The 72,089-nt window shown below is 45.4% G+C and overlaps 1 protein-coding gene, 1 long non-coding RNA gene and 1 pseudogene across 2 annotated transcripts; 1 reads left to right on the top strand and 2 right to left on the bottom strand.

The window, feature by feature from the left end:
* Positions 1-14: 14 nt before the first annotated feature.
* Positions 15-1,272, bottom strand: LOC131403823 (actin-like protein 9; annotated as a pseudogene).
* A 15,626-nt stretch (positions 1,273-16,898) lies between these two features.
* Positions 16,899-18,960, top strand: LOC131403825 (olfactory receptor 2Z1-like). Its single transcript, XM_058538090.1, has one exon. It carries the CDS (start codon positions 17,526-17,528, stop codon positions 18,465-18,467), a length of 942 nt encoding a protein of 313 aa, XP_058394073.1. The 5' UTR covers positions 16,899-17,525; the 3' UTR covers positions 18,468-18,960.
* A 22,760-nt stretch (positions 18,961-41,720) lies between these two features.
* Positions 41,721-61,818, bottom strand: LOC131403838 (uncharacterized). The gene is made up of 4 exons (XR_009219561.1): positions 61,185-61,818; positions 54,259-54,376; positions 42,427-42,603; positions 41,721-41,878 (listed from the first exon to the last, which is right to left on the bottom strand). It is a non-coding gene; the product is annotated as an uncharacterized LOC131403838 (long non-coding RNA).
* Positions 61,819-72,089: the final 10,271 nt, after the last annotated feature.

Genomic DNA, 72,089 nt, shown 5'->3' with positions numbered 1-72,089 from the left:
ACCCCTGCCCCGCGTCAGTAGCACTTTCAGTACACGATGGGGGGCCCTGCTCCTCGTACTCCTCCCGCAGGACCCAGCAGGACTGGAAGGCGCGCAGCGAGGCCAGGACGGAGCCCCCGATCCACACCGAGAGGCTCCTGCTGGGCCGGGCCGTCACCACCCGCGCGGGCCTCGCAGGGCAGACCGCGCGGCAGCTCCGCGCGGAAGCGGCCCTCGAACCCCGCGAAGAGCGAGGAGCCCCGGCAGAGCAGCACGTTCTGGGCCACGTCCGCCCGCACCTCCAGGGGCACCCTGAGAAAACCCCGTGTGGCCATGGTGGGGAGGCCGACGGGCGACAGCCCTGGGATCGCGGGCGGGCTGAAGAGCAGCTCCGGGCACTGGAACAGCTCCTTGCCCAGCGTGACCGTCCGCCCGTCCGGCAGCTCCAGGCTCTGCCGGTCTTCCTGCTCGGGCCGGGCCTGCTCCTGGAGCAAGTTGGCTGCCACGTAGCAGTAGCGATGCTTAATGTCCTCCACGGTGTCCAGGTCCTGCTGGCCCAGCTGCACGCCGGAGCCGAGCAGCATCTCCGCCAGGAAGGCCGTCAGGTGGGGGTGCCCGCCAGGTCCAGGCGCTCCGTGGCGTGGGGCACCTTGTAGCCCTGGAAGACCCGCACCGTGGAGGTGACCCCGTGGCCCGTGTCCACCACCAGCCCGCTGACCCGCCCATGCGCGTAGACGGACAGCACGGACTGGGAAGTCACGTACGTGGCGGGGGAGCGCAGCGACTCGAAGGCCACCTCCACCAGCTTCTCGCGGTTGGTGGCGGGGCTGAAGGGCGGGTCTGAGAAGAGCAGCGGGTGGTCCTGGGTGGCCACGCGGAGGTCGTGCTCCAGCAGGTGGCGCCAGATGAGCTGGGCCGCGCTCCAGTCCACCACGAAGCCTCTCCGCACCGGCTGCACCAGCGTCACCTCGGGGCGCGCGCGCGCGGCCTCGCCCATGAACGTCTCCAGCGCCTGCTGCCCGGTGGGGGCCGGCTTCTGGGGCTGGCAGCCCACGATGGTGGCCACGGTGTAGGTGGGCCGCGCCTGCCCCACCAAGCCCACCTTACAGGTGCCTGTGCCCGTGTCGATGACCACCGCTCCGGTCTTTGGTGGCAACCTGTCGCCCACCGTGCTGGGGGCTGGTGTCCTGCTGCAGGGTCTTGTTTCCCGGGGTTGAGCAGGGTGTCAGGCCAGACCTGGGGGGTCTCTGGGGAGGACTGGGGCTCCAAGGGGGTGGAGTGATTTGCATCCATGGCTGCAGGTGGCCGGGTGGCCTGCTTGGCAAAGCTGACCCCTTTCCTCTGGGGTGCAGAGGTGTGGGGGGAAAAGGTGAGGCCGGGCCTGTGGCAGGCACAGGCAGAGAGGGAGAGGGGCTGACCAGTGGTCTGTGACATCACCCTGCCCTCTGCCCCCTTTAGAAGACGTCACAATGAAGGGGTGGGGATAGGGCCCCTCCCTGTCCCAGAAAGCTCCCAGGACACTCATCTATTCTGCATTCCCCTCAAAGTGCCAAATTCGGAGGAGGAGGAGGATAGAGAGTTCCTGAGGAGGCAGGTCTGATCCAGCTCCCTGATCCAGAACCCAGTAAGACCCAGGAATCTTTCTCTTGGTGCCTTGTCTTGAAGCAGTGTCGTATGGGAGAGCTGGCCACAGGCCTCCTTAGAATATTAAAATATTAATCCTTAGAATATTCATCAGAAGGCGATCAGCTAGTGTGGCTTTAGAAATATGCTAAATAACAGCGCCTTATCCGTCACATTCAAACTTGGTTGTCATTTTTACTTTTTAATTCAAAACAGGCTGAAAAACACAGCATGAGAAAGTGAAGTCACCCGTAATCTCACCACTTAAAACTTATGTAAAGAAAAAAAAATAGGGGCTGGCCCAGAGGTGTAGTGGTTAAGTGCAGGCTTTCTGTTTGGGGGTCCCAGGGTTCACAGGTGCCAATCCTAGGTGTGCACTGATGCACCACTTGTCAAGACATGGTGTGGCGGCGTCCCATATAAAATAGAGAAAGCTGGGCACGGATGTTAGCCCAGGGCCAATCTTCCTCAGCAGAAAGAGGAAGAGTGGCATTGGATGTTAGCTCATGGCTAATCTTCCTCTCAAAAAAAAAAAAAAAGTAGGATTCTGCCTCTGACCTTCCGCTGCCCCTGCTCAGAGCTGACCTGATTAACGCTTGGGTGCGCAGCCGTTCTGTTTTCCAATGTTTTTGGTTAAAGAGTAAGAATAAGCATTTTGGCTGGAAGCATTTCCCCCTCATGTTTTTAAAAAGATCCAGAGTGATGATGTAATCAGATTTTTTTTTCTTTATCCTTTGGAGGGTTTATTGAAATCACAACTTTTAAAAAAATTTTAAAGAAAAGTCTAATTGTGGTAAAATAAACACAACATAAAATTTACCATCTTACCCATTTTAAGTGTACGGTCCAGTGGTGTTAAGTACATGCACATTGTTGTGCATCCAACCTCCAAAACTTTTCATCTCACAAAACTGAAACTCTAAACCTATTAAACAACAGCTCCTTCAGCCCCGGGCCCCCACCATCCTACTTTCTGTCTCTGTGAGTCTGACTCCTCTAGGGACCTCCTATAAGTGAATCACACTTTATTTGTCTTTTTGTGACTGGCTTATTTCACTGAGCATAATGTCCTCAAGGTTGATCCATGTTGCAGCGTGAGGCTGATTACTATTCCATTATAAGTATATACCACATTGTGTTGCTCCGTCCTTCCATCACTGGAAACTAGAGTTTCCTCCACCTCTGGGCTATTGTGAGTGATGCTGCTGTGATCATGGGTGTACAGATATCTCTTTGGGACCTTGCTTTCAGTTCTCTTGGGTATACACACAGAAGTGGGATTGCTGGATCATATAGTAGTTCTGTTTCTAATTTTGGGGGGACCATCATACTATTTTCATAGCTGCAACACCATTTTACATTCCCACTAGCCATGTAGAGGATTTCACTGACTCCACATCCTTGTCAACACTTGTTATTTTCTGGTTTTTAAAAAAGTTACAGCTATCCTAATGAGTGTGGGGTTATAATAGAGCTTTGATCATCAGCACATTAAAAGGACACATTTAGTTCAGATGGATTATTCCATTAAGAATTGAACAGACTCTGTTGAGGGCCCAGCCTTTAGTGCCGATAATGCTACAGCTGTGTGTGGATGGGGAGGTGTCTCCCATTTCTCCACCTTGTTCGGCACATCTGCAGGATGGACCCTTGACCCCATGAAAGAGTATTGTGGTGAATTTACGTTACAGCCACTTAAGAAAATAATACACATTTTTTCCCTTTAAAGAATCCTCATGGCAAGTGAAAGGGGTGTTAGATGACAGCTTGGAATGGGGCATTGTGATGACTTAAAAATGGGTACTATGGCCACTTTTTCTGATGGGGAAATAGAGGCTCAGAGAGGTGAAGTGACTTGCCCAAAGTCACACAGCTGGGACAGGGCAGGAGCAGGGTTTGAACCCAGATTTCTGAGATACTGCAGTGACTGGGTCCAGGAAACTGTGAGGTCTCAGATCCATCCCAAACAGTGGAAATGGAGGTTGGGACTCGCTGAGGGGATATTGTGTCTGGCACATAACAGATGCTAGATCCTGGGATACCACAGCAAACAGGGCAGAGACCGTCATGATTAGAGGCAGCAATGCCGTGATATTGTTAAGACCACAGATCTGGATCCAGCTGCTGGGGTTTAAACCCCAGCTCCTCCACTTCATGGCTGAGACAAACTACTATTCTCTCTGTGCCTCATTTTCCCCATTAGCAAATTGTACGTAATAATTGTACTGACGTCAAAGGGCAGGGATGGGGAGGGACGAGTTATTTGTGCAGGGTTAAGGTCCGTGGATGGCACATAGTAAGTGCTATATGAGGGTTTGTTACGTAAATTACAGGTAATGTAGTCTGTATGTGCGTGTGTGTGAGCAAATGATAACTGGAAACATCCAAGTAACAGCTTTGAAATGGAATTATGTAGGATTAAATGGATTTAAATAGGCATTTCCATTGAAAGGGCATTTCGTGCACACACATCAACCAGACTTCAGATATGTGCAGCGAACTCCTCCAAAGCCCACGTGGGCCGGCATCTCTATCCTCCTGCCTGAGGGTGCTGGGAGACGACATGTACAGCTTCCCGCCGGCAGGGGGCGCCCAAGACCACCAGCTTCTTTTCCTTTCCCCTGCAGCCACTTTGTTCTCTTGGTCAGGAGTTCTCAACCTTGGTTGCAAATTAGAATCACCAGGGGAACTTAAACAAATTCCCAGATCCTGGCTGCACCCCAGACCGATTGAATCGGAATCTCTGCAGATGGAGAGCAAGCATCAGTGATTTTTAAAAGCTCCCAGAAGAACTTAATGTGCGGCAATTGGAGATCTACAGATCTGGGTCTTCAAAATTCTTAAATTCTTCATTCCCCCGATCGTCTGAAAGATGGACAGTGAGTCTGGCTTGTGAGGCAGTTCTCTCAGACCAGCGGGTCCTCTTGCTTAAAGGTGTATGAGAATCTGCAGGAGGGCTTGTTAAAACACAGAGTTCTGGTCCTGCCCAAAGATTCTGATTCAGCAGGTCCAGGGTGGGGCCTGAGAATCTGCATTTCTAACAAGCTTCCAGGTGAGGCTGATGCTGTTGTTGCTCCACTTTGAAAAATTTGTAGCCTTGTAGTTTTGTTTCATCTGGGAGATGAAAGGAAAACTCACAATAAAGCTGGAACTACAGGGTTTCATTATTTTATTTCTAAATACATTTTTAATTTCAAAATTTGAAATTACAAAATATTTCAGGCTTACAAAACTTACACACATGCACACAGTCAAAGCATCAAAAATACAGAATAAATCAGGATAGCCAAGGTGCAGAAACAACCTAAGTGTCCATCAGTGGATGAATGGGTAAAGATGATGTGATATATATATATATATATATATATGCAATGGAATATTACTCTACTATGAAAAGGAAGAAACTCTTGCCATTTGCAACAACATGGATGAACATTGAGGGCATTATACTAATGAAATAAGTCAGACAAAGACAAATCATGTGTGACCTCACTTACATGTGGAATCTAAAATAGCTGAACTCAGAAACAGAGGGTAGAATGGTGGTTACCAGAGGCTGCGTGTGGGGGAAATGGGGAGATGTTGGTCAAGGGGTACAAACTTCCAATTAGAAGATGAATGAGTTCTGGGGATCTCAGCACAGCATCCTGATTATAGTCAAAAATACTGTATTGTGTATTTGGAAGTTGCTAAGAGAGTAGATCTTCAATATTCTCATCACACAAAAGAAATGTGTGACATGAAGGAGCTGTTAGCTGACACCATGGTGGTAATCACTTTGCCATATATAAGTGTATCAAATCAACTCGTTGTACACCTTAACCTTACACATATATTATGTCAATTATATCTCAGTAAAGCTGGAAAAAATGCAGACTAAAAAGCCAAGATTAATACGGCATCCCTATTTCTTCTCCAGGGTTTAAGGCAAGAATGCTCAAGTGATCAATGGCTGATTCTCTTAATTTATTGCAGTAGTTGTGTTCTATAAAGTCACGATGAACACTGAACTATTGCTTCTAGGGGAATGTAGGGGAACTAGTGTGCCCTTTATGAACCCTGCGTCCTTGGGGCCCCTTGTCTGGGCTACATGCCAGCACTCATGATGATCACAATCCTGGGCTTGGCCAATCCAGCTGTTTCTCATGGGACAGTTAGCTCAAAGGCCATCATGGTCTGAGGGAACATGGAGGCCCTCTGGGGGGAGCTCTGGTCCTTGGAATGCAGGTCGTACATGGACAGTCCCCCTCGGCAAGCACGCAGCCTTTGTTCCTCTGCCTGCTTAAGCAAGCTTCTCTCGGGGGCAGGAGCAGGTGCACGCTTCCGTCCAGCTGGCCACCACTGGACGTTCCCTGTAAGTAACTCCCAATAAACCCACGTGTCTCACTCACCATCTCTGGGTCTTTTCTTCAGTCTCTCTGCAACCTGTCCCACACTGCTCACCCAACTGGGCATGTGGCCAAACTGGGAATCACTGGATTAGGCTCCTGCAAGTCTCTAGTTACAGCATTTTCATCAACTAATCCATACATAGCTTTGTGTTGTGTGTTTCTGTTTAAAAACACCCCATTTGATGTGTATTAATGATCCATTAACATTGAACCCAGGGCCAACAGCGCTACGACTCATGCCTGAATGAAGCTTATCTAACACACGCATTTTCTCTGTAAGTCACGTCACAGCCCCCTTGCACTTAAGAACACTAGACAGCACCTCAGCACTATGCCTGGGGGCCAATGTAAACAGTGAAGGCACAAAAGCACAAAAATGTGACACACGTGGCACTAAATAGACCATGACGATGACATGTTTGTGGTCTGAGAGCTGAAACCAGAAGGGAGAGCATTGCCTTGTTTGACATGAGCTGGGAAGGAGCGTGCAGATGACTCAAATTTCTCACTGCTCTGTGCATGTCTGCGAATGGCCTAGGGCATCCCACCAGTATTGATTTGGGGATTGCAAATAAATTTTAGCAAGTAGGTGAATTCTCAGATATAGTCTTTGTTAATAATGACCATCAACTGTACACACACACACACACACACACAGAATCTCAAGTGCCTGTGTGTATCCACCACCCAACACAAGCAACAATAACACGCTGGACATATGGGAAGCCCTCTGTGGATCCTCCCCTGAGAGGATCGTGCTGCTGAATTTGGGGTGTTTTTACCCAGGGAAATCGCAGTTTTTCCAGGACACTGCACCTCCTTCTGGCTCTGCTGAAATGAGCAGCTCCATCCATTCTTTAGTCTGGAGGTCCCCATTCCCCAACGATGCTGATTCACTTGACCTGGGGTGTGGCCTGAGCATCACATTTTTAAAAACTTCCAGCTCACTCTACTGGATTCTGTGCTGAGAACCACTGATTACTCGAGCCATCTTGCCACAAACCCTGGAGAACACACAGGAATGTTGTATTAATCGTGTCTTTTTATTCTGTATTTTTGATGCTTTGACATCTTGGGGACTTGCTTGGGGAGAGACTGCTCCTTCCAGGACTAGCTAATTCCTAGAGACAGCAAACAACCACCTGTGAGTGCACCTTTCACCTGCAAACCAACCAATGCAGAGCCCACACCCCAACCCTCTCCTTCATGGAGCTCTTATACTCAGGGCCACTGTCCACTTACTAGATCACCCCGGGGCCAGGGGCCAGACAACTAGGGACATCCCTGTGCCCCAGAGCCCACCGAAATTATTCAGACTAGACAATCCTAAGCCTGCTAACCCTGCCTCACCCATTTTTTCCGTGGAAACCAGAATAAAGGCTGTTGCCCACGTTTTCCCCTCTCTCCCTCTGCCTCCTGACTGACCCTGGTGCCTCCCCATGTGACCCCCACAGCATGGTGTGCCACCTCCTCTTGGGAACCGTAAGAAACAGGGTGTCTTTTCAATGGCAATCATCTCCTGACCTGTTGGCCTCACCATACCTGAATAATAATAAACCTACATTTTAAAACAGATGCCTTGGGAGCTGGCCCTGTAGCCTAGTGGTTAAGTTCAGCATGCTCTGCTTCAGCAGTCGAGTCTCAGTTGCAGGGTGTGGACCTACACCACTCATCAGCCGTGCTGTGGCAGCGACCCACATACAAAATAGAGGAAAATTGGCACAGTTGTTAGCTCAGGGTGAATCTTCCTCAGCAAAAACATAAAATAAAATAATATAAAATAAAAAAAAATAACCACTTAAAAAATAAATAATATAAAACAGACTCCTTCTCCCATTCTTCTCACTCAGAACTCTCCAGGGTATTCGATGGCCTGGCACTTTTCAGTCGTCCATGCAAATACTCCCTCCTCCATTCCTGTGGTCAGTTAAGAGCTGAAAATAATTGTTGTCTCATGCTCTGCTGGGGCAAACGTTAGATGTAGGGCACCTGACTCCCACTGCTGTTAATACTCTCTGCAGTTGAAAGAGGAAGCCAGAAGAGGCTTAGCCTGGGACCTCCATCCCTTGACAATTAGCTCGTCACTGCTCGAGTGAAGGTGCTGGTGGGCTAACCAGGGCGTGACACAACCCAGGGAGGTGTCCTCAGGAGTCATTGTGAGATGGGGAGAGCTAATGAGCTAATGGGCATCTCTCACTGGGTCTGCTCACGGCCCTGGATCTGCAGACTTCAGAGCAAGCAATGGAAAGAACTAGCAGGAGACATGTGTCTCTCGCCTTCGTCTTGTGCAAACAGGATGCGTAGCGCTGTGCAAAGCTAGGGTCTGTTTTGCCAACCTGCAGACCAAATATCTGGATATTTCACATCATCTTTCCACTTTAAGTCCACAGCAGTGTGTGTGTTTGCTGAGGCAGGCTCTCCAGATATGATGGAACCAGTGCCACCCCTGTGAGTGTCCTCGCACAAATGTGTATGCAGGTGTTGCTGGTATCAGTAGGTGAGTTTTGGGCAGGAGTGGTGGTGTGAGACTGAGTCTTCTTCATTTCTTTCTTTTTTTGGAGCCCATAACTCTCTGTAGTTATGTAAATCTCCTCTCTAAACTTTCAAACACAAAGTTTTCTATCAGTTTAATTTTCTTGAAGAAACCTCTATTGGAGCCTCCTGAACTGCTTCAGGCTGAACTAGCTGACAGCTGCCATCCTAGGATCCCCCTTCACCATTACCCTAGAGATTCCATTTTGGGTTGAATCCTCTGTTTCCTATAACCTATATTATCTCTTTAGGTTTATGCCCCATTTAGGTGGCACATGTGCTCCCTGAGAAAGGGTCAATGGAGACACACTTTTTGAAAATACCATCAGGTCTTAAGATGTCGTTATTCTATTCTCACACTTAAATGGTTGTTTGACCAGCTATAGAATCCTAGCTTGGAATTAATTTTCCCTGAGCATTTTGAAGAGATCACTCCATTGCCTTCTAGTAATTTGTGTTCCTGTTGAAAAGTTCCAGGGCATTCTTATTTTTGAGTTTTGTAGGAAACATATTTTATCTCTCTGGAAGCTTGTAGGATATATTATTTTTGTTTATTCTGCTGAACAATTTTCAATCTTGAAATTCACAACTTCCATTCTGGAAAATTTTCTTGCATTATTTCTTTGAATTTTTATGTTTTTTTCTTCTCATATTTCCATACTTCTGAAATGCCTATTGTTTCTATGTTGGGCCATCTGGGTTGATTCTCTGATTTATTTATCATTTCTCTACTATTTTTCTCTTTGTTCTTTTGAGATGTCTTCCTAAATTTTACATTTCAACACTTCTATTGAGTTTTTCGTGTCTCCTATCATTAAAAAAATTCTAAAAGTTTTTTTTTGTTATTTAAAGTAAAGATAAAATCCTTTGTTTCATGGATATGATCTTTGTAGTTATATCTCTGAGTTCTATTCAGTTATATGTCTAATATTACTAAGAGTTTCTTTTTAATTTCTTCTTCCCTCAGAGTCTGTTTCCTCCAAAGTGCCTTTATTTTCAGAATGACTGTTTTGGTCTCTGTCCCTTGTATAAGATATTTTTGGTTAATTGGGTAAAAGAGTTGATGGGAAGCTCTATGCACATGTGTTAACCTTGTTTACTTTGGTTTTCTATTTAGGGTGACCTGGCTAGACTGTTTCCTTGGAGATACCGTAGGGGTAGCTTTTTCTTTCTTTTTGGGACTGGTTGATTCCCAGAGAAGAATCTCTCATTCAGATGTCAGTTCCTTGGGTAACCCCCTGAAAGGCTGGAATGTTGGACAAATGCTCCAATTTTTTTCCCTCCTCAAGGAGAAGCCAGGATTGGGGGTTTTTAACTCACTTGCCTTGTGCTGAGGTGGGGAAAGGCCAGGGAGTGCACAGTAGTCTAAACCATCACCTTTGTTCTCAGCGGCTCCCAACCTGGGCCACCTTCCCACCCCTGCTCAGACTCAGGCAAGACAGAAACCAGTCCCTAATGTAGCCCCTCGAAATGCTAGAATATTGGATGTGGGTCCAGTGATCTCTTTCCTTCCTCAGGGAGAATCCGGCAGCTGGGGTCTTCCTCCTGATTGTGTGATGCTGTGATGGGGAAGGGATTATGCTGAGAGGGTACCATGTATTCTTTTACTGGCTTCTATGCAGCTGGACTTACGCTCAACTGGGCTTCAGGAGCCTCTCAATTGGTCTCTGGATTTCACAAAGGGAATTGAATCATGTTGTTGAATCAGTATGTCCACGTGGGGAAAAAAGTCCAGGGTTTCCTGTTCTGCCTGTTCTGTTGCGACATTACCCCTAATCACCTCTTCTTAAAGCCCACCCTAATAACTTCATTTTAACTTAATTACCTCTTTAATGACCCTATCTCTAAATACAGTCATGTTTTGAAGTGCTGGGAGTTAGAATTTCAAAATATGATTTTTGGAGGGATATAATTGAGCCTGCAACAATGCTATAACATGGATGAACGTCTGCAACATCACAATAAGTAAAAGAATTCCTACAGAAAAGGCCACATATTATATTATCCCATTTGTAAGAAATATCCAGAGTAGGTAAATCTGTGGATACAGACAGCAGATTGGTGCCTGCCAGGGGCTGAGAGAGAGGTAATGGGGATTGGCTGCTTAATGAGTATTGGGTCTCCTTTGAGGTGAGGGAAGTTTTGTAACTAGATAGAGGAGAAGATCGCACAACATTGTGAATGTACTAAATGCCACGGAATTGTACACTTTAAAATGGTTAATTTTGTGTTATGTGAATTTCACATATTGCACGAATTTGCGAATCTGTTGTTATGTGAAAGTCTGTATGTTTTTGTATTTGTGTGTACGTAAAGAGATAAAGCCATGTGGCAAAAGAGTAACAATTAGTTAAGGTACATCATTGTTCCTTCAAATTTTCTGTAACTTTAAAATTTTTCAAGTAAAAATTTAGGAAAACAGAAATGACTTGATGCTTTATTATTATTTTTCTAGCCATTTCCATCATTTTAGGCTTATCTCTTCCAAAGGCTAAAGGTAATCGCTTGTCAGTGTAAAAGAGGAAATTAAGTCGATTCTAAAAAAAACAACTAAAAGTGAGTGATTAAAGAAAAACACAGTTATATCCCACAGACTATCTCTGTGTTTAAACTTCTCCGAGCAGAAGGCAAAGTCTCTTGGTATTAATGCCCAAGCTTCGCAAAATGTGTGTCTCTCTCAATATAATGTTGTCTGGCCCATGGTTACACCGGAAAAGTTGATATTGACATCAAGCTAAATACAAGATTTTAAATAAAACAGTGTATAGAAAAGGTGTCCCAAGTGATAACAGAAGAGAGTCTGTGTCTCAGGTATTGCTGGTGCTGAGAGGTTATCACATCACACTCAATGTGAGTCACTCTCTGCTGTTACGTGCTTGTCCCAAACTTGTTTCTTCAGAGACCGTCTACATTTTGGCAAAAACAAAGGTTAACCTTATACAATGAGTCCCCCAAAAGTTGAGAGAGTGAAGAACGTCTTGGAAAAGGAAGCAATGGAAGAGAAATATGACTTCATCCCAAACAAAACAGACTGTTAACAACTATGCTCGTTTCACAGTCAACAGGAAGCAACGTTTTAAGTATTTCATATCCTAGCGTGATAGCTTGTTACTGATACGTAACCCTTTCACTGGTTTTAGCTATATTTCAAGAAATTGGTTGAGAGTTTGGGGTTGATGTGAAATACAACTTTTCCTATTTAAAATAAAGAAATACAGGGTTCCAACTGACAGCTTTGTGTGCATCTGCTTTTCAGGCATGGACAACTGACATTAAACAGGAGATACTTATCTTGAGAAGATGTTAGTGTGGATGACACATGGAAATGGCAGCAACTGTGAAGGTGGTGTGCAAAGGATTAAAAGCTGATGCACACATCTAGACTCCTAACAGTTTCTGTGCCATCTTTCCCTCCTCCCCTGTTCTTTAGAGCAACATGGCTCAGCCACAAATAACTTCAATCACGGCTTCTTCCATTCATTCCTACATCCTTCCATCCACCCGTCCACCCGTCCATCCATCTTTGATGCAAGTCTACATGCTAGGTGTCGGGGATCCAAGACCCACTGCCCAAGTCTCCATATCTTGACTTCTCTTTCCAAACTCCCATCTGTTCCAGCCCTTCCTGTTTAATAAACATTGATGTGCCCGTGTGCCTTGGGTAGCAGTTATATAGAAATGAATGATAGCAGGAGCCTTGCTGTCCAGGAACTAAGGGTCTATGGCCGTGTTACTCAAAGTGTGGTCCATGAACTGTTGTTGGCCCTTGAGGAGAAAGGGACCTTGGAAAGATTATCAATCTACAGCATCACTAAGCTATAGTTCAACTGACATTTCTTCCAAAGAAAGACTTTCTCAATGAAGGAAGCAGAGTGTGGAATAACCTTCTGGTGCAAGCTCCTTATCTCCATGCAGACTGCCCCAACTGCTTTGAGTCCTGGTCTAGAATCTGCTTGGAAAGAAGACTTCATGATATATGTCAAATCCAATTTGTAAGGTCTGGCGGTATGGTGTGCTGAGTTGAGAAGCTCCATCCAGGCTCAGAGGTAGAAAGCAATGAGAACAATTACTAATGTCTGCCATGGGTTGGGGAATAGAGAGTGGAGACACGGTACAAAGAATTTGCTGATAGTTACTACTATATATCAAGTCCTTAGCATATGTCACTTATTCCTGCTTCTGTCTTGGTTACACCTTGTTTCCACCTGTCTGACTCAGTTTTGGTTTGAGCAGTGCTCTGGGTAACTCACTCTGCCTTGGCCTTGCCTATGACTTCCTGCAGTGGGCAACGCTGTTGAGGGTAGCCTAGCTCTCTAGTCTCTGCCCTTTCCTCTGGCTCTGTTTGTGGATATACAATAAGCTCATGGACATTAGAACCATCTGTGTCTAGACCATTGCATCTCCTGAGTCTTGGAGGCCTCTCAAGAATGGAATTTAGAGGTAGAAATGTCTCACCACTGCCTCATTATTTAACACAGCAAAATTCTGCTAGATATCAGGATTTGTTTTATTTTTGAGCATTGGGTCCATTTGCAGTAATAGGATCCCTTTTCTCCTCCTCCTAATTAGATCCAAACAAAAAGACTTGGATATTTGTCACATTCAATTATCCACATCAATGCTGCCCATGCTTCCTGTGCTTGAGAGATGAGTAAATGTTATTCCATAATCCTCTAGGGAAAATCCAATTATCAAGGGCTCTAGGCTCCCACTGCAACCAATTTTCTGTCTAGCAGAAAGGGAGACCCAGAGGGGTTTCTGATGCAACAGCTCTCCCTGGAGCTTCCATCCCCAGATGATGAGGTCTATCTCTGCACAGAGGCAGCACTGGTTAAGCCCAGGATGCTGGAATCTAGAGAGGTTTTATCTGAGACTGTCTTGGAATGAGGGGGGTTGACAGGCTCATGGGGTGTTGAGAATGGTCCCTCACTCGACACACAGATCGTGGTAAATGGGGGAAAGACCTTGCAACCCAGCCTTGTGGGGATCTGGGTCGTCCAGGCATGATTGAGAGACAAGACATTAGTGTCAGGATGGATCCAAAGAACTGCTGATGTTGTTTCCCACAAACATGCTGAGTTGAGTCTGTACAGGTATTCAGATGGAAAGATGTATTCTTGTCTACCTCTTTGATATTTGCCAACGTGCAGGGAGATGTCTTGTTGTTAGACTGAATGCTTACCCTTTCCGTGTCTGTCTTCATCACTATGAACCCAAGAAGGCCAGGCCTATAGACAGCAGGAAGTCATCTATGTTGATGTTCAATCCATGTTGAAGATCAACCCATGTTGACCTTCCGTAAAAGCTGTTGGAAGCAGCCAGGCGTGGACACTTGATCTTGGTCATGAGGCTGGTACCAGAACAACGTTTCTGACATGAGTTGGGGGCAACTTCGGCTCACCTTCTGAGGATTGGCCATCCACAACAGTGATCCCCTTGGGGAATTCTCAGTTCTGAACTCCTGAGCAGAGGAGCTGAGCAGTAACTCCAAGAAAGAAGCCACATCCAGTGTTGAGAGAGCTTAGGATTTGGAATCAGACAGATGGGAGTGCAAATCTGGCTAAAGATTCTAAAAACCCAGGGGTTTGCATTTTTTAAAAGATGCATCAATAACAGTGGGACCATCTGGGCAACTTAGAAGGAAAGGTGAGTTTGGGGTCACAGAGTAAAGAGTGTGTGAGTGTATGTATATGTAAAAAGTCCTCAAATATCTATTACAGTGTTTGGGGAGAGTGTGTAGAATGCCAAGAGAAAAATAGGGACTTGGAAATCAAATCCCTATTTTGTTCAAATCTTGCATCTGTTACTTCCTTGCTGGGTGATCCTGGACAAGTCTCTATGCTTCTCTGAACCTCTGTCTTCTCATCCAAATAATACATATAAATAACAATACCTACAGGCACTGTTTTCTTTTATTGTGATAAAACATACATGACACAATTTACCATTTTAACCACTTCTAAGTGCACTGTTCATGGAGTTAAGTGTATTCACATTGTTGTGCAACCATCTCCACCATCCATCTCCAGGACTGGAGGATTAAAGCATTAAGCACGTAAAACACTTAGCCAGATGCCTGCTACACAGTCAGCACTCAGTCGGTGTCAGCTCCTATCAGGCTGAGGACGTGTGAGTGGACAGAGCAAGACCAGGTTCATTTGGACACTTAAATAGCCCTGGACAGGAGTCTGCAGTAGAAGCTATTTTATCAGCTGGGAGACTTGCTGACCAGGGGGATTTCTTGGCTATAAGTTGGCTGAAAGTTGTGAGGATTAGTTTTTGTTTTTGTTTTTTTCTGTATGGAGTCATGGAAATAGTGAGATATTCCTGGGATTTATGCTGTGTCTGAGCTTAAAACAATTTTACCATAAACATCTGGAAGAGGAATTGTTGAGTAAAGTCCATGCAGGTTACAGTTGTCCTGTCTCTAAGCCAGAGGTTCTCAACCAGGGTCATTCTGCCTCCCAGGGACATTTGGTCATGTGTGGAGGCATTTTTGGTTTTCATAACTAGGGGTGGGAGGGAAGTGCTTCTGGCCTCAAGTAGGTTGAGGCCAGGGATGCCGCTAAACTTCATACAATGCACAGAACAACCCCCCACAACAAAGAATTATCTGTCCCTAAATAATGCCAAGGTGGAAAAACCCTGTTGTAAGCCAATGGAGTTGGGAATGAGTGGATTTTTAAAGACTCTGCTAAGGGACCTCAGAGACCAGAGAAGGAGCAGGCGGGTTTCTACCCAGTAAGGACAAGGGCATCACAGAGCAGCACTCATGAGGATGAGCTGGGCAGGTTCAGGCTTGACCATGGAAGGGGTCATAATGTTGAACAATAATAACAGGAGTTGACATTAACAAGAATGCCCTAGGTACCTGGCACTGTGCTAAGTGCAGATCATCCAGCAAGCAATCTTTAATGCTTTTCCCCTCCAGAGAATTAGTAGTATTTACAATTTGTTGAACACTTGCCACATGGCAGGCACTAAGCTCTTAACACTCACCTTTTGATTTAATCTTTACAACAATGCCTGTGACCCACATTACTCCCATCCACTTTATGGATGAAGAAATTGAGGGTGAGTAGCTACCCAAGGTCATGCTGCCATGAAAGAGTTGAGCTGGGATCCAAGCTCCTGGGTACACTTTCCCAACCACCAATCCATACAGCTCATGTGCTCTATTTCTTCTGCCTGGAAGAACTTTCCCTCCTCTACCTGCCTTGAAAACTCCTACTTGATCTTCAAAACTCAGCTCCAATGCCTCCTCCTCTGTGAAGCCTTCCCTGTCCCCACCCCAGGCAGAGTTTAATCCTCTGGGTCCCCAAAGCATCATGCATGTGTCTCTATTACATTTCTCATCATGCTATTCTGAAATGATGTGAACAATGCTTGTTTTCCCTCTCAAACTCTAAATTCTATAATCACAGAACTAAGTTATCTTACTTCCTTACATCATGGACCGACTTTGGAAAATGCGCCAATGAGGCAGCCCATTCCATTTTTGGTTGGATTTTGTTGTTAGAAATTTCTTCATTAGGATGAACCACACAGCTGGGCTTACTAACATCCACTTCCCAGCAGCAGGAAGCAGTTAGTTCTACTGCGTCCCTCTCATAGAAGCTCTTCAGATACTGAGGGCACCTGTCACCTGTCCCAAGAGGCTTCCCTGACCATATCCTGTGGAGTCCCCAGCCATTTCCTACAGAATGTTGTACTCACTTCCCTCACTGAACTTCCCTCTATCACATAGATCTTGTCTATTTATGTCCTTGTCTGTCATTGGTATCCTGGTGGAGACTGTGGGGTCCTGGGAAGCAGGGAGCTTGCCCAGGTGGTTCAACTCTGAATTAGTGTGTGACTAATTTTGTTGAATGTATGGGTGAATGGCTGGTTGGGGGCTTGGATGTGATAGGAAAGTTAGGATGGTGAATAACTAAAGACAGCTTTAAAGGCCATCTGAGTGAGGATGGCAGCCTTAGGACAAAGAGTTTCCATGAGACCCTCAAGAGAACGCACTTGCCTTTAAATGGCCAGTCTTGCTGCTTTCCTATCTACATACAGTTGGGGATGGACATCCTTTCTGTCGTGCATTGTCCATTGTTGGAGTTGTGGGTGATGTATGGTATTCCAGGGCAATCTGGGTTTGCCGGGGGCGTGGAGTTGCCAAGGGAATTAAGCATTCCGGATTTAAGTATGCAGCTCTTTCTGGTCCATGCTCATCTTTCTTGTTCACCTCATTCACTGGGGCAATATTGATTAGAGACTCACAATCTTCTAGACCTAGTGTCTTACCCTAGTCCTTGAAATTGAGTCAGACTACCCACAGGTCACTACTCTCCCATCCAATGCAGCAAAGTCACCAATAATAGCTGAGCTGATTGGCAACTGTCCCTCACCCAACCCCAGTCCATTTGACCTCCAACCTGCTGTCACCCAAGTTCCTCTCTGGTTCACACTCCCTAGATTCACAGTCTGAATTCACAGATTGACCCCAGTGCTGGCTCTTCATAGATTTCTCTTTGCTCCAGATTCTCATCCAGGCGTTTGGACTCAGGCCCTCCTCTCTGTTTTCTTACTTGCTTTTTTACTTCAGCTTCATCATCACCTATTTTACATCCCAGTCTTGGAATCTCACCTCTTCTTTGGCCCCAGGACCATCGGGATGAGGGATATTGAAACATTCAATTGTGTCTATGTTACTGTCGTTGACTTGGACTTCACAATTTGGACTACAAGCGTCAGTGGGTAGCTGACTGGGGTGTGGCCAAATATCTTGCTTAGAGAATCAAGTTGCTGCTCTCCCACCCCATGCCTGTGACAGACATCACTCATTGATTGTGGCGTTGGTCCTACTGATTCTAGCTGTGACCTCATCAGTCTTCTCAAGGCACCACTCTAGACAGCCACTACCAGTCGATGGCCTTTGCCAGGTGGGATGAAAATTATTTGCTTCTTGATATAGGTCTCCTGTTGTTTCTTCAGCAAAGATATGTTATGTAAAACATGGGGGATGTGAATCAATCAGTGGCGTCTGACTTCATTCTTGTGAGTCTCTTCAGTCGCTCAGGGTCACATCAGCTTTTCTTCTCCCTGGTGGCTGCCATGTTTATCATGGGCCTTCTGGGCAACACCCTTCTGCTATTTCTGATCCACATGGACTCCAGGCTCCACACACCCATGTACTTGCTGCTCAGTCAACTCTCTCTGTTTGATATTGGCTTCCCCTTGGTCACTATCCCCAAGATGGCATCAGACTTCTTGCAAGGAGAAGGTTCCATCTCCTTTGGGGGTTGTGCAGCTCAAATATTCTTCCTGATGCTGATGGGTGTGGCTGAGGGCATCCTGTTGGCCCTCATGTCCTATGACCGTTATGTTGCTGTCTGCCACCCCCTGCAGTATCCTCTGCTCATGAGGCGCCAGGTGTGCCTGCTCATGGTGGGCTTCTCCTGGTTGGCAGGTGTGCTCAATGCCTCCATCCAGACCTCCATCACTCTGCACTTCCCCTACTGTGCCTCCCGCATCGTGGACCACTTCTTCTGTGAGGTGCCAGCCCTGCTGAAGCTCTCCTGTGCAGACACCTCTGCCTATGAGTTGGCACTGTCCACCTGGGGGGTGCTGATCCTTGTGCTTCCCCTTTCCCTCATTGCCACTTCCTACGGCCATGTGTTGGGGAGCGTTCTACGCATGCGCCCAGAGGAGGCCCGAAGCAAGGCCTTGACCACCTGCTCCTCGCACATCACAGTAGTGGGACTCTTTTATGGAGCGGCCGTGTTCATGTACATGGTACCAGGTGCCTACCACAGCCCACACCAGGACAACATGGTCTCCCTCTTCTACAGCCTTGTCACCCCCACACTCAACCCCGTCATCTACAGTCTGAGGAACCGGGAGGTGCGTATGGCTTTGGTCAAAGTGCTCAGCAGAGCTGGATTCAGGCCAGAGTGATGACCATGCAGGGGGCTACTGGCTCATCCCAGTGGTCCTCCATCACACCATCTCCCCAAAGCACTAATTTGTGGTGTAGCTGCTAAGGCCTATGTTGAAGACAAGTGTCTTTCCACCTTCTTCGCATCCCATGATGAGCTGGGCTCATGTTTTCTCCCATGGACTTGTGTAAATCAACCGTAGCAGTCCCAATCACTCTTGTTATATTCCTTAGTACTATTTACACAAATTGAAGAGCCTACTTTGTAAAGTTGAGATCTCCTTGTTATTGAATTCATAGTTATAGTAGTAATAATTAACATTTGTTGACGAATTTGTATGCTAAATGAGTGTTACTTTGTCCTCAAGACAATTTTCAGGTGTAGGGACTATCATGTTTTATATGTAAGAAAAAAAAAAAGACTCAAAAAGGGAAGACAACCCAACAATGGTCGTACTTCCGGAAAGAGGTAGAGCTGGGACTTGAATCCATGATCATTTGATGCCAAAGACAGTCCCCAACCACTGTGCAGTTTCACTGCCCAGCAGAGATGCACTGACTGCCATAGGTTAGAGTGTGCGTGTGTGTGTGTAAAGATGAAAAACCACGCATATCATTTTCTTTAATGAAATATGGAGTTCTTCATTTAGAAGATTAAAAATAAATGCTCTATGTTTACTTCTAAGTCCAGCCTTGAAATCAGTTTAAAACCAGAGCAACTGAAACAAAAAATCCAGAGCACAAACATTGAATATAAGCCATTCATTAGTTTGCACCATGTGTTATCATATATTTCAGCCTCCTTAATTTTGTCCCTGACTAGGTAGCTAAAAATAAATTCTTGAATTTTTAAAAAGAGATTTAAAATTATATATTTCCAGGAATATAATGTTTGCTTTTTCCTTTGTTCCCTCCTGCTTTTCTTGAGATTCTTTTTTTTCTAATTTCTTCAAATTCAAGATTAAGTTAAACATTTTTCATCAATTAAAAAATATTTTAGATGAGATATGTCTACTCAATCACTTTAGTATGTATTCTTCAATGTTTCCTGTATGGTAATTCTGTGCATTTTTTACTATTTTATAAAAAAATATTTAAAAGGTATTTTTAAAGTTTCCTGTATTGAAGCAGTTTATCCTTAATTAAAATTTATATTATTTCGTTGTACTCAGATAGTTTTCTTTGGATTGTTTCCATTTAAAGGAATTAAGTTTTTCTTCCATCATCTAAACATATGGTCAAATTTTGTTAGAGACCATAGACTCTAAAATATGTATTCAGTTTATGCAGAAGATAGATTTGATATACATCAAATAGATCTACTACACAAATAATACATTTAGATAATCGTTATGAATAATTTTATCTAGTTGAATTGGTATAGTCTGCGAAAGGTGAATTAAGGTTTTATGTACTCTTAAAATTCACTTTATTTCTTTTCTTTTATGCGGAGGAATTTTTATTTGCCTCTGAGATTTGCAACACTTCATGACATCTTTAAAGTTAACTTGTTTAATTCTTTTAATCATGAATTCAGTCCTGTTGGATGATAATGAACTGATCTAGCAGAGGCTTTGTTGAAAACCTGAAGAAATCATAAACATCAAAGAAGTTAGGTTTGTCCACACACCACTCAAAGTACGAGATAAAGATCGTTTTTCAAGTGGTCTTTAATAAAGCTATATGATACATGCAAAAGTAATTTATAAAATTTATACCAAAAAAAGAAAAGGAGGACTATCTAACCAATTTCCTTGAGGCTAGAGTAACCTTGATGACAATTTGGAAAAGAGCAATGGAAAAATTATTTCTGTCCCAGTTCACTCACACATCTTGATGCAATCATTGTATGTGTCATGGTAGCTGATGGAATCCAATTGAGTATTAAAAAGAAGATCTTTTTGGATAATGTTAAGATTTGTTCCTGGATCCAAAGGCTGAAATAAAAGTATAAATTCTGTGATTGCTTATTAGGTAAATTCTCCCAAACATTTAAGTTAGAGGTAATACAATTTCCATAAAAACACTTACTTCCCAATTCATTTTGTGAAGCTAGCATTATTACTCAACATCAAACCTGAAAAAGACATTACAAGAAAAGAAAACTACAAACCAAAATCTCTAATAAACACAGAGTAATTCTTATTATTTATTTATTTATTTATAATTTTATTTATTTATTTATTCCCCCCCCCAAAGCCCCAGTAGACAGTTGTATGTCATAGCTGCACATCCTTCTAGTTGCTGCATGTGGGACGCGGCCTCAGCATGCCCGGAGGAGCGGTGCGTTGGTGCACGCCCAGGATCCGAACCCGGGCCGCCAGCAGCGGAGCGTGTGCACTTAACCGCTAAGCCACGGGGCCGGCCCCAAACAGAGTAATTCTTAACATCATTTTAGCAAATTAGATCCCATGATATCTCAAAAGGATCACACATTATGACCCAGTGAGATTTTAAGGAATTCACGTTTCATATAACATTCAAATAGCAATCAATATAATTCACTCTTTTAGCAAACTAAATAAGAAAAAAACATTTGATCATCTCAATAGATGTATAAAAAAGCTTTTTAGAAAATCCAAGATACCTTACTGATCAAAACTCTTAGCACCGTTAGCTAGAAGGGCACTTCCCCAACTTGATAAATCCATCTGCAAAAGACCTGCTGCTTGCGTCATACTTCATGGGCAAGGAGTAAACGCTTTCTCCTAGGATCAAACAAAACAAGGACATCCATTCTTGGCACTTCTCTTCCCCCTTTACTGTAAGCTCCATAAAGTGAAATAAAAGAGGAAAAGTAAGCAAATATAACCCAGATTGGAATAGAAGAAGTAAACTGTGTTTATCCACAGACAACAAGATCATCTATGTAGAAAATCTGATGGAAAATACAAAACAATGCTACACTAATAAGTGAGTTTAGCAAAGTTGCATGATACAAGAGCAACATAGAAAAACTACTTGTATTTCTACATACTGGCAAATAAACACTGTGATATGAAATAAAAGTAAAATGAAATACAGTTAAATTAGTAAATTGTTGTTCTAAAATTTAATTATATATTTAATTATTCAATTACACAATTATGTATTAATTGCTTAACCTATTAAATTATTAAATGAAACTTGTTCTCTTTACAATTGAATAAAAATATGATATACTTAAAGATAAACTGATAAAAGTTGGGCAAGTGTTGCACACTGAAAAGTACAAAATTATGCTTAGAATAATTAAGGAAGACTTAAAAATACAGATGTATATTTTGTTCTTGTTTTTGCAGGTTCGACATTGTTAATATGTCAATTCTTTATAAAGATATTTATTCAATGCAATTTTAATCACAATCATAGTAAGCATTTGTTCTTTTTGTGTGTGTAAACTGAATAGCTCCTTACAAAATTCATGTAGGAATGCAAAGGACCTAGAACAGAAAACCATTGAAAAAGAAGGACAATATCAAATAATAATCCTAAGTGATTTCAAGTCATTTGATAAAAACTAGAGCAATAAAGATAGTACAGTATTTTCATAGAGATAAACAAATAGATCAATGAAAGAGAATGGAGTCCAGAAATAGACCCACACAACTGGACAAAAGCGCAAATGCAAATCTATGGAGAAAGAAAAGATTTTTCAACAATAGTGCTGGGACATTTGATATTAATATTTAAAAAATAAATTTACTTCATAAATTGCAGTTTATACAAATATTAACTCCAAATTTCTAATACACCTAAAAGAAATATAAAATATAAAATTCATAGAAGACAGTATAGCAGAAAGTCTTTCTGACTGTGGATTATACAAATATTTCTTTGATAGCACACCAAAAGCACAATTCAAAGATTAAAAGAAGAGTGATAATTTGGACTTCCTAGAAATTAAGAATTTCTGATTTTTGAAAGATACTCTTAAGAGAATGAAAAATAATCACATACTGGGAATAAACATTTGCAACTCATATATCTGATGAAAGATTCTTCATCCCTAGAATACATAAAGAGTTTTCAAAACTTAAGAATATGAAAATCAACAGCCAATTTAAAAAAATGGGCAAATTATTTGCACTGCAACTTCACCAAAGAAGATATATGGATTTCGATAATCATATGAAAAGATGTTCAATATCTTTTCACAAGGGAAAGGCAAATTAAACGTACAGTGGAATACCATTACATATTTTTTAGAATGAATAAAATTTAAAAAGACTGATCATGTCAGGTCTTTTCAAAGATATGAAGGAACTAAAACTCTTATACATTGCTAAAGTATATCCACAAGGAAAACATTTTGGCAATTTCTTAAAAGTTAAATATATATCTACCATATGATCTAACCATTGCATTCTTGGGTATTTATCCAAAAAGAATGAAAGTATATAAACAGACCTATAGGTAAATGTTCATAGTAGCTTTATTTGTAATAATCAAAACCTTGAAACAATCTAAATGTCTATCAACAGAGGACTCGGCTAAACAGACTGTAGAATATCCAATGGATATTCTATTGGAATGGAATACTATTCAGTAATAAAAATGAATTAACTTTTAATATATGCAACAATATGGATGTATTGTATAGTAATGTGTCCAATAGAGGAAGACAGATAAAAATGGGTAGATAACGATATGATTCCAGAAGTTCAAACTAATCTATAGCGTCAGGAAGCTGGGGGGTGGTTGCTTGGGTAATGAGGGGCCAGCAAAAGAGGCACAGGAAACATTTAGGAATGATGGAAATGATCATTATCTGAATTGTGGTTTTGGCTTCATGGGTGTATAATTATGTCAAAACTGATTGAATTGCATGCTTTAATTATGCACAGCCTACTTATGTCAATTACGCCCTGATAAAGCTGTTACAAAAAATAAACACGTGGGGCTGGCCCGGGGGCGCGGCGGTTAGGTGCGAGTGTTCCGCTGCCGCTGCCTGGGGTCTGCAGGTTCGGATCCTGGTTGCGCACAGATGCAATGCTTGTCAAGCCATGCTGTGGCAGTATGCCATATAAAGTAGAGGAAGATGGGCACGTATGTTAGCCCAGGGCCAATCTTCCTCAGCAAAAAGAGGAGGATTGGCATCGGATGTTAGCTCAGGGCTGATCTTCCTTGCAAAAAAAACAAAACATGTACTGGTAATTCATGGATCATATTCTGTTTAGGTTGGTGGGTCTCAGAAACATATGGATATTCATGGGTGCTCATTTCCACAATGCCCTTCTAAGTAGTGGGGACCTAGACTGAGCTTCTTTCTCCTGACTTTTCAGGCCAAGGGTATCAGCATCTCGGGATGCTTGCACGGCACACAGTCGGGGCACTAACAGGGGATTGGAGTTCCAGCAGTAGGTGTTGGAGGGGTTTCTCTGCCTTGTGCAGTCTGAGCCCCTCAGGGAATAGCTATACGATCAGATCAAAGGAAAGAGCATGAGAGAGATTGAGCCATGGAGGATGTTGACTTCTCTCTTCTCTCTTGAAGGAAATGGGAATAAAAAGGAAAAGAGAAGAAGGATAAAGAAGGGACAGAACATTCTGAATTCGTCGGTCTGTTTCTGCAGTTTCTGTGCACACCTTAGAGAATTCTCAGGGGGATTTGACGCAAACACGGGGCCACACACTCGCACACACTGACACTCACACATGTAATGGAGAATTTACACATAACGTATCACTTCTTGGTTTGAGTTGGGCAGAAAATATAGCTAGTGTATTTCTGGTACCCTCAACAAAGCATAGAAGGGGAAAGACTCAGTCAGTACCATGTCTCCATCCCTGTGGTCATCAGGATTTGGGAATTTAGAACAATTAAAAAAATCCATATTGCACAAAATGGGTAAAAGCTGCAGGGTCAGAAACACATAAATCAGAGATAATGACATGGCAGAATCTATCCAACATAGCAACAAATTCCTGCGTCTACGGTGAGCGGAGGAGACAAAGGAGCTGGAGGGGACTGCTGGCTCAGTCCACAGCAGGGGATAATTCGGCTTGTGTGGGGCACAGCATACACCCACTATCATTCTGCCTTCATCCTGGAACAGCAGGGCACGTCCCAGGCTGATACCCAGGACCAGGGCACAGCTGGGAGCAGCTGGAAGTAGAAAGGATGTACTTATATGGAGTCACAGTGCTGAGACTTCTCCCTCTGTACAATGTGATCAAAGCAGCTTTCCACTTCCTCTTCTTTCCATTGCTTCACTCCAGCCCACTCAGGGGCTCTGGGGATCCTCCTGGGGCTCTGCACCTGTGCCTCTCTGTTTTCACCCTGGTGAGAAACAACTTGGAAAAACACATTTTGGATTCTCCTTCTCCCCTGGCATCTATGACTTCATCAAGTTTTGTGGCCAACAAGTCTCCAGAGACCACCTCACCCTGAAATAAATGGTTCTACAATCCTGTGCATGTCCCTGCAAGTAGCTGGGAGTTGTTGTACCATAAGACAGCTCTGAGGGATGTGGCAGTGTTAGAAAGGGTCAGTCTTTGACTCAACACTCATTCTATTGCGTAATTCTATATGACGCTTTAAGTCATTGATGATGACCTGTGCCACTCCCAGAAGGTATTCATCCCCAAGCTCCAGCATCACTGGGACCCAACACCTGGCCCCATGAAATTCTGCTTATCCAAAGGGACAGAATTCACCTTGGATTCTGTACAGACCCAAGATAATTATGTAAGGACATGAGGGGCACAGCTGACCATGAGAATGACCGCTAGTGGTTCCCTGTAGGTCCTCTCCTCTTTCTGCACTTTATCCCAGACTTCAAAAATCCAGCCACTTCTTTTTCCTTTTGACTTAAATCAGCCAATACCATAGGAAGCCTATTTTGTTCCAGAGCGTCTCTTTAGTGCTGGGGCTGCAAAGAAGAACTCAGCAGAGTCACTACCCTCGTAGATCTCACCGTCTTGCAAAAGCATTAAAAAATTTCCTCCTTCCTTTATCCTATTTAGGTAAAGCAGGTCCATGAAGGTGGACTGTGTGCTTTCATCAAAGAAGATGCAAACTCTTGCAGCTACAGCAACTACTGTGTTTTCCAGGCTGGATTTCCACTACCCCAAGAACACGGTGGAGGGAAGTCAGCATTTCCTCCCTCTTGCTCTCCAGTGTTCCATCCTTTTTCCCTGTACTTCAGCACCAGCATCCAAACCATATCCAGAAGATTAGCACCCAAGTTGAAACACCACAGATCCTAAATCCCACTTACAGCTGAGACCCTCACAAAAATACTGTAATTCAATGGTAACTCCTGGGGTCACCTTTTTCCCTGAGACCCAAATCTCAGCCTGCGCTGGGCTTACAAGAGGGTGACAATGGGATTTCCTGGGGGCCCCCTGAGGCTGGAAAGAAATGCTTTATAATGTTCTCTGTATTAAATACATATCAGGAACAAGAGATTTTAATAGAATTAAACTTGAGTGTGTATGTGTGATAATTTTTACTATCTGGGTGGTTTTTTTTTCCAATTACACACAATATACATGAGATTATTGGATATACCATGAAAATGAATAAGTTGAGGAAATATATAACTGATTAAAATGAAAGTTTTTCATAGTGTGAAGACTGTAGGGAGAAAATGTCATACCTACGAGCTTTGAATAAAGAGCTAAGTGGCTTGTGTTCAAATTCTAGCTTCACCACTTACCAGATATAGGACCTTGGATAAGTTACTTATCTTGTTTTTGCCTCAATTTTCCCATCTGGCAATTAGTAATGTTAAGAGTAGCTGGAGTGTAAGATTATTCAGAGTATTAAGGGAGTTAATATATGAAAATGCTTGGAACACACAGCATATCAGAAGGTTTATATCATCTATGATAAAGACGTTGAAAAATATTCTTCCTACATCATAAGCTCCCGAGCATTGTGACCAGCCCTCTGCGTGGAGCGCACAGGTAGAAACAACTCCTTAACAATGATAAGTAAATGAACGAACTGCATGGTTGAATGCATTGCAAATATTCTAATCTGCACTAACCATGCTTCTCAGAGAGGAGGAGCTGGGTTAGATCAACTTATTTAGGTTGGTGGGAAGGTTTTCAGTGGTTTGAGGCCATGACTTCTTAGAATTTCTAGGATCTTATGGGGGAGGGATTGGACTCCCTGGGGTGGGGGTACAGATGGTTGTCAGGGTAGCTGTGCCTTTTCCAGAAGAAGGAGAGGGGAATTGAGCTGAGAACAAAACCTTGCATGAGCCCAAGACTTGGAAGACAAGAAGCGGAGGAGACACTGCCAAGAGGCTCAGATGGAAGTCAGAAGCAAAGAGGAGAAACTTGGCTGTCCGTTTCACTAACTGGTCCTCCTGCTTGGAAGACCCTGTGCTCAGATCTTTGAAGGACTGATCTGACTTTAGAAATTCAACCTTTATTTTTCAAAAGTATACACTGTGCATAATATTTAAAAATATTATTATTCTACAAGGCTTATATGAGAAGCAGAGTCCCTTGTTCTTGCAAAAGTGGAAAATGGCACCAATGCCACCATCACTTACCTGAATAGTCAAAGCTCATGAACCCCCAAGTAAAGTGGATCCCATTGTCCTACTTGACAAATATATCTTCATAATGTCCTCGAGACCAGGTTTGGATTTAGAATTCTAGATTCCGCAGGAACTGCACCAGAATGTGTTGGCACAAGGGGACATGACCCATGGCCAGCTCCTTACTTCGGCATTCTGCACCACGAGAAACCAGGAGCTCATGCAGGTGCATGTCTCAGGCTGCGTGTCCAAGTTCTCTTCAAACACTTGCTAGAGCCAACCCTGGAGATGCAATGGAACCAAGTGGGCAACACCATCAGTATTGAAGCTGGGCACTCAAAGAGGCTGAGTTTTGGGGAAAATGTTCCCGTGGCCTGAGGCAGGTGGAACAGGGCAGGGAGAGAGGGAGACCTTGGAGAAATCCTGAGGGTGTGGTCAGAGGGGCTGGAGCCAGGGGATTTGTCATCGGGGGTCTGATGTGATTGGTTGGCCCTGGTCTAAATCAAAGGAGGGGCCAGCAAGGGGGGAATGTGTGAGGACAACTTGATTGGAGGGGGATGTATCAGAGTCGGCCCAATGCCTCCGAAACTCATCTGGTGGAGCCTGTCTGGGACTCAACCCACATTGTCTACATGACGCATAACATGCACAGTGATATTCACTGCTGCTCTACCCTCTTCATTCATTCATTCATTCAATCCATGAAATAGTTCATCTGTCTTGTCTCTTGAGAATTTTCAGTGTCAATAGGAACGGTATTTTTACTTAGTAAAAATAAATTGATTTATGAGAAGAATATCCCAGGGAATGTTATCCATAAATATAACATCTAAGAGAAGAAGGGGAGCCAAGGGCACAAGACACCTTGACAGACTTTCTGGTTTTCATTCCCACCCAATTGTCGAAATAGACTGGGTGCTGAGTTTCTTTACTCACAGCAAGGAGGTAGGAGGTTTTTGATGTGCAACCTCTGGTCACTTGAGAAATTCTGATGGGAATTTGGGGCTGACCTCAGGCTGATTTTGATGGAACTCGTGAATGTGCCTCTGAAACTGCGTGTGTTAGGAGTGTGTGTGTGAGTGTGTTTCTGTGTGTGCTGTCAGAGTGGGGTGTACTGCTCCATTATGGGGGCCGGCAGAGCTCCCTAACCCTTGGGAAATCCACCCCATCCACTCTCGTGGGCTTTGCTCTCCTTTGGTGTGCCCAGCCAAATCTCAGAGATACAGACCAACACATCTTATGTCATGTCACATTTTCAAGCAAATACACTTTAGAAATGATCACACACACAAAAAACAAGCACATTTTTATAATGATTTATTAAACTCAAGTCTCAATAGGGTCCTTTGAATTGTAATTCAGAGCAGAATGAAGAGTAAGATATATCGTTTTCTTCACGCTGGGCATCAAGATCCAGTGTGTGTTTCAGAGCTCCACGTTACGTTTGAAAGTTAAATTGGATGGGACCCACGTAGTCTGTATCTCGATGTCATCAGAGTGAGTACTGTAAGCTTCACACAGACAAGTTGCCAAAATATGCCTTAAAATCATCCAACTGGATTAAAGATTAGGACTTAGAGTCCAGTTACCATAGTTGAATTTGAAACCATATTGAAAACTCCCATCCTCTTGATTGCTGAGGAGCAAGCATCCCCTGTCAGGGACGTGTCACCTTTTGCATATCTCTTCAACCTGGAAGAACATTGGAATCACATCTGGCTTTTGGCCATTGTGAAGACAGCTGCCAGATCCCTTTGCATTTGGGGTTCTCCTGAACACTCGTGTTCATGTGTCTCAAGCACATGTATCTGAGTGGGACGGATGGGTGGAATGGCGAGCGTAGGATGAATGACACACCATTTAAGCAAGTTGTACCATTTCCTCATGTCCCCCAGGAATGGGAGGGAGGTGCAGCTGCTCCACAGCCCCCCCAGCCCTGGGCATGGTCATCGTGTTCCTTGTAGGCATTCTCACGGCTCTGGGTGGTGTCTCACCATGGATTTCATTTGCTTTTCCCTCGGGGACAGCAAGGGTGAACATCACTTCAAGGGCTTTCTGAGACCATCTGTGATGAAGTGTCTGTTCAAGTCCTTGGCATGATTTCTTCTAGGGTCTTTGGTTTTGTTCCTTCTGGAGTAGAATTAGCAGATCTTTCCTCTTCTTTATTTCTAATTCCTATGTGATCGGAGAGATTTGCAAATCTTCTCTCCACCCCGTAGGTAGGTTGTCTCTTGCAACTCTCCACAGCATCTGTCCCCCAGCAAAGGTCTGGGGGTGAGTTCCCTGGCGGCATCGCCCCCTCCCCCAGGCGCCTGCAGCGTCGGTGATGCTCCTGGGTTTGGGTGAGCTTGGGTCACGGAGACACTCTAGAAGGAGCAGGTGCCCGCCGTTCCTGAATGGCGTGTGCCAATCCTTGAGCGTGGCGTGGGCGGTAGGGGACGATCCCGTCAGAAGAGACGTCTGCGCGCCTTGGCTGGTGGCCTCCGAAGGGCCACGGCAGGTTCTGGGCCCTCGCCCAGGACTCGGGGAGGGAGGCAGTGGTCTGAGCGCAGAGCCGACCCGGGGCCCCAGACCGCGGAGGTCCAGCCTGAATTCGGCCGGCAGAGGGCGCATCGGCGGACTGGGCTGGGGCCGGGGCCAGCAGCCCTGGGGGGCAGGGCCCCTGGAGAGGGGGCGGAGGAGGAGGGTACGCGGGGAGGAGGGGCTGGACCCCGGGACGTGGGTGGCTGAGGCTCCCTTTGGGGACGGGCGGCCTCCTCGGGGAGCCTCCCGCTCCCCTTCTGCAGGTCGGACGCCGTGGTGCTCTGCTCTCTGGGCGGAGAGAGATCCGTCCTCAATGTCGACTTCCCACGAGGTTTCGGTTCCCAGGGGCCGGAGCCACCGGGCGTGCGCGGGGCACTAGAGCGGCTCGCGGGCGCTCAGGACGTGCGCGGGAACGACGACGAGGACCAGGTTGCGCAGGGTGAGCTGCAGAGCTGCCTGCGGGGCCAGGACCAGGACCTCGCGTCCCAGGCGCAGCTGGAAGTCTGTCCCTGGGTCCAGGACCACCACGATCATGTCCGTGCCGGGCAAATGCCGCCCCTGCTGCGAGAGAAAAGCTCTGAGTTCCCGACCTCCAAGGGAGGCTCCAAGAGGGCCGGGGGGGAGGGAGCTGTCAGCCACTTCCCCCTCCCCAACCGAAAGTCTGCCCGGCCACCAGGAAGGTCCTGCTCGCGAGGACACCCATCGGGAAGGACACCCCTTGGACGTCCCTGGGCGCCTCGGACAGCATCGTCCCTCCTATCGGCCTCCAAAGTCAGGGCAACTTACCTGGGCTGGTTGCGGGGCCAGCGGCGGGTGTGGGCACGGAGCTCCTTGCACTGCGGCTGCTTCCGCATCTGCGGAGAGAGCAGAGGGTGGGAGGTGAATGCTCTCCTCCTGCAGGACTCTCCTGAGTGTGAAGGCTGTGACCTGCACAACCCCCGAAGCCGGCACAGACCAGCTGTGGGACCTGTGCCCAGAGGAATCCAGGAAGCCGTCCCACACATTCCGGAGGATGCCGCTGCTCCTTTCCCGATCGCCTGGGACCTGGCTTCCCAGAAGCTGACTCCTTAGGAAAAGCGGGAAAGTGCCTTCCCTGTGCCGGGATCCTGCTCCACCTGCCAACGTTTTGTCGGATTCCAGGCGGCGGTGGCTGAGCTGCAGGACAGGGAGTGAGCCAGTCAGTGCAGCCACCCAAGACCCCAGTGTCCACTTCCCAGGTGCCTGAAATGCCAGGTTCTCCTCCCACCCCCCCACCCCGCATCCTGAGCCCCACTGTCAAAGGCACATGTCCTTCCCTTCCAGTGAGAGCTTCTCCCCAAGTGTGCCAACAGCCACGTCTCCGTGCTCTCCCTCACCCCGCCTGAGGGAGGGGAATTCCTTGGGCTGGGAAGAAGGAGGGAAGCAGGGATGGTGCCCACAGGAAAGAGTTTGCTCTCCCAGGGGCTCATCCACCTGAGAAGGAGGGACCTCTCCTTGGCCCTGTGCTCTCTGGAGAAGGGTGTTGGGATGCTGGAAGTGGGACACTTGTGTCTATGCCGGGAACATATGGATGGAGTTGAGGGGGAGGGGAAAACGGGAGAGGTGGAGGGAACTCCTCCCTTTCTCTATGAGTGGGTGACAGACACCTATGTCCCTATGCTACCATCTCCCTTTGTGCAGCTGAGGGCGACCACTCCAGGGAGAGTGTGTGTGGGGAGGAGGATTGTGATGGGAGTGGGAGTGAACCCGAGATAGGTCTGCTGAAGTCTCCTCAAAGCCACCCCACCCCTAGGGGATTCCCATGGACCCATTGTCTCTCCCTTTCCTCAATTTCAAAATGCCCAACCTCCTGGGAGACCCGGGTTCCCCTCCCCGCTAGTGCCATCTGCTAACACACACAAATAAACACAAACGCACACACTAATAAACACAAACGCACACACATGGAATGTACACCCACCTCATCCTACATCAAGCACACTCCCCCGTTTACCTGCTCTCCCTTGCACTATCGCCCTTCAGTTCTGTCCAGGATTCCCGGGGGCTCCCTGGGGGCCAGACACTGTCCATAGCGAAGGTCCTCCTGCCTCCCGGGTCCAGGCCAACACTCGTGGTGCTGCTGTGACCTGTAAATCTGAACAGTCAGCTCATGGATCCTTTCCTTCTCCCGCGGGAGACGTATCGGTCCCAAAGCTGGGTGCTCACACAGCTGGAGGTTTGGAGAAAACGCTCCCGTGGCCTGAGGCAGGTGGAAGAGGGCAGGGACAGAGGGAGATCTTGGGGGAAATCCCGCTGGTGTGGTCAGAGGGGCCAGAGCCAGGGCATTTGTCCCTGACGTCTGATGTGATTGGCCGGCCCTGGTCTAAACTATAGGAGGGGCCAGCAAGGGAGGAGGGGTGAGCATGACTCCACAGGAGGGGGAGGTATGAGAGTCAGCCAGATCCCTGCAAAATTCATCCCATGGAACCTGTCCGGGACTCAACCCCCGGTGTCTCCATGATGCATAGCAGCGACACTCATTGTGTGCTCTACACTCTTCATTCATTCGTTCATTCCAAGAAGGAGTTCATCTGACTTGTTTCTTGTGTACTTTCTGTGTCAATAGAAGTGGTGTTTTTCCATAGTAAAAATCAGTTGATTCATAAAAAGCATATCCCACGGAGAGTTCTCCCTAAGCGTGGACCTGCTAAGAGAAGAGAAGCAGAGCGAGGTGCACAAGACACCTTGACAGACTGTCTGGTTTTCCCTCCCCACCCCATTGTCCAGGTAGACTGAGTTCAGAGTTCCTTAACTCGGAGCAAGCAGGAAGGAGTGTTTTGATGTGTTCTGGTCACTTGAAAAATTCTGAGGGAAATTTGGGGTTGACCTCAGGCTGATTTTGATGGGACTTGTGAATGTGCCTCTGAAATTGTCTGTGTTAGTTAGGGGTGTGTGTGTGTGTGTGTGTGTGTGTGTGTGTGTGTGTGCTGCCAGAGTGTGGTGTACTGCTCCATTTTGGGGGCTGGCAGAGCTCCCTAACCTTTGGGAAATCCACCCCGTCCACTCTCACAGGCTTTGCAATCCTTTGGTGTGCCCAGCCAAATCTCAGAGAAACAGAACAACACGCCACATGTCATGTCAAATTTTCAAGCAAATACACTTCAGAAATGATCACACACAAAAAAATCAAGCACATTTTTATAACGATTTACTCAACTCGAGCCTCAATAGGATCATTTGAATTGTACTTCACAGTAGAATGATGAGTAAGATACATCTTTTTTCATTCTGGGCTTCAAGATCCAGTGTGTGTTTCAGAATTCCAGCACATTCCATTTGAAAGTTAAGTTGGATGGGTTCCACATAGTCTGTATCTAGATGTCATCAGCGTGAGTACTGTAAGCTTCACACAGACAAGTTGCAACAACCTGCCTTAAAATCATCCAACAACTGGATTAAAGATTAGTACTTAGAGTCCAGTTACCATAGATGAACTTGAAACCATATTTCAAGCTCCCATTCTCTTGATTGCTGAGGATCAAGCATCCCCTGTCAGGGATGTGTCACCTTTTGCCTATCCCTTCAACGTGGAAGGACATTGGAATCACATCTGGCTTTTGGCCATTGTGAAGACAGCTGCCAGAACCCTTTGCATTCGGAGTTCTCCTAACACTTGTGTTCGTGTCTCTCAAGCACATATCTCAGAGGTGGGATGGATGGGTTGAATAGCGAGTATAGAATGATTGAGACACCATTTAACCAAGTTGTACCATTTCCTCATTTCCTCCAGGACTGGGTGAGAGGTGCAGCTGCTCCACATCCTCCCCAGCCCTCAGCATGGTCATCCTGTTCCTTGTAGCTATTCTCATGGCTGTGGGTGGAGTCTCACCATTGACTTCATTTGCATTTCTCTGGGGGGTAGGGAGGGTGAACATCACTTCAAGGGGCTTTCTTAGACCTTCTGTGGGGAAGTGTCTGTTCAAGTCCTTGGCATGATTTCTTCTAGGGTCTTTGGTTTTGTTCTTTCCGGAGGAGGATTAGCAGATCTTTCCTCTTCTTTATTTCTAAGTGCTTTGTGATTGGAGAGATTTGCAAAACTTTTCTCTCCACCCGATGGGTAGGTTGTCTCTTCCATCTCTCCACATCATCTGTTCCCCAGCAAAGGTCTGGGGATGAGTTCCCTGGCGGCATCGCCTCCTCCTCCAGGCGCCTGCAGCGTCGGTGGTGCTCCTGGGTGTGGGTGAGCTCGGGTCACCGTGACACTCTAGAAGGAGCAGGTGTGCACTGTTCCTGAATGGCGTGTGCCAATTCTTGAGTGCCGGGTGGGCGGTCAGAGACGATCCTGTCAGAAGAGACGTCTGCGGGTCTTGGCGGATGGCCTGCGGCGGACCACGCGGCAGGTTCTGGGCCCCGGAGCCAGATGCGGGCAGGGAGGCAGTGGTCTGAGCCCAGAGCTGACCCGGGACCCCAGACCACGGAGATCCAGCTTAAATTCGGCCGGCAGAGGACGCATTCGCGGACTGGACTGGGGCCTGGGCCAGCAGCCCTGGGGAGCAGGGCCCCTGGAAAGAGCTTGGAGGAAGAGGGTACGCAGGGAGAAGGGGCTGAACCCCGGGACGTGGGTGGCTGAGGCTCTTTGGGGGGCTGGCGGCCTCCTCAGGAATCCTCCCCCTCCTCTTCCCTAGGTGGGACTCTGTTGTGCTCTGCTCTCTGGGCGCAGAGGGGTCCGTCTTCAAGATTGATTTCCCACGGGGTATAGGTTTCCATGGGTTGGAGCCACCGGGCGTGCGCGGGGCACTAGAGCGGCTCGCGGGCCCTCAGGACGTGCGCGGGAACGACGAGGACCAGGTTGCACAGTGTGAGCTGCAGGGCTGCCTGCGGGGCCAGGACGAGGACCTGGCGTCCCAGGCGCAGCTGGAGGTCTGTCCCTGGGTCCAGGACCACCACGACCATTGCGTGCTGGGCAAATGCCGCCCCTGCTGCGGGAGAAAAGCTCTGAGTTCCAGACCTCCAAGGGAGGCTCCAAGAGGGGCGGGGGGGGGGGGGGCTGCTACCAGCCACTTCCCCCTCCCCAACCGAAAGTCTGCCCAGCCACCGGGAACATGGTGCTCATGCTGACAGTCTTTGGGAAGGACATCTCATGGAGGTCCCCGGGGGACTGGGGCTCTTACAGCATCGTCCTTCCTACTAGCCTCCAAGGTCACAGAAACTTTTACACACAGTAATGAGGAATATTTCTTCTGATTCAGTGAAATTTGCAAGAAAATTGATAGAACTGCGCAGGTATCTTAAGTCAATATCTTCTAGGAAAAAAACCTAGGAAAAAACCCCAGGAAGTGCAAAATCTTCAAGGCAGAAGAACACTTGTGTGTCCAAGTAACTGGGCAGAGTGAGGGAAGTGGGTAGTTGCAGGAACTGAGTCTGGATAGGTGACCTGAAGGCAGATCATGTAGGTCCTTTGCTAGGTTGAACCATCTGGAATTGCCGATGTTGTAGGTCAAAATAGTGGCAATTTTGAGTGGTGAAAATTTCATATGATTCAACTTAATAGGTCATGGCAATAGCTTTGATTATAATTAGGGTTAAAATTTACATATTGCTTTATCATGTTCCAGGCACATTCAAAGCATCCTACATGTATTCATTTTTTAATCCTCACAATAACACTATGGAGAAAACACTGTTAACTCCCATTTTACTGATGAGGAAACTCAGGGGTTATATAGTTGTCCAAGGTCACACAGCTGCTACCCAGGAAGTCTACCTCCAGAATCTGTGTTTTAGGAATACACTGGAAAGTGTGGATCTGTCATACATTGCACTCTGGGTTCTGGGTGGTAAATGAACCAGAAGGAAATAAAAGAGGAAGCCCCGGGCTACAGAAATGACCCAGGTGAACAATTCTGAATTCAGAATACGTGTTTAGGAAAATCTGTCATGGTTTGCTGATTGGTTAGATGTGAAGAAAATGAGAAAGAAAGGAGTCAAAGATATTAGTCCCAATATTTTTTGCCTGAGGAATTGGGTGAATAAAAACATTTACTACAGTTTGTATGCAAATATCTGATAGATGTATTTTATATTTAATAGTACAAAGAGAAGGTATATGGTTGCAATGTATCTTTACACATAAATGTCTAGGTAAAACTTAACATGGCTGCCACGAGGAAGGAGCCAGCAACCTAGTACATATAGAACTAACACCTCTACACATACTGAGGAAAAAACACTCAGTATCTATTCAATCAGGATACCCAGAACTAGGCCAGACTAGTTCAGGGACATCAATTATGGATGGGCTCCCCTGATACCAAACTCTCACCTCTCCTCACCTCAAAAAGAGATACAGCTTTGGGTCATTCCAGCGACCCAGCAAGTCCCAGGACCTGCTGTTGCCCAACCCGGAGGGGCTCCACAAAGCCCCTTGACTTAACATCCTGAGTCTGGGGAAATGTTGGTGGGAAGGAGGGCACCATAGTTCAGAGGAATGGGGTGAGGAAATGGGAGGATGGAGCTCAGAATGTTCTCTCAGGCAGAGGCTGTCCCAGAAGCTTTAATAAGGATGAGATGCTGGACTTCCTGTGGGTTCAAAGTCAGCCCCTCAATGGCGCACATGGGGCTGCAGCAGAAGTGAACGAGGTGCCCCAGAAGTGGACTGAGATGAGCGCCAGAAGCTGGACGCAGGACTGTGCCTCTGGACGTGGAACGTGGCTCCCAGCAGAGAGAGTTGTGGGGGGAGCAGCATGGTCTGAATGGGAGAAGGTGCTGGTGCCAGTGGTTGGCAGGAAACTAGAGTGGTGGGCTGGATGTAAGGAGGAGGTCACCACCAGTGGCCATTAAAGAGTGGAAAAAATCTTGCTCTTGGCTATTCTTCCTCAGGACAATTGGAGTTGCACTTCCTGCTTCCAAGTCAGAACAATTTCAACCTCATAACAGCAACAGAAGAGGTAGTACTTGTGAAGGATAAAAGTAGAAATAGCTTAATACTGCATCACTTTATCAAAAGTATCTAGACAGGAGAATGTGGATTTATAGAAAAGAACACGATGGCAAATGTTTAAAACAGAAAGTACTGATTCTGGCTTTACCACTGTATTTACTGTGTGACATCAGAAAAATCACATCATTTCTATCACCTCCCATTTCTTACATGTTAATAAAATAGACTTTTGTGTCACAGGCTTGTGATGAGAGTCCAGTGAGGAAATACACATAAAAGCTTTTCAAAAAACTCAACACTGCACTGGACACAGAAGTAATCACTATATAAATACTGACTTCCCAGTGTACGTGTACATCATGCACAGACAGCCTGAGATTACCATTATTGCATTTTAGTGACCCCAATTTTCTCCCTCTTTTTTAGCCATTATGTCATGGGAGACCCCACGAGACACAGGAATAAAGTCAGAATGGAGCAACATTGTCACAGCGAGGGGTAGGTGTGCCTGTGTGTGTGTGTGTGTTTAAGATTTAACCTGTTTCTCACTGAGTTTCATTTATGTCATGCAAAAGATTGCTGAATATTCATTGACCTACCCAGTATCCACAAGTATCCACGCTATTAGAAATGCATTGCTTATCTATATTTTTGAAATGTTGAAATAATTCAGTGTTGATCCTCTGCAAGATAGGTTTGCTACCTTTAAACTGAAGTGACAATAACACCCCAGCCGTCTTCGTCTTCGGTTTCTCTCAAGTTGTGCTGATATCGCTAACAAACCAAAGACTGCCTGTGAGAATCCCGTATGTCGCCATTAAATTGAAAAAGGCCCGAAATATCGAAATCTCACTTCTGATAGGGAAGAGAAGAGAGAAAAGAGCAAACTGAGGGTTATTCAGGAATCACTCCGGCCTGCCACGATAAATGCCACTGGCCTTGTTCTCCTCTTCTCCAGGCTTGTAATTTTCTCCCTGAAGGTGTTTCACCTGCACAGAAAGAACTGGGCTGGAGGGATGTCTAGTAAAAATGATTTTTAAAGCCTCTTAAAACACAAAAGGCTGTGTATGGGTTACGAGCCCTTCTTTTTGCATACGCAACACAACGTCCAATTAATCTCAGCAGACTGAAGAGAAGGGACTAAACCATTTATGGTGTTTGGTCTGGGGTTTTTTGACAACCCAGTAATGTTAAGAGAAAATGAAATAAATGCATGATGAAAGAACTCTTTTAAAAGATTACAAGTGAATGGGTTCAGATTTGGGCTTCTATAGCAACATTAAACAGATTCACCATCCCAATATAGATTCTGCATGTAATGTAGGGAATATTCATGCCATTTCCACAGAAAAGGCCAGGATGGCATATTATTTGGAATGAAATACAGCAGTGCAAAAAGAACCAGGGAAAGCGTGCCTCCGGGGTGATTTATTGTGGACTTCCGAATGTCCTTTCATTGTTTCAACAGGGAGTTGTCGTCGTCGCTGGCGCTGACGGGCAACGCTATGTGATGTGTTGGCAAACAATTTTACTATTTCCCTCTCTCTCCTTATGAATGATCTTTATAGACTAAGAATTGCATTTGGTTCCGCTTGCCAAAACAGTTATCTTCCTGGGCGTGGATTAAATGTAGATCTGGGTGTTGAAAGACATTTACATAAGTGCTGTTTGTGAACAGGGAGGCCAGTTCTTCTATTATCGCCAGAACATTTAAATCTTAATGACTGGCATTGTTGTCTAAAAGACGATGTTTTTCCTGCTGAGAAACTGCATTAGATTCAAGAAACGGAGCTCATTTCCATTCTCTCAGCAGTCTCTCTAGAAATGACATGCAGTGCTTGAAACTGTTTATTTCCAAATTCAGGCCTCCCTCGCATCAGTCATCAGCTTCAATTACCAGTTTTCCGGAGCGGAGCCATCAGGTAGTCTGACACCGGGGTCGGGCCTAATTCCCACCTTCTCCAGAGTCAAGAGCATAATGTGCGGATGAAAAGGTGCAAAGTAGCCTGGACTTCATTAGCATGCAGGGCCTGGCTGTTCTTTTGCTGGCTGCAAATGGAAGTTCTGACACTCGGAGCTGGCTGCAAAATGAGAAAAGTCCTCTTCAGGGGAGATGGGGTCCTCCGTGGTAAGGAAAGGTCATCAAAAAGACAGCCACTGCCCTTGCTCCCTGCTCTCCAGGACTGCTTATTGATTCCAGGGACACCTCATTACACGCCGGATCAACATATTATTGCCACGTTCTGGGACTGAATTGTTTACAAGTGTCTTTGTCACCGGCAAAGGCCTGCCCGGCAATGCATGACTACACTCATTTGGCTGTGACCCGCCAATTATGCGTTATCCGATATGTTGCTGGGTATCTTGATCTTTGCCCGGGTCTTCTCCCAGCATCAACACAGTCCCATTTACTACTTCTTTCTAACCACTCTTTGGGAAAGTAGCCATTAGCCTGTCAGTGTGTAAGTGTGTGTGTGTGTGTGTGTGTGTGTGTGTGTGTCCTCTGCTACAGGAAATCTGAGCATCGTTTCTCCATTGCTTGCTATGTATAAGGTTCATCACCAGTTGGGAGAAAGAAATTCTCTATTTCTCTCTCTCTCTCTCTCTCACACACACACACACACAAACACACAAACACCTTGTTTTTATTATGGCATCGAGGAGAACCCACACAATTTGCAATCAGTATGCACAGCAGAAAGCATAATGCAGCTTGTTACCGAGCTCCCTCTGCTGACATACAGGCCCTAGGAGAGAGCTGTCATATTTTATTTGGGCATAGCCATTGCAAACCACTGCACAGAACAGTTCTAATCTTTCATTACAGACACTTCTATGGCTCCATAAAAGAAAGAGTGGAATAGCAACTTGGTTAAAAACTCAGTAAAGGGATTGTGCAACCTCTCCTCGCTCCCCAAAAAGTGGAGATGATGCCATAGTTGTGAACAGAGAGCCTTCTGCAATGCAGACCTGATTCCCATTCCCCTCCAACGGTGACTACTGACATAAATTTAATGATGTTGCATATTGACAACTTCGGTTTATTTTTATGAATATTGCTTGGAGAAGGTTTAATGACAGCCAAACATTTGGGCCATCTCAACCAAATACTAAAAGGGGGTGCATTTCATCTACATCTCCAGTTGCCGTCAGGAATGGCTCTTTAATAAGTTTTCCAATGGGAGATATAGCAAAGCAAATGCCAAGAAATTTGCCTTTACTTTTCCTGGAAGAATACATCCTTGACAATGGGCACCGACTATAATGAGTGAAATAAAACTCAAGAATCTAACTGCCTTCAGAAAGGTGACATCAGTAAGTACATTCATTTCCAGCAATTTTTCAGATATATCTGGTATTTATCTTTAAATTAATTTGCTCCAGGCAATTTTTTTCCTCTTTCCAATTTTTGGAGAGGAGTTTTGTAAAGTTATCAAGTTCTTTTTGTTCTTTCTGAAATCCCTGGGTCCTGGCTTCCTGACAAATAGCTAAATAAAGACCCCTTGTCAGGGTGCTTCAGCTCAATTAAAGAGTTAATGCAAAGATGTTTGCTCCACCAAGCGTTTGAGGACACTGCAAATTCTTGGCGTCATCAACCAACAAATAGCCTTTGGAAGAGAAGATGATGATGGGAAGGATTGTTCTTAATTTTTTTTTGAGACATGATTGCATGTGGAGAAGTTTGGTCAAGGGATAAAGATAGAACAAGTGGGACTGTTTACCAAGGCTCCCGTCTGAGGAGCAAGTCTCAATGTGTTTGGGATTCAGAGAATGCAGAAAAGGATGACTCTCAAGATCTAGGGGTCATCCAAAAGGACAGGGGTTTCTTTACACATTTGTAAGAGATTTTAATAACGAAGCAGTGGGAAAGCCCAGTCAACAGGCAATTAGGGGTTGAATGTTCTAGGCAGAAGGAAGAGTTCCATCCAGGGGCTTCTGCCAATTTTTATAACCAGGTCATCTGTTATTTCAACCATAAAAAAGAATTTGTTTCTGTTATGGCTCTAAAATTTCATCTCCTTTGTGAATCCCCCAAATTTGTGCCAAAAGGTTCTCTTCAATTAACAGGATGGCCAGTGATCCTAGATCCTCTGGATTTCTTCCCTGCCTTTAGGAATCACATATGCCTATGTATCTTTTCTGATGGTAAATGGAAAATGCATACACACTCTGCAAGCACAGTAGTATGGTGAAATGATCAGATGGTAAGTAATGAAAAAGAACCTTGTTTTAAAAGTCATTTATTATATATAACTTTGTGCCATGGAACTTTCTAGAAACTTAGCATATATTTACTTATTTATTACTCACAACAACCCTGTGACTTAGGTATTACTATTCCCACTTTCCAGATGAGGAAATCTTTTCACACATCTAATAGAATTTTCAAATGTTCTCAAGGTCACAAGGCTAGTGACAGAGGCAGAATTTAAACACAGATGTGACCCATGGCAGAGTCTATGCTCTGTTCTGCCTCTCCTAGAGCCAGCGTCCATTACAAATTTCCAAGAATCCAGTAAAGCACATTTTCTGCATGCCAGTCAACATCAGTGCACAAAAAGTTGCCAGTCCTGATAATGTGTTGAAACCGTCATCTTTTACACATCGATATCCTTAGCCATGAGGTGGGCTGAAACAAGCCTTCTTTGATTGATATAATAAAGACAGTTTTGATCCAAAAGGGCAATTCAGGACATTTAATAAAAAAGCGGGGTGGGAGTTGCATGCTCAGGGAGCTTTAGAAGTGCCCCCACCAGTCACTAGGAGCAACAGAGGAAGTCTTGTCAATCTTTAGCACTTAGACTCATCCCAGTTGTCTGCTGATCTTCCTTTGCTGGTTCTACTAAAACACAACAACAATACTTATTCCACTTCCTGTGGACACCATGGGCCGGTTTTCCCACAGGCTTACTCTCCCTGTGGAAACCTAGTGACTAAAGACACAGTCACAACATAGATTAGATCCCAGAGTTTGGAGGGATGTCCATCCTCTGACTGCAAACCCACACAAACATGCTCATAAGTTCTGGAATCCTCCTTTGGCTCATGTTTCCACTTTTCTCTGCCGTCCATGAGAATGCTACCCACTTTCTAATGCCCGGGACAATGCATTGTTCAGAATGTCCCCTCCTGGACAACTGGCCCTTCTGACATGAAGGGAGATGACTTGTCCACAGGTATCCTTCCTCTTCAGTTCTCCTTCCTTTAGCATCAGTAATCTCTAATCTTCCAGCACATTCATGCTGCCCCAGTTTCTTCTATGAGAAAAAAATAAACACTGCTCTTATCAGTTCATTTTGCACTAAGATATCAAAGATTCAAATTTCCACATCCCTCCTCCACTTCCATTCCCTCTCCAACGGGTAGTACTTGCATTTTCAAAGAGGGCAATGCTTGACACAAGGGAACAGTACATCATGGAGAAGTGGTGTCTAAGAAGGGGAATTCTTCCAGGCACCTTCCGGGTGATCCATTCCAGTCACAAACACCGCTATTCCTGCATGTAGAGGTGTGTGTCACCTAAGCCTCCTGTAGGCTGGGAGGATTTCAGACTTCCTTGATTTTCAGAATAAGCAGTTGATGACTCTAGCTAAATCTACTAGAAATGAGCTTGACTGATCTAGATCTCAGCCCAAAGGCATATGCATGCTGGTCACTCCCTCCACCCAGCCCTTACTTCTGTGTCCTCCCTTTGTCTTTGCACAGACACACATCGAGAGAGTCCGCTGTGTGCTCCCATTGTACAAATGTTCTGAACTCTAACCTGCATTTTCTGCCCTCAAAGAGCCAACAATAAGCAGCAGCAAAAAGTGTCACAAGACAGTAAATGACTAAGGACAAAACAACAAGTGTGTATAATAAGAGGTGCCCTAGGATTGCAGACAGGGCTAGACCCCAGAGGACTAGCATGATAGGAAAGGCCTCTTATATGAGGAAGGATAGGAGTATGTCTTAGAGATTTGAATAAGTGGAAAAGAACGGGTAGGCAAGATATAGTATCCAAATACGGCCATCTCAGTTCTTCCATTCCTTTACCACATGCAGCTCCTCTCTTCAGAGGAGGAGCCTATTTTCCATCCCCACCTTGTGACTGGCTTTAACCAACAGAATGAGATGGGAATGACATTTTGAGACTTCCAGTGGCACAGGCCTTAAAAGGACTAGTAGCTTCCACTTCTTCCCTCTTGGACCCCAGCTGCCATGTTGTGGGGAAGTCCAGGCTGGGCTACTGAATGATGAGAGTCCATGTGAAGAGAGGCCCTGGAAGATGAGAAGCCGTCTTGGTCATTCCACATGAATAAGCCTAGCTGACACTCCATGGAGAAGAAGTACCCAGCAAGTCTTGCCCAAATTCCTGACTCATGGAATTGTGAAAAATAATGAACCGTTGTTGTTTTAAGCCACTAAGTTTTAGGGTGGTTAGTTAAACAGCAATAGATAACTGATTCAATGGGGATAAAGGAGAGTACACGAGCATTGAGATGCTTTCCACGTGAAAGGATGGCGTAAATAAAATGAGAACGCATGCACATGGTATTTGGGGAGCCCTAAATTAAGTAAACCTATCTGGCTAGAGCGGACATTTCAGATTAGCAACTAGAAGAATACAGATTCATAAACTGGGCCCAGAGAACTTTAATGTGGGAAGGAGATCTTCAAGACTATTCATCAATGCCCTCTGTAGCAGATGCAGTCAGTGTCCTGTCCGGAGACCCTTGCCCTTATACTTCAGTGCGTACCAGCTCAATATCCAACCACCAGTACCTGCTTCTCATTGTCTGGGTGCTTTTTTTGGCCCCTGCAGCCCACTCTACCTATGCAACAGGCCAGAAGCGCTGGGGAAATAATGCCCATGAAGAGGAACCCTCAGGCAGTGACTAATGGGAACTGGGGTAGAAATACTCCAGCTCAGGTGGACTTACTCTAAGGCAGGTATTCTACACAGTTCCCCAGAGTTTTCTCAGTAGAATCAAATCCCAGTTGCCCACAATGGTAACTTGCTTTATAATGCACTTTAATGGCCACCTCCCTTTCCCTGTCTCTCAACCCCACTCTTTTGCTGGTGTTTCCTGAGATCACCTCCCAATAAACTGCTTGCTTTTGGGGAAACCCAAACTAAGATACTCTCATTTTACAATTAAGAAAAATAAAACCAAGATGCAGATTTGGGGTGAGTGCTGTAACAAAGTGAACAAAAATATGCAGTTTTTCAAACACAATAGAAATTTATTTCTCTCCATTAAGAGAGGGTGAGAGGGTAGACGCTGCTCTAGGAAGTCATCTTGCGAACCCAGGTCATAGGAGGAGCTTTGTCATCCTCAATTTGTGGCCCCCATTAGCATCATTCCCAGACAGCAAGAAAGAACAGGAAGGTGCAAGGATGAGATGACAATTACACCCACCACTTCTGCTTGCAATCCATTGGTGAGAACTTAGTCACATGGGCTATATGTAGCTGCAAGGGAGGCTGGGAAATGTAGTCCAACTGGGCAGCCATGTGCCCAGCAAAAAGAGAATAAATTGGTGAGAAGTAGCAGACAGGAGTCTCTGACACAGGAATATTAGGTGATTGCCCAAGTGCTTGCAGCTAGTTAGTGGGCAACTAGAACTATAAGCCTTCTGCCTACCATTTTTTTTCTTTCTACCCCCACTGTGGCAAGTCTCAAATGTCACGCTTAAGAGTCTGATATTCTGGGGCCAGCCCGGTGGCAGAGTTGTTAAGTTCATGTGCTCCGCTTCAGCAGCCACGGATTCACAGGCCCGGATCCCGGGTACAGACCTAATCACCACTTATTGAGCCATGCTTTGGCAGGCGTCCCACATATAAAATGGAGGAAGATGGGCACAGATGTTAGCTCAAGGCCAATCTTCCTCAGCAAAAAAAGGGGAGGATTGGCAACAGATGTTAGCTCAAGGCTAATCTTCCTCACCAAAAAAAAAAAAAAAAAGCATCTGATAGTCTGCAGGATTCATCTCCCCTTATAAGAGAGCCAGCAAAGCAGAATAAGCCCTTGGAAACCCTCTCAAGTTCAGTCTACACGAGGGTGCTAGATTGGACTTTCTGGCCAAAGCAAATGGCATAGTCACTACTGCCCATGATCTTCCCCTTTAAGCAGAGCCAACCAGCCTCACTTGTAGCCCATGTTGCCCCTTGGTGAGTATTTTTTAAAACATAATAATGGCCCTCTTCCTCAAGGAACTTTACTGCCATACACCAGAACAGTGTCTTAAAAACCATACAAATCTACAATAACAGCAATGTGAAGGGTGCCCCTGGAGTCAGGTGAAGCTCGATCTGTCAGTAGTAATCACAACTCCTGGCCACGGGAGGGAGAGACAAGAACCATCAGACTGGCTGACATCCATGATGATCAGAGACATTTTACAGTCATCGTTGAAGAATCTGGACTTACTCTGTGGCTTGCAATTATCCACAGGCTAATAAGTGCTGAAGCTCTTTTTTTGTTTTTTTTTGAACCCCATATCAGGAATGGAGATGCTCACCCGGCATCATCACCCAGCAAAGCTTATTTAAATATTGAAGTAGAGGAAAATGAGAGCAGACAGGTTTATCTAAGTGAATCCTGCTTATCTCTTATATGCTGACCCATATTTTTCAAATTCAGTTTTTGACTAGATTTGGGTTTAAGCTGGTCATATATATAGAACTTGTCTTTTTTTTTTAAAGAGCAATGGAAGCAAATGAATTGAAAGAATTTCTTCATTGGAAAAATTTGTTTAATAGCTCTGCCTTGTTTTCCTCTCTCAAATTAAAAAAATAAAATCCTTTAACCTCAATAGAGATAGCACTGAGTTTTTAAATCATTATTCTGCCCCTTGGCCATTCTTCAACTTTTCCCAAGATAGAAGGTATATTTCTTTCATAATTAGGTTGGAAATAAACAGGGTATGTGTTGCTTAAGTTATTGAACATCACCTTTGTAGAGATTTGAACTCTACAAAGTAAGGTGGTACTCTAGATTTTTTCCCCAACAATTTTCTGTTATGCACAGCAAACCTCCCTCCAAACGCAGACCTCAGGCTCATTTAAGAGACCATGTTGAAAATATGTGTCTAATCACCAAGAGGCCCACCATTTATCAGGATAATCTTTCCAAACTCATCAACTTTAATGGTATCCAGACGGCTTTTCTGGAGAGGGCTCATCAGTAAAAAAAAAATCTCAAAATTTCAGTGTTCTGTGGCTTTACTTACATAGTCAAAAACATAATCAGAGTTCCCTGCCTTCTTGCTTAATAGTCATTTTCTGCCCATATACTACCTTGAAAAATAGTCAAACAAATGTAAAGAAGATAAATATCAAGCATAAAAGAACCACAGCCTAAGGAGATGGGTTGTGTGCATAAAAATGAGTAACATCAGAGCTGCAGATTAAGAAATGGAATATGTTGGTGTTTAAAATTAGAATGGTTCCCAAAAGAATTGATAATGTTCCATTTAAGAAAAGAAATGTTTTCCAATCAGCCCACTGAATAGAGAAGTCTGAATCAAAGTCAGAAATTAATAAAAACGATGCAGACAGAGACCCCCCATCATAAAGAACAGAGACGATTTGTGTGCTTATAAAAGCCTGCAAGGCCCGGCGGTGTCCACAGTTCTAAGGGAAAAAAATATAATGAAATGCAAGAAGAAAATGTTAAAAACAGAAATGAATGTACCTGGTAGAAAAGCTATTGTCCTATTCTTGTGACACAATGACTTGTTTTCTGGAAAAATACTTCTTCAATTGAGCCCAGGCAAGCACTGCATTCAGTGTAAAGTCCTATATTTAGACCTGAAGTCTGAAGGGTGTGCCTGTATTTAAAGCTCACTGCTACCCCAGGCTCATTAGAGTACAAGGACAAGGCTCTATCATATTACTGCTTCGACACTATTCAGAACTTTGGGGTAGTTTACAGTGGCTTCAAGTACTTAGATTGTCAGCAGCGTAGGAAATAGAAAGTAGAATATTGAATAGGTGAGGTGTATACATCAGACATGAAGGAATGTATAGACAAAGATAAGAATCCTAGTGGAACAACCTATTATAGTGAAGTCCTGGCAGAACAATTCCAGGGTAAACACAGACTTCTAGTAAATAGAGCTGCATTGCACAGGTTGCAAAAATTAGAGCAATCTGAGTCTCATTCAAGATCAAATGGTTCCTTTCTAGACTTTATATGAGGAACAGGGCTCTGCTATGGGTGGCGGAAAGATAAAGGAAGATAATCAGAGCCATGAAATCTTTAGTGCAGAGACAGGGACAGCAAAGGAAAAGTGTCTAAATTCAAGTCCGTTTTGACAACAGGATAGCATCCTTCTGCAAGTGCTTCCTTGCAAATTCGGGCCAACCCAAGGTTTAGGCTGACATACCTGTGCTTTGTGGGAAGCTGCCAGGAGGCTGGGGGCCACTGGCTGGTGGGGGAAGGTAGGAAGGAGGAAGTGTGGTCAGGAGAAGGAATGGGGAGAAGTCGCTTAAGGACTATATCCAGCCAAAATAATCCACCCCTGTTTTCTGGTGAGAATTTGTTTTTTATGTATTCATTTTTGGAATAAATAATATCTGCGTGTAGGGAGAACAGCGAAAGGGACAGAAGCAATACAGCAAAGAGCTGGTCTCCCTCTCACCTACCTACCCGGTTCCCCTTCCAGTAGCAATCACCAAGACCCTTCCTTACCTTGTAAATATTTCCATTACACAAGTCCAGTCACTCAATTTCAATCCGTGATATCAAAGAAAAAAAGCTCCCCACCCCATCCAGTCGCTCCCCAACACCCACGTCTTTCCCTCCCCTTCAGGTTGTTCTTCGCTCAGTCCCCCTCTCCAGCAAGTCTGTTCATCTCAGGGTTTTTAATAGACGACCTGCCGACACTGTGATGACCCAGGCGTTTTTATTTTTTTTTTAAAGGGCAGGGTTATTACTTAATGATAACGACTTATTTTCACATTGTCGACTGCTGATGTTTAAAAGATAAGAAGACATTTGTCTGGGCGGACGCCTGAGGCCCTCGGACACCGGGAGACCCTGCCAAAACGTTTCCAAACTGAATAGTCACTGGGCTGCCAGATAATTCAGAAACTATTTGTATGAGCTGTTTATCAAATTATTAACCGCACAGATGATGTTTGGCTGAAGAGCAGCTGAATCCCCTCTCTGGCAGCCACGGAGACAAAGGTCTCCGGGAATAATCGGAGATGTGCATGGAATATTAAATTAATTTACTGCTCTTAATTCTTATGCAAATTCTGACCTCCGGTGGCGCCTACCAATTACTCCGCTCGCAGTGAAAGCGAAGGCGACAGTTTCTTTTCTTCTCTTTGCTTTTTTTTTTAACGACTCAAAAAAGGAAATATTTGCAATAAGCAGGCGGTAGGAGCATCGCGTAACTGGAATTATTTAATTGAATCGCCAAGTTTTCGGGGACGTCCGTAGAGGATAAAACCCCAGGACGCAGGGGAGAGGGCGGGAGGGGTGCGGAGGGCGGAGGAATTTGTTGGTTTGACTGCACACCTGTGGGCAGCGGGAAAACACAGCCAAGACCAGGGCCCCGTGCTGGCCTGCAGGCGGCCGTGGGCCTTAGCGATGCTGCGAGGTCGGCGTTAGCGCCCGGCGGCCACCGACTCCCTGTAAGCGCTCCACGCTTCCGCAGCCCCGGGTCAGGCTTGGACGCACCACTGCGCTGCTTGCCTCCCCCGCTGCCTGCAAGGTCTCCATCTGAGCTCTGGCTGCCTTTCATTTATCTTTTAAGGGTGTTAACCCGTCTTTACAACGCCCGACCGGAAAAAACATAAAGATTTTATTCTTTGTTTGAAAAACCAAAGCACAACGCTGCGCACCCGTGTTCAAGTCCCAGCGACAGCCCGGGTGGGCCGAAACGCGATGTGTCTCCCGCGTGGAGAAGTGACACCCACTCTTTTCTCTGAATTGAGCAAACGCCCGGCTTTGTCTGCGCTTGTGGCTTAAACTCCGTGCGGTTTCTGCGCCCCGGTGGTGGGTTGTAAACTAGGGTCTCTGAGTCTTTCGTCATCTTTTTAATAAGGAAAACCAAATCGGGCGCTTAATGTCATCAGCCCCGGCTCGACCTCGCCGGGACCTCGGCAGCCCGATGCTGTCGCCAGCGGCCCCCGGCGCAGTCACAACGCGCCGCCTTTCAGCTCCTCGCGGCCCCCACAAAAGCCAGACAACAATATCAATTAATCATGCAGCCGGCAAACAAGATTTATCCCGCGACAAACAGCCCCACCGAGAGCCGCTCAATGGGCGTGATTAGCATGTGAAAAGGCGAGCAAAACTCCGCGCTTCAACAGCTAAAGAGCGATTTGATGGGGCTGGGATGGGGAAATTACTTGATTAGCGTCCGTGGGAGGAGAGCACGGTTACAGCCCCTCGGCCCGGAATCCGACGGGGGAAGAAAACTCGCTGGTAAACGTGGCGACATGGAGGGAGAGCGGGCGAGGGAGGGAAGCCCGGGGCCGCACTGCGGAGACGTGACCCCGGGTGGAGGCGGGAATAGAGAGCCAAGGGGATGACCTGCTGGCCACGGCCAAAGCCCGAGGCCGCAGCCCACAGGAGCCGCGACAGCTGGTTCTCACTGCTCTCACCTGGGGCTCCCAGGCCGGGACAGGGCGGACACAAGACTCCCCCACCCAGTGCTGGAGGTCGGACTTGAAGCGCTGCCCGGCTCTGGTCCGAAAGAGAGAGGGAGGCGTGTGTGGTGGAAGAGGCCCACCCGCGCCGGCCCTGGAGTCCCCTGCGGCCCAGCCTCTGCCAGCTCTGGGGCTGCGACCCCGTGTCAGTCGCGATGCCCGCGGTGCAGCCGTTCCACGTCTGCGCGTCTGCAGTTCCACTCGCGCGGACAGAGAAGATTGAAGCCGGGCAAGACGTGTGTTCCGGCTCCTTTGAATTTAATCACCCTGTTCTGACTCCTCGAAAACTTGTCGTGTTTGGGCTTGGCGTTTGACAAAAAAATGGTTCCGTGGCTGCACCCATGGGGAGGGGTTGGGGAATTGGGAGGGAGCGCCCTGAGCTGGGGGGGGGGGCTGGAGGCTCGCAGAGGCACTCGGGGCAGGAGCAGTGTGCCGCTCGGGGCGAGGGCGCGAGAGCCTTAGGGTAGGGACCTGGATGGAGCAGGCCCTGGGGCTCTCCCTGGGCTTGGGTGGGCAACCCCAGGCCTGCCTCGGATCAGGATACACAGGGCCAGAGCTGGCGGCTTGCGAGGCTGCTCTTCCCGGCCTCCTCCCAGACTCGGAGGGCCGCTCTGAAGGCCCGCCGCCCAACCCGGCCCAGGGTTTGGTTGGGTATACTCGGGCCTCGTAGATGGCGCTGTTACTTGGGGGAGAGAAGAATGGGCAAAACGCTAAGGGACAGCGTGGCTCAGGCTCCGCAGGGCAAGGCCAAATGGAGGGTGCAGGCACGCTCAGGCCTCCATCACCCCATCTTGGGCAGAGGCCCACGCCTTTCCCGCAAACCCCCGCCCACCCCCGACACTGCTCCTGAGCTAAAGTCTGCGCCGACCCCAGAGAGAGAAATTCAGTTGCCCGCTCTCGGGCCGCCTGTAACCTTCCCTCTGGGCGCCTCCCCACACCCCCCTGCTCCCTGTCTCCTCCCAGTGCGGGGGAAGAGGAAAGGCTCCCACCCTGTCCCCAAAGGCTCAGATGAACTCCCTCCGGGTCTCAGGACCCACTAAAAGGGTCCTTCCAGTTCACGCTTCGAGTCGAGTGCACAGGTGAGTCTCCGGTAGGCGGACCTCAATTTACCTGGGGGAGAGAATCTAATTCGGCCTTCGTGAAGTACGTTAACACAAATGTAATAAAGACTTCAACAGACAGGTTCGCCAAGGCCCCGCTCGTCTTCAGTTACCCTGCTCCTTGGCACAAATGAACCAAGCACCAAGGAGTCAAATCTTCTTTTATATCAAAGGGGGGGGGAGTGGATCGTCCCCATCGAGCTGAACAGTTGCCACCCAGTTGAACAGGGTGTCAATTAACAAACCGCTGCTCGTGGCCGACTTCAAAAAGGTTAATATTTTCTGAAACCTCTCTGGTGGCGAGTGTGCAGCGAACAGAAGTTCGCCCCTCTCCTCCCTTTCTCCTTCGCCCTCTCCCTCTGGACTCCGCGCTGAAGCCACAATGAGGCTCCCTCCTCTTTCTGTCCCCAGTCAGACTCCACGAGCCACGGCCCGGGCTAGGCGCCCGTGCAGAGGTCAGAGGGGCGCCGCGGCCCGCAGGCCTGCAGGGCGCACCGCTAAGCAGGGCGCGGCAGCAGCGCAACGCTCTAGCTGGGAACCCAAGACCCGCCAACTTGGAGAGCGCACACGCCGGCCGCAGAGCCCCAGAGCCGCGGCAGTCTCCAAACGCGCGAGCCCTGCCGGCAGCGCGGCGGGACACACGGAAATCTGTGCCTTGCACACCCGCCCATCTTTCTCCGTGGGACACTAACGCGCCGTGTGGCCGGAAGCGCTTTCTCCCGGTGGCTGGGGCTGTGCATTTTCATTCCCAAGCCCAGTGGTTGAGTCATCTGTAAATTGGCGAGCAAAGGGGGCGGTGGCAGGAAACCGGGTAGCTGAATGCCTTTGCCTGCGGGGTGGCAGAGCCGTTCCCACCAATAGCGACGGCTCAGGGCTGGCTTTGTAGTTATTTTTACAGGTTCTGCCCGGTGCCCAACATATTGCCCTGAAAAGCAAGAGGCTGCTGCAATTTATTCCAATGGGCGGTTTTTAAGAAGCTGGCAATTTGAACCGGCTGGGTGTTATTTAGTGCACTATGAAATCAAATGATCCTATTTCTCAAATAACAGTGTCTGTGAGGAGACGTGAATCCTCTGAAAGGGTAATTGTCTGCTGATGGTGTTTTCTATTATACCCGATCTTGGCCTAAATGATGCGCGGCAGCAGGGCTGAGAGCGAGGGGTGAGATCAGTGCGCGAACTCGCGCTCTGGAGGCAGGAAAAGGCAGCCCCGCTCGCGTCTTGGCAAGTCGAATGAACAATGCCACCCAAAGCGCCACCAATTTGACATCATTTTGCAAGTGTCTGACATCATTAGACATGAGTGATCTTGTGCATAAGAGAATAAAACTAACTCTCCTTTCGAAACTATGCGTTTCGTTAGAGATTGGAGACTGCCATCACCCTCACTGTATCCTGGCGTCGTTCAGTCAGACAACAGATCGACGATAATCTGGAAAATAAAACCTACCTGGGCTCCCCTCTTGCCCCCATGTTAATATTGAGAATGCCAAGTCCTTCTGTCCAAGGACACACTTCTGTCTAGGATCTTTCCAGTCCTGTTTCTGGAACCCAAATTCAATTTCTGGGAAAGATATTGTATCCACGAGGCGCCTATTAGTTACGCGGCATGTGGCACCTTTTGGAGGAAAAAGTTGGCCCTGAGCTTTTAAATTGTCCTCCGTGGGCCCAGCCACTGTTTTGGGTGGAAACCAGATATAGGAGTTCAGCTTGTGTCTGAGAGAAGCACCGACGAGGAGCAAATTTAAGAAATGAGCTTAAGAACAGGGACAAAAGTGGCAGTCCGCGACCTGCGCGTCTGGCCTCGGGGCGTGTCGCTACCCGCGGTTCCAGCGCCAGCGCGCACACTACTGATATCTGGGGCTACCTGTCTGCAGAATTATTCCCGGTTGCAGAGATGGTCGCAGGCAACAGCCTTGCCCATAAACCCTTTTTACTTATTACTCAGGCACCTTGAGGGGAGTGACCTCCTCTTCACACTAGCCTTCCGGCCTGGACAGAAGCGGGTTCGGCATTCCGGAGAAAGGCACCTCCAGGACCACACCCGGACCAAGGACAAGACAAGGCTCTGAGCATTTCCTCCACCCCCACCACCCCTGCCCTTCAAACTTTTTTCCTAAGGGGGATTTTGTATGTTCCGAATATCCTGGAATTGTAGGCACAGCCTACACCTTCCGCTAACTTGCAGCATTTCAGGCTGATCCTCCAAGAACGAATTAGTTGCTTGTTTCTGCTCTGGCTTGGCAAGTTTATTTTTATATTCTCTTTGGATATTTTGAGATTATATATGTATTTTTTCCCATACTGTGATCTCTGTTTACAAGTCCATTTGGTTGTTCATGATCTTTCCCCCTTCCTTGGCGTTACTTCCAAATATCTAGAGAAGCCGAGGAAGAAATGGTAATTCCTGCATATCCGAGGAACCCGGCCTAGGATCTTCTATCCCTTTCTCAGAGGGAGGTTCAGCCACCGCACCTGGAGCCCAGGCACCAGACACCAGGCACGCCATTCCTGGAGCTCTCTCGGACCTCTCTAGCTTAAGGAAAGCGGGTAGCCTGGGTTCAGTTCGCGGCGTCCCCTCCAGGATGTCACTGCTCGGCTGAAATGGAGCCAGCAGCTGTTCTCCTGCCAGGCCTGGGGCACCGCTGGACACCGGGCCTCCGGAGCTCGGGTGTGGCGCTCTCATTGTCACCCTCCCGCTCTGCATCTGAACAGCCCGGGCTGCAGTTTCCTAGGGTCTTCCGGGGACATCCTCGCCTCTCCTTGCTGAAAGTTAAGCCCTTTGATGCGATCATGAAGTAAGAGGTGACCCTCCCTCTGGCCCGCGAGTGGCCTCTCAGGGACCCCTCTGAGGCCGCCCCCCCCCCCCCCCCCCCCCCCCCCCCCCCCCGCGCAGACCGGGAGCTCTGCGTTGCAGCAAAAGCATCCACCTGCCTCTTTGGGACAGAACTGCGCCAAGGCGGCGGGGTACAGTGTGAGGGCAGCCGGCCCCTTTACCCACGAGGACCAGTGCGGGGCGCCACCTCCAAACCCGCACTCACACCTCTCCCAGAGGAAGGGGTGGACACGCCGGAGCCTGTCCTCGGCCCCTTAAGGAAAAGAGAGTGACAGCAAGGAGTCCCCCTAGTAACCTCAAAGGGGCTTAGATCGGCTCCCCGCGCCTCCTCCCCAATCAATCAAGCTGGGCACCCCGGAGACTCTGCGCCTCGAGTGTCGTTAGCGTCTCTCCGCCGTCCCGAGGCTCCAGGCTCTTGCGAGGCCTTATACTCCCGCTCCCCCCGCCGGGCGTGCCTGCCCCTGGGTTGGCATGGATCCCCCGGACACGGGACAGGGCTGGGGTCCGTGGGCTGGGGAAGAGAAGGGGCTTGGGGTGGCTCGACCCGGCCGCCACATCCCCGCCTGCAGGGAAACCCTCTCCAAGTGCAGGCGCGAGGGGTTGGGGGCTGGGAGGAGACCCAGCGGGGCCAGGGCTCCCCTCCTCCCAGGGGTCTCGGGTCCCTGGAACTCTCTAAGCCCCTGTGGCGCAGAGACAGAGGATTCAAGGGAGAGCTCTTCCTTCGCCCGGGGCTGTTTCCCGGGCCCTACACCCCTTTGCAGGGGGAGGAGCCGGCCTCGCCCAGCTCTTCGGCTCAGACCCAAGCTGCCCGGTGCCCATACCTCCCCGCTCTGCTCTCCAAGCCACGCTTTCCTCCAACCCCCACCCCCGCCGCCCTGCCCTTCCCGGACCCACTGACCCTGGGGGCGCGGAGCGGCCGCCCGCGGAGCCTGGCCGGGCGCCGCGCGGAGGAGGAGCCCGCAGCCCAGACCCGCAGCGCGGCGCGGTCGGCCCTCGGCCAGGGAGCGCAGAGCTCCCTCCCCCACGCCCTATAAGTTAATCACACGAGACGTTAAATCATCAGGCCGCTCATTAATCATCACGCGAGTTATTGGGACTGAACGAGCCGCCGCGCGTTTTGACAGCCCAGACCCGTTGGCGGGGTCGGGGTGTGTCTGGTTTGGGGGTTGAAGAGGGTGTGGAACCACTCTTGAGAAACACTGCGAGCCCCGAGCGGGCTGAGGGGGTCTCTTGCCTGGAAAAAAGATTCGCCAAAGTGCAGGCTGGGCGTCTGAGTTTGGTCCAGGGTTTGTCAAAATCCCAAACGCATCCCTCCCGGGACCCTTTCCTTACTATTTGGATTTTGATCACGACGCTTAAGACAGCCTGCGGCGTATCCGTCAACAGCATCTTAATTTGCAGTTTTTCCGGAGGGCGAATTTGACCCGAACTTGTGCATCTTCATTACCTACTGTGGACGGTGTGAAATTAATGCGTTTGAAATACAGATGAAATCATATCACTGAAGTCATTTCAAAGGACAACTTTTCCCCCAACTCAAATGGGCTGTGTGGTCTTTTCCATACTATAGATACGAAGAAAGGAAAATAAAGGATTTTTTTTTCAATTAAATCCTTAATTTGAGGTTTTCTTTTTTAAAATAATACATGTGTTTCACTTTAAAGTCGTTAGAAACTGGTTTTATTTTCTAGTTTTTTTCTTTTTCCTATTTCTATTAGATGGATTTTTCAAATGAATAAACAAATTAAATGAAAATTCATATGATTTGATTCCATACAATGGAAGAAGCAAGTGAAGTGCTGTAAAAAGTTGTCTTAGTGGCACAAGGAGAGTAATTAGTTCTCAGCATTTAGGATCTAACTCACCAGCAGAACAATGAACAAAAGAAAGAATATCTCCCCTCTGGTGGGGGTGGTGTAGATAGGAATCTGTTAACCAACTGTATTTTTTGTAAATATCCAGTATGAAATTAGTATCTGGAAGAAATGTAACTCCCAGATTAAGTCCTTTTCCTCTTTAGCATAAGCCAAGGCTAGTGTGTAGCAAGAGAAGGCCAGTTCCTGTTCTGGTAGGAAGTGGCTGTGAATTTAGTGAAGCTGGCAAGCAAGTAGATTAAATCAAATTATTTCCCTTTTAAAAATATAACATAAAAACGAATGTCAACTCAAGACATGTTCAAATGCAGCTAAATTGCATTTTACCTTTTTGACTAGAAAGTGTGATCAATCTAGTAAGCAAATAAGTACATAAATCTTGACCCTGTGGTTATGTTTTATCACAGAATATGATCGATATTATTAAATGTGTCTAAGACCATTCTTGAGATATTTTCTCCCCTATTTATCTGTTGTCTGCATTTTTCTACCCTACTCACTAACACACAAAGAGATAGGTATCAAAAACTCAACATACACAAACACTGCTAGGTGAAATTCATAAATCCTAAAGAACCTAGTGAAGGGGGAAAAAAGCCATAATATGAGGTGAATTTTTTTTTTTAAATAAACCAATGGAAAAAAATATCTTAGCTAGCTTTATCTGTGCCTAAGTATGTTCTGCAGTGGCAGGGACATTTGTTGACCTGACTGAGAGATGACTTTCTATCCCAGGAGCTCTTTCTAGTTAAAGTGGCCATTGGCAACTGCCTGCTAAAAATCCTATGTGAAGACTCTGTTTTAAAACTGGATACTTTCAGGCAGGCCCCGTGGCTTAGTGGTTAAGTGCACACGCTCCGCTACTGGCGGCCCGGGGTTCGGATCCTGGGCGCGCACCAAGGCACCGCTTGTCCAGCCATGCTGAGGCGGCGCCCCACATACAGCAACTAGAAGGATGTGCAACTATGGCATACAACTATCTGCTGGGGCTTTGGGGGGAAAAAGGAGGAGGAGGATTGGCAATAGATGTTAGCTCAGAGCCAGTCTTCCTCAGCAAAATGAGGAGGATTAGCACGGATGTTAGGTCAGGGCTGATCTTCCTCACACACACACACACACACAAAACACTGGATGCTTTCGACATAACCTGCTCTATCCAGACAGCATGGATTGGTGAACTGGGCAGTTGTCTACTTCTGAAATGTAGAATGAGGATCAAGACCACATGAGATGCTTGTGAAAAAAATTAAAAACACAATGTTTTGTTGAATGGAGCCACCAAAAATGAGAAAAATTAATTCCTTCCATTCATTTGCCTATTTTTCATCATGATACTGCTTTTGCAGACATCATGCATTTGACTCTCATGGGAACACCAGAGGTCTGATTCCAGGAGATTTTAACCTCTCTCGCTCTGCTTGGGGAAGTTACACAACTTGTTCACGACAGAGCAAAAGTGAGAACCCCCGTTTTCTGACTCCCAGTCCAGTGCTCTTTCCAAACATCTGTTTAAGATAGCTAACACACACACTTCGAATTTTTCTCTTTTGAAAGCCCTCCCTCCATCACTCAGTAAAGCTAAGCGCTAGAATATTCTGCTAGAATATTCTGAACCTCTTTCAGAGTGTAACAAATATGGAAAGTACTCTTGACTGGGGCTCAGCTCAGACCCTAGTTTTAGCTCTGACCATGGACCAGTTACTCTGTAACTTGAGTTGGGTTCCCCCAGAAGCTGACATTGAGACAAAGATTCAAGGGCAAGTAAATTTTTCAGCGGTTGCTCTCAAGAAGCAACATAGAGGGAGCAGGGAAGAGAAACAAGGAAGGGAAGAGCAATAAACTGGGTTACCAGGCAAGTTACCATTGTTTGCAGCTGCAGCTTAATCCTGCTAGAGGAGCTCTGAGAGGCAAGGGAATTGTAGTACCCAACTCTTGTCAGTCATTGCTTGGCTATTAATTTCCCGTGGCTGGAGACCTGTCCCACAAGAGGCAGCAGAGGGCCGGCCCGTGGCTTAGCGGTTGAGTGCGCGCACGCTGCTGCTGGCGGCCCGGGGTTCGGATCCCAGGCGCACACCCACGCACTGCTTGTCTGGCCACGCTGAGGCCACGTCCCACATACAGCAACTAGAAGGATGTGCAGCTATGACATACAACTATCTACTGGGGCTTTGGGGGGAAAACATAAAATAAATAAATAAATAAAAATTAAAAAAAAAAAAAAAAAGAGGCAGCAGACTCTGGCCATCAGTGAAAGCCCTGAGGCAGAGTTGCAGGTGCTGGCAGTTGGATGGTGAGCCAGTGAGCATGGAAGTAGCGAGAGCCATTATATTTTCAAAAAATGTCCACAACTAAATTTCCCAGCCCATACGTTCTACAGTGTGGCTTGCCACTCTCCAGTCAAGAGGTGGACTCTATTTCTCCACTCTCTTGAATCTGAGTGAGCCAATGACTGCTTTGACTAATAGAACACAGTGGAAGTGACACTGTACTGGCTCCAGGCATAGGCTCTAACTGGCCTAGCAGCCTCCATTTCCTGTTTCTTGGCATGCTGGCTCCCTCTCAGAACCCAACCACCTGCTGAGAGAACTGCCAACCAGCAGAGAGGGATCAGGTGGGCATGCTGGCCAACAGCCCTGGCTGAACTCCAAAGCCGATGGCCAGCATCAACCACCAGCCACGGAAGTAAGCCATCTTGGACATCCAGCCTAATTGAGCCTTCCGAAGACATCTGACTGTAACAATATAAGAGACCCCGTCGTGGTTAGCTTTATGTGTCAGCTTGGCTAGGCTATAGTACTCAGTTATTTAATCGAACACTAATCTAGATGTTGCTGGGAAAGTATTTTGTAGGTGTAGGTATCATCTAAAGTCAGTTGACTTGAAGTAAGGAGATTATCCTCCATAAAGTGGGTGGGCCTCATCCAATCAATGAGGGCCTTTAAGAGCAAAAACTGAGGTTTCCTGGAGAAGAAATTCTGCCTCAAGATTGCTGCATCAACTCCTGCTGAAGTTTCCAGCCAATTTTTTTAAAAAAAGAAAGATGGAAAGAAAAAAACCCATATATATATAATATATTTGTGTCTATATGTAGTTCTATTTCTCGGGAGAACCCTGACTGATACAGACCCGAAGCAAGAACCACCCAGCCGTGCCCAGTCAACCCATAGAACGACAAAAGGTAATAAAAATCATTTATTGTGCAACAACAGATAATCAGAACAGAATACAACATTGATATATCCTGCTTTTCAGGGCCTCAGGTTCATCATCTCTACAGTGAATATCTTTTCTAGATTTACCTTTTAGGTCTTTTTCAACTTTCTTGTTCTCAGAATCCCAAGACTCATTAATGAAATGAAATATTTTGCTGTCATTAAATTGATAATACATGTTTTACTAATACTGAAACAAGCAAAATATGAAATAATTAATAAAAAATGAAATAAGATAATATGGACCAATTACTAAACTATAAAAATTGGAGGACTTGGAGAGGTTATAGAGTTAATTAAATAGTTGGTAGGTTAAGGTGAAAGAGGCTTTATATCTGCTTTCTCTATAAGGTTGCTTAAATAAACCTTAAAATATTTCTGTGGTTTTATTATGAGGGAGATTTTATCTGACGCTTTTATAAAACACAATGACGCTGACCTTGTCTACAGGCTTTCCACAGAACAAGAGGTAATCATTTTCTTCAATGACGTAGCCAAAATATTCTGGAGATGTAGTTGACTATCTTATTGGAAATGACATGATGTCCAATTATTCTCCTACTCTTGGAATGCCCAGGTGCATTCTCTGAGATTTGAGAGGTCATGGGTAATCTTGTATTTCTGTTTCACGCCCATAGCAGATAATATTTTCTCTTTTTGTACTTTTTTTTTTTTTTGAGGAAGATTGGCCCTGCACTAACATCTGTTGCCAATCTTCCTCTTTTTCTTTCTTTCTTTTTTTTTCTCCCTAAAGCCCCAGTACATAGTTGTATATCATAGTTGTAGAGTTGTAGCTCTTCTATGTGGGACCTGTCTCAGCACGGCTTGATGAGTGGTGAGTAGGCCCGTGCCCAGGATCTGAACCGGCAAACCCCAGGCTGCTGAAGCTGAATGCGTGAACTTAACTGCTACCACCCAGCGGGCCCCTCTTTTTGTCCTTTTATTACCCAAAGATAATGATGTCATAATTTCCAACATGTCCGTTGGAAATATACTCATAAAGAGAAATTCAGCTTTGAAATAGTCAAGGAAGCTTAAGAAAGATAAGCGATTTAGAGAATGTTGGAGAAGGAATCTCACGGGGTGTTGAAAATGGAGACATGATAGAGAACTTTGCCTTCACGCTCTAGGATATCTTAGTTTCTCTATACACCTTTCAATATCCAGTTGGGCTGAGGCTCTTTCTTCATTTCATATCGTCAGTTCTAGACCACTGAATTATTTCATCTCCTCTACTTTTTACTTAAAATTCATTCCATTGATTTACAGTTCCTGCTCAGTGATGTAGGGAGCTGGAAAGACTGTTGCTCCCAATCTTGCAACAATAAAAGCCAGAAAATCAGCAAGTACTCTACAGTAGTTCCTCCTTATCCATGGTTTCAGTTACCCTCAGTCAACCTCAGTCTGAAAATATTAAATGGAAGATTCCAGAAATAAACAATTCATAAATTTTAAATTTCCCACCATACTGAGTAGCGTGATGAAGCCTCATGTTGTCCTGCTCTGTCCTGCTCTGGACGTGACTCATCCTCTTGTCCAGAGTATCCATACCATATATGCTACCCACCAGTTAGTCATTTGTTAGCTCTCAGGGTTATCAGATCGACTGTTGCAGTACTGCAGTGCTTGTGTTCACGCAACCCTTATTTTACTTACTAATGGCCCCAAAGCGCAAGACTAGTGATGCTGGCAATTTGAATATGCCAAAAAGAAGCTGTCAAGTGCTTCCTTTAAGTGAAAAGGTGAGAGTTCTCAACTTAGTAAGGAAAGAAAAAAAGTCATATGCTGAGGTTGCTAAGATCTACAGTAACTTTTATTACAATATATTGTTATAATTTTTCTATTTTATTATTAGTTATCATTAATCTCTTTCTGTGCCTAATTTATAAATTAAGCTTTATTATAGGTATGTATGTATAGGAAAAAACATAATATATATATAGGGTTTGGTACTATCCATGGTTTCAGGCATCCAATGGGGATCTTAGAACATGTCCCCCACAGATAAGGGGAGACAACTGTGTAATCAGCAAGTAAAAAAGTCATTTTCATGAACATATTGGAGTTGCTAATGTCACAAGGCAACAAACTGGCCCAAGACTTAGGCTCAGGGTTGCTCATGCCAATCTCATCCATCTTCCAGTTTCTGAGTGCGTCCACCTAGTTGTTCAACCCAAATCATGCAGGGGCAGTTGAACAGTTTCCTTTTGAGCAAGGTAGTAGATTACCATAGCACTGTAATAAATCTTGAAGTCAGTCTTCTCCAACTGTCTTGTTTTTTTAGAGTTGTTTTATCTATTCTAGGTCCTTTGCATTTCCATATGAATTTTAGAATTAGCTTGCCAATTTCTACAAAAAAGCCTGCTTGGATTCTGATTGGGATTCCATTGAATCTATAGATCCATCTGGGAGAACCGACATCTTAACAATGTTGAGTTCCTGAGCCATATTTCTGTCCATTTATTTAGATCTTTAGTTTCCTTCAGCAATATTCACAGTTTTCAGTGTACAGAACTTTCACATCTTCTGTCAGATTTATCCCTAAGTACTTTATATTTTTAATGCTATTATAAACAGAATTTTTAAAACTTTGATTTCCTATTGTTTGTTGCTGGTATAGAGAAATACAATCAATTTTTTATATTGATCTTTTATCCTACAACCTTAATAAGCTCACTTATTAGTTCTTAGCAAGGCGATAGAAACCAGAGGTCAGACACAGCCTGGTCTCCCTGCTCCCCTTTAGCCAGCTGAGAGGACATTTGTTATCTAGAGGACCATGAATTGGTTTCTATTTCTCCATCTGCTGTGGGACCTTGAACAAGAGAATCAAGCTCTCAGAGCCTCACGATAATAATGCTTACCTTGCCACACTATATCAGGACTGACGGGATCGGGTATTTTAAAGGCCTACCCAGGGCAAACACTCAGTACATGTCACTGCCCTTTGCCTTATATTCTAAGCTCCTTATGGAAACTTCTTTTGTGCCCCCAAATGCTAAACACCCTTTAGGCCCAGAGTAAGTGCTCAAAAAGGCCTTATTTGTTGAACTATCATGGAGTACTCAATTAAGGAGCCAAAGACTATGTTCTTAGCTAACGTATATGCTGTTTCTAAAGATAGCAGATTCTGTCAGAGTCCATTTCTCCTTGGTCCAACCCTGGAAGTTACCTTCACGGTTTCTGTTCAGCCAAGGGCAGCCTGCTTCTCTCTGCCTGAGGGTGTTCTGTGGTCCTAGGGTGCACTGGGAAGAGAGCATGGAAGATGAAAACCACTAGGGAGTTAAGACTCCAGGAGCAACTCTCCACTAATGAGTGATGGGACTACGTAGATAATAAAAACCCTACCTTCTCATCCCTCAATTCTGTTCTAGTCTACATAGGCCCTTCGAGGTCCCCGTTGAATTGAGCCACAGTTGCACACAGTGGTAACCTGCTGCTCAAGATGCCTTATATGTGCTTCCTCCCTTCCCTGTCTCTCATCCCCTCTTTCTCAACCACTTCCTGGGATCACCTCCTAAATAAACTAATTGTGCCCAGAAATCTTATCTTGAGGTCTGCTTTTGGGAATCAAACCAAGGCAGGTCAAAATGATCAAGCTAGTTAGTAGCAGATCTATAGGTAGAACCCAGGTCTTCTGACTCTAGACTATGTCCTTTAGTCTCACTGGATACGGGAGTAATACACGTGAAGCCATGATGACACGATGTTGAGTAGTATAAACCTGGACACTAACAGTGCAGTACTGAGTTGTCTCCTAAGAATGGTGTTATGAAGGACAGAGCTGACTGTCTGGTTCTAAGCAGCAACATAAACGGCTAATGATTGAAGGAGGGGCTCAGGTGCAGGTCACTGAAGCCAAGAAGGGATAATTTCTCTAAAATAATGGAATAGTAGTAGTATGGGGTATTAAAAAAATCTAATGGAAATTGGGGAGAGGGGATTTAAAGCAGAGGAGCACATCTGTGCATAAGAGTTAATGATGCAAGTTTTAAAAAGCCCAGAGGTATGTGTCAGCAGCATTTCCTGTACCACATGTTTCCATAAGCATGACACATGCACACATTTCATGAATGACCCACTAGTAGTACTACAGTGGGGTGGTGCTGTGATATACCAGAAAGATGCCTACCCCCATGACATTATTAAGTCAATTAAAGAAAAACAAATAGAAGTCACTGCATTAAATGCCACCACTGTCAGTATCATAGTATATGAAATAAAAACAAGTCTATCCTTGGGCCGGCCCTGTGGCTTAGCAGTTAAGTGCACATGCTCCACTGCTGGCAGCCCGGGTTCGGATCCCGGGCTCGGATCCCGGGCACGCACCGATGCACCGCTTCTCCAGCCGTGCTGAGGCCACGTCCCACATACAGCAACTAGAAGGACATGCAACTATGACATACAACTATCTACTGGGGCTTTGGGGGGAAAAAAAAGGAGGAGGATTGGCAATGGATGTTAGCTCAGAGCCGGTCTTCCACAGCAGAAAAAGAGGAGGATGAGCGTGAATGTTAGCTCAAGGCTGATCTTCCTCACAAAAACAAAAAACAAAAAAAAACAAGTCTATCCAGAGAGGACTGATTAAATTGTTTCACATAACATCCATAAAAGGAAACATTATATAGCTGTTAAAAAAGAATGAGGTAGAGCTATAGCTCTCCATATACTGATATACAAAAATCTCCAGGATATGGTAAGCAAAAACACAAGAATTAGAAACGTGTAAAGAATACTACCATTTTTATTTAAAATGATATAATAGCTATAGATATAGAAATGTAGAGATATACATATGCATATAGACATAGACATAGATGTGTGCTCAGAATAATCGGGAAGGCTAGTTAAGAAAGTGGTCACTGGCTGCCTCTGGGAAAAGAAAATTGAGGGCTGGTGGCAGGGATAAGAGGGATATTTCTCACTGAATATCTTATTCACAGTTGAATTTTGCATGATGTATTGCTTTAAAAATAAGGAAATAGGGGCCGGCCCAGTAGCGTAGCAGTTAAGTTCGCGCATTCCACTTTGGCCGCCCGGGGTTCGCCGGTTCAGATGCTGGTTTCGGATCCTGGGCGCAGACCTATTCACCACTCATCAAGCCATGCTGAGGTGGTGTCCCACATAGAAGAGCTACAACTCTACAACTATGATACACAACCATGTACTGGGGCTTTGGGGAGAAAAAAGAGGAAGATTGGCAACAGATGTTAGCACAGGGCCAATCTTCCTAAAAAAAAAAAAAAACTTGAGCTTTAAAAGAAAAAATAATGAAATATATGAGATCTCTCTTAGAAGCCAGCCATCAGAGAAAGAAGCTAGACTATTGAATGATGCAGGACCGTGTGAAAAGAGAGGTTCAGCCAATAGCTATACCAAGGCCCAGCTCGAAGAGTGAAGACATCTTGGACATTCCAGCCTCGGCTGAACTCCTAGTTGAACGCAGCCTAATATATAACCCAGGTCACCCAGCCGAGCCCAGCCACCTACAGATTTGTGAGACATAATAAATCATTTTTGTTGAAGACCCTGACACACACATACACACACACACAAGAAAAAAGAAAGGAAAGAAATGTATAAGAGAAAAAAAACAGAAGGAAATGTTGAATGCAAAAGGGTAACTTTTCCAAAGTAGATTCCAAGGTAAGTATGAGGTGCATTTGGGGTCACTCTTGTTGCTGCTAAGTGATAGCAAGTAATTGTGTTCACAACGGCAGTCCTGGTTGAGGGCATCCTACAGCAATGGTTCAGTGATACAGTAGAAAGCACGTAGATTTAAACCTTGGGCAAGTTCCTGAACCTCCCGAGCCTCAGTGAAACAGTGATAATAATACACATTTTACAGAGCTCTTGTGAGGCTTGAAGATAATTCCCACAGATGATTCTATGGCTAAAAGATAGTGGGTATATAATAATCATTGACTTCTTCAACCACTACCATCCCACTCAGCTGTATCAGTTATCTAATGCTGCATAACAAATCACCCCAAAACTCAATGACTTAAAATAGCAAGGATCATTTATTATCTCATGGTTTCTGTGGATCAGAATTCAAGAGCAGCTCGGCAGGCCAGTTCAATCTTGAGATCTCTCACGAGGTTGCAGTCAGATGTTGGCTAGAGCTGCAGTCATCAGGAGGTTAGACAGGGCTGGAGTATCCACTCACATTCCCTCACATGGCTGGTAAGTTGGTACTGGCTGTTAGCAGGAAGACTCAATTGCTCTCCAAATGTCCCTTACCTCAAGACTGCTCAGGTGTCCTCACAACATGGTGGCTAGTTTGCCTCCAAGTGAGCCATCCTTGAATGTCACTCACTGTCACATGAGTTAGCCCTGACTCAATGTGGGAGGGGACTACACAAGGGCATGAGTTCCTGGTGGAAAGGAATATTGGGGGAATGTTATGGGCTGAGTTTGTCCCCCAAAATTTATATGTTGAAGCCCTGATCCCCAGTACCACAGAATGTGGCTATATTTGAAGGTAGGACATTTAAAAAGGCAATTAAGTTAAAATGAGGTCACTAGGGTGGGGCTAATCCAATAATTGGTGTCCTTATACGAAGAAGAGATTAGGACACAACTAGAGGGAACATCATGTGAAGACACAGGGAGAAGGTGGCCATTTGCAGGCCAAGGAGAGAGGCCTCAGAAAAAACCAACCCTGCTAACACCTTGATCTTGGACTTCTGGCCTCCAGAACTAGGAGAAAATAAATTTCTATTGTTTAAGCCGTCCAGTCTGTGGTTCTTTGTTATGGTAGCCCTAGCAAACTAATGCAGGGGCCATTGTGGAAGCTAGCTTCCACAGTGACTATCCTATTGCATTTAAAAAATAATGGCTCCCTCAGACACAAGGCTGCCTATTGTATAACTATATTTATATGAAATTTCCAGGATAGGCAAATCCATAGAGACAGAAGGTAGATTAGTGGTATCCAGGGACTGGGGGCCCAGGAGAATGGATAGTGACTGCTAATGAGTATAGGGTTTCTTTTCAGGGTGATAAAAATGTTCTGGAATTAGGTACTGGTGATAGTTACACAACTTTGTGAATATACTAAAACAACTGAATTGTACACTTTAAGAGAGTGCATTTTATGATATGTCAACTATACCTCAATTTTTTAAAATGGCTTCTTATTGCTACATCTGCCCGTCAGCTAGTATTTTTGGATGGTCTTCTGGGCTGGGTTCTGTTCTTAGAGCTGGGCTGAAGAACACCAAAGAAACATATGCCATTCTTCCTCCCTGCAGAAGACTTATGATTGAGTTATGGTAAGGAAACATGGCTTCAAAATACTCTCAATGCATTATTTAAGTAGCTGAAAAGATTCTAGCTTGAGTCCAACCCAAAAAAGGTCTACCATTGCGAAGAAGCACTGCCTCTGTCTCACCTTCACAGGCCACACTCCAATGTCTGCTCCAACTGCAGTGGCCTGCCCTGGACAGGACACAGCCTCTCATGCCTCAGTTTCCCTGCTGTAACAAACACTTGCCATTGTGAAAAGCAGTAGAAGACAGTAGTTGAGAGTTCGGGCTCTGTGCTACATCATGTGGGTTATAATACCACTCCTCCTCTTATGAGATGTGCCGCCTTGGTTTGATGGCTTAACCTTGATGTGTCCTCAAATTCCTCTTCTAAAAAATGGGGATAATACATGTAAAGAGCTAGGAACAAAGTAAGGCTCTGCTAATATTAGCTATTTATTGGTGCACGTGAGCGTGCACACACATAACAACCATTAACACAATGAATCAGTTGCCATTCCTCTTCGGTTACACGTAAAAGTCCTAGGAAATTAGGAATGCTCCTAATTCTCAGGGAGAAGTTGGAACCATTTGTTTATTGAATGTTTTCTATGGGCCAGGCCTGTGCTAAGAGCTTCCCAAATGTTACCTCATTCACAACTCACAATAATTTCATAAATAAAAATATCATTACCCTCATTTAGAAATGAGCAAAATGAAGCATTCAAGATGTTAAGAAATGTGCTCAGAGCCACACACCTGATATGAGGCAGAGTTAGGATTTGAACTCGGGTCTTCTGATTCCAAAGCATGTGACCTTTTGACAACATGGTGCTGTGTGCTCCCTTCTGTGTCCTGGTTTTCTGTTCCTGAGAGGTGGTGGGCTGGGATCCATACAACTGCCAGGGTTGACACAAAAGGACTGAAACTGAATCTGGGATTGAGGTTCCCAACTGATGTCAGCTACTGAGTCAGCAGCAATGAGTTCAGGTGACCTGACCCCTTTGAGTGGGCATATGAGTGCAGGGCCAGCAGCGTTGATAAAGAAGGACAGAGAGGACGCTTAGGAAATGACTCTGAGAGACAGACAAATAGTACGAAGCAGAACAGGGGCCCTTACCTCTGACGACTCTCTTCATCTCCCAAAGGGATATTCTTCTTGCTCTCTGAAGAAGTGATGCCTGCTTGTGTTTACCGAGGGCTAACTCTACCAGGCATGATTCTAAGTGCATCACACAGACGACCACATTTAATCTTCTCAACAAGCCTGAAAGGAAGGCACTATTGCTATCACCATTTTACAGGTGAGGAATTTGAGACACAGCAAGGTTAAGTAATCTGCCCAAAGTCATACAGCTTGTAAGAGGAAGTAGTAGTATACCACGCAGAGGGGCACTTGAGCCAAAATTCTCAACCTCTGTGTTCTACACTTCTCTAGGACACAATGGCAAATGTTTGTTGGAGCAGGGAGGGTGTTCTCTGTGGTGGACAGCAACCAGGTGCCCCAGGAATGAATGAAGCCAACATTTCTACAAAGACACATGCCATGGATAATTGCAGACAATAAGAAGTGGAATGTTCTACACCTGGTGCCCTGTCACCTTGTAAGCATAAACACATAGCCATCAAATTAAATGGTATTTATTATGCAAGACCCTTTGGTTTCAGTCTGCTTGTGAGTTGTAAGAGCAGGCCTAGAGCATCCCTTGGTTTCCAATCCTTGTAGTTAGGAGTACTTGTTGAACCCTGATGAGAAGTGCATCTGAGTAGCAAACAATTATGAAACCCACCAAATGATTTTTGAGGAGAATCTCAGCATTCAAAGATTGCTCATGCATGACATCAGCACCTACAGGGATGCAAGGATGCTGCCCACGCACCAGGACTCCAAGGCTGTGGAGTAGTCCCTCCCAGGCAGAACCAAGACACCATCCAGGGAGACACCACGCACGGAGAAAAGAGTACAAGGACTTGAGTGTGTGGAATTTATCACTTCTGAGGATTCCGCTTTGTCGACAAATGAATAATCCTGGAGACCTCGTGGAAGCCCAAATTCAAGGACTTCAGTGGAAATAGGCATGCAAGAGCTGTGAGACAGAGGGAGCCCATCTCACTGAATTAGTGAGGCTCTCGCTGGAGCCATTCAACTACTCTATTGTTCTATCGTTTGGCTGTTATTTAGCTTTCATAGAACTGGTGTATTTTAGAGACCCACACATTAGTTGTGGGTTTACACGATATGAAATAAAATGAGGGAATCTATGATTTCATTTTATTTATTGGCATTTGCACCCAATTCTTATTGTTTTAAATTAGCTATTACAAATACATTTGAGCAAAAGTTCTTAGTAACCTCATGCCCTCCTGTATTAGTCAGGGTTCTCAAGAGAAACAGAACCAGTTAAGATAGATAGATAACTATATCTATATCTACATCTATATCTATATCTACATCTACATCTACATCTATATCTATATCTACATCTATATCTATATCTATATCTATATCTATATCTATATCTGGAGAGAGAAAGAGAGAGATTGATTAATTTTAAGGAATTGGCTTATGCAATTGTGGGGGTTTGGAAGTCCAAAGTCCACAGGGCAGTCCTGCAGGCTGGACATTTCAGCAGGAGTTGATTTTGCAGTCTTGAGTCTGAAAGCAGTCTGGAGGCAGAATTCCTTCCTCTTTTGGGAACCTCAGTCTTTTCTCTTAAGGCCTTCAACTGATTGGATGAGGCCCACCCACATTATGGAGGGAACTCTGCTTTACTCAAAGTCTACTGATTTAAATGTTAATCACATTTTAAAAATACCTTCACAGCAACATCTAAACTGGTGTTTGACCAAACAATTGGGCACCATGGCCTAGCCAAGTTGACACAAAAAATTAACCATCGTACCTCTCCTCTTGACCATCATCACCTCCCACCAAGGATGACATCTTACCTTCCAGTTCCTGCCTTTCCACTTCCAAGTAATTTATGATCTCCCCTCTTCCCCCACCATGCTAATCCATCTTTCCACTTTATCCCTATATCTGCACTGTTCCATACATAGCCACTAGATACACATGTCCTCTAAAATTTAAATTTTAATTAAAATTAAATGAAATAAAAAATTCAATTCCTCAGTAGCACTAGCCACATTCAGTTGTTCAATAGCCACATGTGGCTTGCAGCTACCGTATTGGACAGCGCAGAATAGAACATTTCCATCATTGCTGAAAGTCTATTGGCCAGAGCTGCTCTAGATGGTTCTTCATTGTAACTTTGCCTTCACTATCTAGGCTTCTCTTCTCAGACATTGACTCCTTTTTTAAAAATTTATTTTTTTATTGAGGTAACAATGGTTTATAACATTATATAAATTTCAGGTGTAGATCATTCTATTTCGACTTCTTTATAGACTACATTGTGTTCACCACCAAAAGTCTAGTTTCCATTCATCACCATACAACTGTGCCCTTTCACTCCTTTCACTCTCCCCCCACCACCCTTCCCATCTGGTAACTACCAGTCTATTCTCTGTGTCTATGTGTTTGTTTGTTTTTGTTGTTTTTTTAAATCTTCCACATGTGAGTGAAATCATATGGTATTTGTCTTTCTCCATCTGACTTATTTCATTTAGCATAATATCCTCAAGGTCCATGCATGTTGCAAATGGCAAGATTTCATCTTTTTTTGACTGAGTAGTATTCCATTGTCAGACATCAACTCTTAATCTCAGAGTTCCAGGTTTTCAGTCTCCTTCACCATCTGGATAGTCACATAAATCCATTGAGAACGTTGTAGAAAGTTGTTTTGGTGCATTTGCGTAATTGTTGCATGGAATGTTTGTGTATTAGTCAGGATAAGTGTGCCAGCTGCTGAAACAAACAACGTCAAAATATCAGTGGCTCAATATAGTGAAGGTTTAGTTCTGGCCCAAGACACAGTTCTGTGCTCTATGCTTTGCAATCATCCACTCTTCTTCCAGGGCCTCAGAGTTCTCCATTGGATCCTCTGCATCTAGCTGGCCAACTAAGGAAAAATAAGGAAGAGAGTGCAGGATGTTTGGAGGCCAGGCCTGGAAGTGGCTATATCACTTCTGCTCATACTTCATTGCCAGACTGGGTCATATAGACCCATCTAACCACTAGAAAGGATGAGAAACGTAGTCTTACTGAGTGCTAAGGAGGAAAATTAACAGAATGGTGAACACATAGTGTTATATCACGGCATGTAAAAAATGCATTCTATGTCAATGAATACTATCCCTCAAATAATGAACCATGTATATGTGTAAACCCTTCTGGGTCACAAAATATATATTTTACACATCTCATACAAGGAAAATAAAAAATATCAGTAGCTGTCAAATGATGAGTTTCAAGGCCATATAGAATGGAGGATAAGAAAGGATAGACTTTGGATTTGGAAAAGATCTGTTTGAATTCTAGCTCTACCACTAACTGGTCAAGAACATACTGGCAGCATGATCTTAGGCCAGGTGCCCTCAAAGGACTGCTATTGGGTTTAAATAAGGCAATAAATGCTTATACTGGTGTAAATGCTCAATGGGTGGAGGGGTTCCATAGACATATTCATGTGGCATCACAGCCTTTCTCCCTGCTTTCTACTTTTGAGTCATCTCTACTTAAAAGTGAATTTTCTAATAGCATAGGATGCAATGTCAAATATTTCTGAATAGTGATTGCGAAATGAAATACTTTCCATGTTCATGTCTGTTACAGGTTGAATTGTGTACCCCCCAAATTCGTATGTTGAAGTCCTAATTCCCAGCACTCCAGAATGTGACCTTATTTGGAAATAGGGTCATTGTGATATAATTAATTAAGATAAGGTCATACTGGAGGAAGGTGGGCCCCTAATCCAATATAACTGGTTTCCTTATAAAAGGGGAAATTTGGAGACATACATGCACACAGGGAGAATGCCATGTGAAAATGACATCAGACATCGGGGTGATGCACCTCAAGCCAAGGAATGCCAAAGATTGCTGGCAAACTACCAGAAGCTAGGCGAGAGGTACGGAGCAGAGTCTTCCTCAGAAGGAACCAACCCTGCCCACACCTTGATCTCAGACTTCTGGCCTCCAGAACTGTGACACAATAAATTTTTGTTGTTTAAGCCACCCAGTTTGTGGTACTTTGTTATGGCAGCCCTAGCAAACTACATAATATAATATCCAAGCAGTTATTGACTCAAATATACAGGATTTAATTTTAAAATTGTGTGGTGTTTACATTTTAAAATGTAAAATTCTAATTTCAACATATTTCCAAAACCAATCTTCCATTCATTGATCCAACTGTTTCTGAGCTACAAAAACGGCAATTTCATATGGTTCACCCAAAGAGCCATATGTCTACTGAGATGAAACACTGGCTTTCTTTACTCTTTGCCTAATGGGGCCATTAGGGACCCATCTTTGGAACTAGACTCATTAACATTACACAGATTATCAGCTGTGACCCGGGCCAAGTCCCTTACCTGCCCTGAACCTTTTTCTCCTCTAAAAAAACAAGGAGGTGAAGCTAGATTCCCTCTAACTCGCAGCTAAGACATTCTGTAGCTTATAGGAAGACTTGTCCATCTAGGCAGACTTCATGGCCTGTGGTCCAGGAAGTACAATCAGAGCTGTTTACAGAAATCAGCTCTGCTAATATAAACGGATTTAAGAACAATATTAAAAGGGAGTGCTCCAGCAAATTAAATATTCAAAGTGAAAAACTCTGCATTTAATAAAAGTCTGTCACCATTTAGAATGCATAATTTTAGCATAAATACTCTAGAAATATTCATTTAGTTTGCTATGTGTTATTGTTAATAAAGAGGGTCCTGCATTTAGATTTGTCATATGTCATTAATAAATCAACCATAGAATGCAAATTTTAATTATTTTGAATTATCTATTTACTGTTTAATTATATTTAATTTTAGACTCTCCTAAAATGGCCTAATAAAAATTTGGGATGCTAAACGATGCCTCACCTGGTTACTCTATGTATTTACTGAAAATAATTAGTTACATTAATTGTTTGGGGGATTTTTTTCCCTTAGAAAACTAATCTGGGTGAAGGGAGACCTAAATAAAATATGCTAAAAAGATGCATTTTTTTTTTTTTGCCAGGGTTGTAGTACAATGTTGTTTGCACTAAAATCAGTAAAGTAAACCTTTGTACACTATGTGGAAATTAATAAACATAAACCTGACTAAAATGGAGTCAGGAGGCCAAAAAGGGGAGCTCTGACACCCTATGAAGATAGCAGAGCCCAATAGGAAGAAGAAAGACTTCCTCTTCTTGCCAGCAACAGCTCAGCCAATGATAGACTACCACAGCTCAGCCAATGAAAAGCCACTACACTTTCAACTCCCAGTCTCCTCCTCTTTGGAGGACTCTTTGTTTACATTAGCCCTCCCAACTTCCTCTTCCCCTCTATAAGAGTTTCTCCTCCCTTTTCTGCAGGAGGACTTGCAGGTGGCTTGACATGGTTGCAGACCTTAGATTGCAATTCTTTGCTGATCCCAAATAAACCTATTTGTGCTGGAGAAATAACTGGCTGTTTAAGGTCCACAACTACCATGGAATCAATTTGGTATAATGATTTGATATAACAACTAAATAAAAGTAACATCAGGATTACCCTTAGACCTAGGCAAGAGGGTCCCTACCCTGGCTTCTATATATTACAAAGCCTGTTCTGGCCCTTTTTTGGCCATGCCATTCTGTGCAAGGCAAGGAGGCCCAGGGCCAGGTGACATGCCTGCCTAGAGCGCACTCTCTCTCTCTCTCGCTCTGTTTCACACACACACACACACAC

Source organism: Diceros bicornis, unplaced genomic scaffold (genome assembly GCF_020826845.1).
Source record: "Diceros bicornis minor isolate mBicDic1 unplaced genomic scaffold, mDicBic1.mat.cur scaffold_92_ctg1, whole genome shotgun sequence".
Taxonomy (NCBI): Eukaryota; Metazoa; Chordata; class Mammalia; order Perissodactyla; family Rhinocerotidae; genus Diceros; species Diceros bicornis.
The sequence above is the reverse complement of the archived record's forward strand: the minus strand, read 5'-3'. Positions and strand labels throughout refer to the sequence as shown.

Excerpts from the sequence above, each read along its gene's own strand:
- LOC131403825 (XM_058538090.1), top strand. The coding sequence starts at position 17,526 with ATGGGGGATGTGAATCAATCAGTGGCGTCTGACTTCATTCTTGTGAGT.